At 35.0% G+C, this 71397-nt stretch overlaps 7 protein-coding genes across 10 annotated transcripts; 2 read left to right on the forward strand and 5 right to left on the reverse strand.

Annotated features, from left to right (window-relative positions):
* Positions 1-12954: 12954 nt before the first annotated feature.
* LOC120183527 (probable protein S-acyltransferase 16) lies at positions 12955-15494 on the forward strand. The gene is made up of 7 exons (XM_039188202.1): positions 12955-13182; positions 14321-14386; positions 14602-14700; positions 14770-14801; positions 14978-15047; positions 15182-15259; positions 15339-15494. Exons 1-7 carry the CDS (start codon positions 12955-12957, stop codon positions 15492-15494), a joined length of 729 nt encoding a protein of 242 aa, XP_039044133.1.
* Positions 15495-30251: 14757 nt separating this feature from the next.
* Positions 30252-45433, forward strand: LOC120183540. Of its 3 annotated transcripts, none has more exons than XM_039188212.1 (8): positions 30252-30360; positions 30527-30601; positions 30695-30760; positions 30831-30928; positions 31028-31153; positions 31256-31588; positions 31665-31994; positions 45418-45433. In XM_039188212.1, exons 2-7 carry the CDS (start codon positions 30541-30543, stop codon positions 31881-31883), a joined length of 903 nt encoding a protein of 300 aa, XP_039044143.1. In that variant the 5' UTR covers positions 30252-30360; positions 30527-30540; the 3' UTR covers positions 31884-31994; positions 45418-45433. The 3 variants fall into 3 exon arrangements, with proteins under 3 accessions (XP_039044143.1, XP_039044144.1, XP_039044145.1); XM_039188213.1 differs by having other exon boundaries at positions 30306-30370; XM_039188214.1 differs by having other exon boundaries at positions 30320-30360; positions 30520-30601.
* LOC120183539 (scarecrow-like protein 9) lies at positions 35381-37787 on the reverse strand. Of its 2 annotated transcripts, none has more exons than XM_039188211.1 (2): positions 37659-37787; positions 35381-37553 (listed from the first exon to the last, which is right to left on the reverse strand). In XM_039188211.1, exon 2 carries the CDS (start codon positions 37483-37485, stop codon positions 35410-35412), a length of 2076 nt encoding a protein of 691 aa, XP_039044142.1. In that variant the 5' UTR covers positions 37486-37553; positions 37659-37787; the 3' UTR covers positions 35381-35409. The 2 variants fall into 2 exon arrangements, with proteins under 2 accessions (XP_039044142.1, XP_039044141.1); XM_039188210.1 differs by having other exon boundaries at positions 35381-37485; positions 37659-37786.
* A 2126-nt stretch (positions 45434-47559) lies between the features above and the next one.
* LOC120183528 lies at positions 47560-50401 on the reverse strand. Its single transcript, XM_039188203.1, has 4 exons — positions 50158-50401; positions 49956-50054; positions 48433-49872; positions 47560-48391 (listed from the first exon to the last, which is right to left on the reverse strand). The coding sequence occupies exons 1-4, from the start codon at positions 50399-50401 to the stop codon at positions 47646-47648; spliced, it is 2529 nt and encodes an 842-aa protein (XP_039044134.1). The 3' UTR covers positions 47560-47645.
* Positions 50402-51156: 755 nt separating this feature from the next.
* On the reverse strand, positions 51157-54141 carry LOC120183550 (transcription factor-like protein DPA). Its single transcript, XM_039188233.1, has 10 exons — positions 53908-54141; positions 53426-53574; positions 53240-53301; positions 52996-53039; positions 52441-52506; positions 52198-52338; positions 52024-52092; positions 51700-51798; positions 51556-51626; positions 51157-51441 (listed from the first exon to the last, which is right to left on the reverse strand). The coding sequence occupies exons 2-10, from the start codon at positions 53563-53565 to the stop codon at positions 51246-51248; spliced, it is 888 nt and encodes a 295-aa protein (XP_039044164.1). The 5' UTR covers positions 53566-53574; positions 53908-54141; the 3' UTR covers positions 51157-51245.
* Positions 54142-54449: 308 nt separating this feature from the next.
* LOC120183548 (beta-glucuronosyltransferase GlcAT14C-like) lies at positions 54450-57074 on the reverse strand. The gene is made up of 4 exons (XM_039188231.1): positions 56433-57074; positions 55715-55790; positions 55509-55624; positions 54450-55004 (listed from the first exon to the last, which is right to left on the reverse strand). The coding sequence occupies exons 1-4, from the start codon at positions 56974-56976 to the stop codon at positions 54487-54489; spliced, it is 1254 nt and encodes a 417-aa protein (XP_039044162.1). The 5' UTR covers positions 56977-57074; the 3' UTR covers positions 54450-54486.
* Positions 57075-58073: 999 nt separating this feature from the next.
* LOC120183549 (heat shock cognate 70 kDa protein 2-like) lies at positions 58074-58739 on the reverse strand. The gene has a single exon (XM_039188232.1). It carries the CDS (start codon positions 58722-58724, stop codon positions 58074-58076), a length of 651 nt encoding a protein of 216 aa, XP_039044163.1. The 5' UTR covers positions 58725-58739.
* Between the last annotated feature and the right edge of the window lie 12658 nt (positions 58740-71397).

Raw genomic sequence — 71397 nt, forward strand, 5'->3', positions numbered from 1 at the left:
TATGATTTATACCTTGATAGATAGAAATTTTTTTCCATTAGTTGGTATTAACCATTTTATTTTTTTCTTATTTTTTCCCATACATGTTATTTTGCTCTAACTTGTTTATATTGATTTATTTTGTTTGCATTGCATAATCATAGCATAACCAAAAGGTGTTGACTTGAAAGACTGTTCATCGAATTGGAGAGAAATCGTAAATGGACAAAAAGTTTTATGATCAAACAAAATATGATGCGGCCAAGGAAAGACATCCTGAGGAAACTCCGAGGATAGAAGCAAGCAATGCACACAGAGATCCTGTTATATTAATACCAAAAGTATTACACAAAGATCCTGCCATATTGATACCAAAAGCAGTCTACAGTAAGAGCATCAGTCGGGACATTCATAATAAAAAAGGTTTTTATGAATCTCAAGCATGTTATTTGAAGGACCAAAACAAGAAATTGAGCACAGAAGTGGAAACCATGCATGAAGATTTCCAGAAGATCAGTCAAGCCTTTCAAAATGCTGGCATAGGAAACACCCCAGAAGAGTGGATAACAAGGGTCACCAAACTGAAAAAGAATTGCAACATATATGAATATCTTGTCCAAGAACTTCTTGAACACAAAGGTTCTCTTACAATGGAAAATGAGCAGCTCCGAGAATTGACACAGAAGATGAAGAAAAAAAATGTCACGGAAGAAGTTACAGTCCAGACAAGCAATATGGCCCATAAGCTGATAGACTAACTTGACTTTAGAGAAGAAAATGGGAAAGTATTCCCATATATGTAAAGTTTTGTTGAAGTTAGGAATGAAAATTGTCCCCTACATGTAAAAATTTTGTTTGATGGACGGAAACTTTTGAGTTCAATGAAATATGTTCTAAGATGATCACTCTTGAGTAACACCTTTTCATACATACATTTGCATTTTACATCTTTGCATTTTCATTTTGCATTTGTTGTTTGCTTTTGTAGCGCATAATTTGCATTCTTATTTTTGCATCGTTGTATTTTCATTTGCATCGTTGCTTAGTTACATCTATATTTTCAAACTTACATCATGCATTAAAACATTCATTCATTAAAATAAGGATTTCAACCAAAGTGATCTTGGTTCTTCCTTGTAGCAAGAACGCTTAGCACGACACAAGAAAAATGTCTAAAGAAACTGAGGATAGGCTAGCCAAATTTGAGATAGAGCAAAAAGAGAGGCAAGAAGAATTGAGTAGCAAGTTGGTACAAATTGAAGCTAATATCGCAAATTTTGATACCGATCTACTGGACAATATGAAAGAAATGATTGGGAAGCACCAGACCACTGGAAAGAGTCTTGTTGAAAACCCCACAAATCACCTGGGTGTTACCCCTGTTCACATTCCTGAGCAAACCTCTGTAAATCAGGAAATTCAATCACCGGTTCATTTCACTGTTAAGAACTCACTATATCAGGCTGGAGTATCATTCCCCACTGATTGTCCTACTACTTCTGGATTAAACCCAAATGAATTTTGTACTGCTTCTAGAGAGACGATTGAGTCATTTTATGGGTTTGACGCCAAAGAGCTAAGTTTGGTCCCCGACCTAGTTCTCCCACCAAATTCAAAGTTCCAGATTTTTAGAAGTATAATGGGACCACATGCCCTTCATATCATATCACTATGTACTGTCGTTGTATGACTGGCTATATGGAGAATGAAAAGTTGTTGATCCACTGTTTCCAAGACAGTTTATCTGGGTCTGCATTCAAGTGGTATAATCAGCTAAAACGTACTCAAATACGTTCTTGGAGAGACTTAGCTCAAGTCTTTTTGGGTCAATACAAGCACATGGCTGATATGGCCCCTGATCGAACAATGTTGCAAAACATGAATATGAAGTGCAATGAAAGCTTTCGACAATATTCACAACGATGGAGTGACGTCACTTCTCAAGTGCACCCACCATTGACTGAAAATGAGTTCACTATTTTGTTCATCGGTACATTAAAATTCTCCTATATTAATCACATGATAGGGGTTGTCACTAATAATTTCTCGGACATCATCATGAGTGGAGAAATGATCGAAATGTCTATCAAGAATGACAAGATAAGAGGCTCTGACAATACTGACGAGAAATAAGCCGAGGTTAATACAATGAGGTCTTATTCAGTTAAACATGGTGCCAAACCATATAGAGTGATTAAGAAGAAAACGAATGTGCAGGGTTTTCAATTTCCTCCCTTCCACTGTTCGAGTGAAAAATTGCATCCCAAAATGCTCTCAGCCAGGTTACTTACTCCACAACTTGTTCAACCACAATGACCTCCAAATAAGAATTGGACCTATAAGGAGGTTCCATGGATAAATCAGACTGGAATTCCAAATTGTTTAGCTAAGGTTCCTGGTAACCTTGAAGGAAATTTCCAAGATCCTTTAGAGCAAGCAATTCAAGAATACAAGATAAAATAAGGGGTTAAGATTTAATACTCAGATATCGTTGCTTCAACAGAGACTAATGTGACCAAATCCTGCGAAGAATATAGGGCGCAAAAAAATGGGAAAAGAAATCAAAAGGCTCCCATAGAGGTAATTCGAGATTGGCCCATAGGTCTAAGAAAGAATGAGGCAGATGTAACCCAGAAGACACCTCAGATACCTATATCAGATTTTTCGAAAACCAGTAAGACAAGGGGCAACTTAAGGAGTCTGGTTAATATTACCCCAGTTGCAGCTGAAATGAGCGTCCAGAACCCCCTCGATCACAAGAGAACATTTATTCGTTCAGAATGATCAAAGAAAGTAATAATCTCTCGAGTGAGAAAAACTCTGAAGGTTTTTCAAGAATCTATCTCAGATCTGTACCCTCATTTGGTTAAAGGCCAATACATTACACCAAGATTGGTGAAAGTGTCACCAAAGCCTTATATTCATTGCTATGATCAAAATAGCTTCTGTAATTTTCACTTGGGAGTATCTGGGCATTCAACAGGGAATTATTGGTCACTGTTAAAAAAAATAGAGACGCTCGTTGACAAGGGAGTCTTGACACAAGAAATGATCAAGAAATGGGGGGCAAATAAAGATGAAAATCCTGCGCCAAATACACACCCAACATTCGAGGAATGATAGATACAAGTTAAATAAACAAGTGGAAGTTGTTATCTACCACTGTAGTAATTTCTATTTTCAGCATCTTGTTTGAACATGTTTTTTGTTCCTTTCTCCGCCTTGTGTGCAATAAATAAACTTGTGCTGCTTTTATGGTTATGAACAAAGAATTAAATCTTGAAATTCTTGAGTATCAAGTAGATTAAATATTCTTTTAATTTTTCAAGAATTATAGATCTTTGTCAAGTGATAAAATTATATCTTCCATATCCCATCCAATGCCAATTACCCGATCCTTACCAAAACCAAATCCTGACACTACAATTATCTGTGATTCTGAAGAAATATCTCTACCTGTTTTTGAGACACCAACTCCAGATGTTTACCTTCTTGGGTAGAGTTGATTGATGATATTACCTTCCACCATATACATGACTTCCAAAGTCACATTTTTGTCCTTCCAAATACAAAATCATCATAAACCAAATGACCTCAAAAGAACCAAACTTTCAATTATCCGTGAATCTTCCTGCAAGAAGAGACGAGATAAGGCATCATGGATCAAATTATCAAATATAATCTCGAGTGATTGGGGCATACTCAAAGAAGGAAAAAAAGGATTTATTGAAATAAATATATATCATGCATTAATTACATTGTTTTCATATAAATAAAGATTAATCTTGAATATTCATTCCCCCTGGGGATACATTTTTTTTACAAAGGCTTCTGTGTATGAGATGACGAACGACATTGTTTCATTTATCCTTTTAAATATATGTATATATATATCCCTTGTTGTCCCCTTTTAAGCCTATAATATTTTTTCTGATTCAACCCTAACCAAGGATCACCCTCCACATTGGGGGGGACAAAGTGAAGATCGTTAATCCAGCTTTATTATGAAGGCAATCTTCATGAAATGAAGAGAGTTTTGAACTACAAGTTAGATCAAATGCAAAGTGCTTGAAGATCAATCCATTCAAGAATAACGAAAGAATTTTCGAAATACAAGAGGAAAAGGAGGTTCTCAAAGCAATTGGAGTCATATACTCATTCAAAAAAAAGGGGAAAGGAAAAAGGAAAAAAGGAAAGAAAAAAAATTTGAATCAAGATGGGTGAATCATTGAGCCCAAAGCTACAAGGTTGATCAAGTGCAATAAGTTCAAAGATTCATATTCAACAAGAAGCACAAGAAATGCTGGAGATGAATAAATCTTATGGAAAAACCCCCAGCAAAGCAGATCCAAGTCAAGCAAGGCAAGATTAAATGCATCAGAATTGATCCTTGGTTTAATTACCCTTAAACACTTGTTTGAGCCTTTTTATCCCTTTCTTTTATAACCATAAGCCCTGGCCTACGTTACGTACCTGAAAAGTCCATTCTAATCATACATGAATTTATATGTGAAATGGACTATCTTCAGATTTCATTCTGCCTCTCAGGATTGATTTTTATTTACAAAATTGTTTTTTTTTAACCTTTAATGCATGAAAAATGATAAAAAAGGGGTTTAAGATGTAAATCTTTAAATAATATCTTGGAACCAAAGGAGGATTCGAGTTGAAAACCTGAAAAGGTGGCTCGAATATTGAATGGTGCATCAATGACATAAGAGACGATCTTAAGCTCTTGATAAAGCACCGCACATCCCAAAGATGTTCCTGAGATTCTGGAACCAAGAAATATCTCCATCAGATGAGCATAACAACCCTTCCTTCAAGATAGTAGAAGCTCAAAGAAGATATATATGCTTGACCAACCTGAGAGACCTTACTTTACCAGAATCAACTTATACCTTAAATCAGTCAATAGTTTTGACACTTTCCATAGGACTATGATTTTTGAATGATTTAAAAGAGTAGTTGATTTATTTGATATTCATTAATTTCATGTCTTATGATTTGATTCTATTGTGAACCTGTGATAGGCAATATTTTACAAAATTCTTTCATTCTTTGATAAAGAAAGGAGAAAAAATATTTTCAAACAGGACAGTCTCAAATGAGGAAGGTCCTTGAAGCAAGTTGCTGCTTATTCTACTTCTATTATAGAAAAAGAAAGTGATGCCAAAAAGATGAAGCATTTCACATTCTTGAAGGCAAGGGGTCCAAGAAGCCAGAAAGTCTGGAGAATTAAACTTGTGATGCTCTCCTGTGACATCGTTAGCAATCCATCAAGAAAGATTATCACTTATCTCATGTTGATGATGATAAACATCACCAGACAAATTATTTTCCCCAGCCATCAATCCACATCTCTATCATATTCTCCAATCACAGAGTCATAAGTCCCATTAAGGTGTATTATGGGAATGAACAAGTCACTCTTTGCACTTTGGTTATACCTGATACTGGTTCAGTCTTGATACATCATTACGACCTTTTCCATGCCGATCATTTTCTTTGTCAAGATTATATCCATTATGTCCTTCAGAAGATTGTTGAACCTGAATTTGAGAACTTATGGCGCAGAATAAGACATTGGGATAGAATCTACTCTTATAGGCCTTTCATATGGGGTAACATTGGTTACAGGATTCTAAAAGTTGAGATAACCAGTTTTATTATCAGCCAAACCTTTCCATGGTTCGAGAAGAGCAGGATATGGCAGTGCGTGTGTCAGAGCAGAAAAAAAGACAGTCGATGTAGTAGTCATTGCAAGGAAATGCACCAACAAAAATCTTCTAGTTCATCCTGATGATGTTTATTTCTTCTGGTAAAGGTTGTTACACTAGATGTCACCGATAACAAGGTTGAATTCACCAAATCTACTCATCAATTTCACCAACTGATCACCATTTAGTGCTTGCGCATCTGTTTTCAAAGGTATACTAAGACAGTAGAAGGCAACCTCTGCATCACTGATCCCAGAAAAAAAGAGACATGACATTGATATCACCGGAGAATATGTCTCTAGAAGATAATTCTCCTCGTGTATGGTTTTTAGGGAAACCTAGAAGCATTTCCACCTCATCAGGTTCAAGTGGAACAATTTTATTCCTTCCAACCCATGCCAGATTCTATTTTCTGCACTCATCAAGACCATACTTATGGACACTCGAAGATGGCACATCATCACAAGTTTCAAGAGCATTGCGGATCCTTTCTGTCAATTTGGCACTTCATGTACATGTTTGTAAATAGTTTAACCTTGTTCGTGGATCCTAAGAAGGCCACCATTTTGTCAATAGAAAAGCATCATGTATGGTACGTGGAGAAATCAGAATAAGAGGAAATCTGTTCTCAATTGGCAAATTATGAATATAGCCCTTTTCCATGCAGCAACACAAAAATACTTCGAATCTACAAATTCTGGCTCTAAATTGTATAAGTACCATGATATTTCGGTCCAAACACCAACTGGAGAAAATGCCACATTCTCGAAGTAGAAATAAGGAGGCCCAATAGCATCTTCTATAAGTGTTCTTTGAGTTATCTGATTGGGTTCTGTGAGAACCTCAAAACCCATAATTAGAGTTGAAAGATAAACGGCATGATCGTCTTCATTGAGAAGCTTTTTTCAAGCTTCCCCTGCTTCTTCCTTTACAAAAATCATAGCCCGAGTTTTGCCTTTTCTTGTAATTGGGTACATTGCATAATGGTTTCCTATCTTCTACCGGAAGAAGTGTGTTAACAGCCTTAACCATTTGAGCAGCACATATAAAATCTGTCAACTCTGCAATTGATGAATCCAGACCACATATCTCCATGGCTATTGAAGCCTCAGCCTATGAGTACCCCATTTTCGTCAAGTATAACAGTTTATTCTCCTCATCAGAATCAGAATTCAGGATTTCCTCGGTATCAAAAGAACTATCAATATATGTGAAATCATCTTGAAAGATCGCTTCATAATTAGATGAGTAGTTATCAGAATCAACATGTTGCATGAAAAAGTATATTCCAGAAATAGCCTTAACTGAAAACAAGGTTCATTGTGTCAGTCTGGAATGAATTACCAAGCGATTTATATCACTCTGTCCGACTAAGATCCCTTCAGATCTAAAAAATGGGCACCTCATTCAAAAGAGACACATATCTCAGACGTTTATGTAAGAATGATTGAGCACTTCACAAGTTTATGACAAAATGAAGAGAATTCCTCAAGTTACTTGACAACTGCTGTTTAGTGACACCAGAATGAGAGTCAAGATAAACAGATTTGGAGTACGAATAAAGCCACAAATACCCATAACAGTGCATTGTCAAAATTGAACCTTGTAGGGATCATGAGATTCAAGTCACACAGACATTGAAAGTAAACCAAAATTACAATGTTAGGGCATTTTGAAGGTTACTTCAGACAAATCTATATGGGGCATGTTGATAGCCCATTTCAATCAGAAATTGGAATAACATTTTGAACATTCATATCAGCAAATATTGGGGGCATGCTGAAGGCCCACATCATTATGTGTTAAAGATCATTGATTTGAGCAAAAATTTCCAATGAAATAGAAATATATGAAGAATGAAAATGGTAAAACAATGACAGTCGAGCTGACTATACATAATTGCTTAGTTCATCAGGCAATTACATTATGATCATGTTGTTGAACAAATATCTATTCAACAAGTATGGTTTCAAATACCCAATCTTCTTAACCATGTGTCATATGACAGCGTGTTCTTTAAGCTACATCACGGTTGCATAGATGAAGATGGTCCCCAGGTAGACTATTCGATCCAGGGTCCAGTTCCTCAAAATCTCAGCTTTGAATTTAGTCCTTTGTGTGTCAGTAACGATTGGAAATATTTCTTTGAGATTTCTGACAATTAGTTTCAATCATGCTGTTGAGGCTACAAAATTGTTTTTCACATCAGTTTTGCTTACTTGATAACATTGAAGAGGGAGGCTTGACTTATATATATTACCCTTATTCCCGTTGTTACTGGGGTTGTCATTTCCAGCCAGGCTAAACTGAGTTTTCATCCATTTGGTTTTATCATGTGCGTTTCATCCCCAGTGGCAAGAATTCCATGGATATCGTTCTGTACATGGATCCTACAGCTGATATGTTTCTACTTCCTACAATGCTCATTATGAAAGAAAACATGATCAGTATCACATTTGTCCTTTCCCGAGATGATATCAAGATCAATTGGTATCTCTTATTCAACTCGGCACTAGCATATATCATGAATTTGACCAACTTTTTGGTCATACCAACATCTCACTTGTATCCCCACTAAGTTTTGTTCTCAAGTGGTCTTGTGAAATCATACAAAAGCTTTGAACACTATGCAAAAAGCTTCATTTGATTAAGAAATTTGGGCAGAAATCACAAGAAGTGATGAACGTGTTGTCAAATGTTTTACAACAAGAAACTAGTGGAGCCAACTAAAGTTGAATGACAAGTTGCCTTGTCAGAGATCCAATTAGATGTGGAAACATGAAAGGAATTAGGATAAATCCTCCTTATAATGTGTTGCAAGAGTCAAATCAGAACATACATTGTTCTCTTAATTAATCCCTGCTGAGAATGACATGTCTAAATTTACACTCTCTAAAGATGATATATTTTCTCTCTAAAGATGATAGATTTCCTCTCCAAAGATGATAGATTCTCTTTTTAAAGATGAAAGTTTTATTGAATTTCTACACAAGTCCAGATAAAGAAAGCTGATGTTATCAAAGATAAAAATGGGGCATCAAGGTCATAATTTTGATTACGGCAAGAGTTCCATAAATGAAACATTTCTTCTGAGACTTAAATGAAGCAAATAAGACACAAAGATTGCTCTTCCAAATCAGAAATGCAGTTTGAAATGACATTTTGACCAAGTGAAGGAAGACCGAGTTCACACTTTGAAATCAAATAAAGATGAACTTAACATTCATGCATCATATCTAGACATTTGCAAATAGGGGCATTTTCATTCATTTTATCCATGTTGAATATTTGACAGGAACTCAAAGATTTTAGCAATGATTTGAATCCATCATTCAATGGATCAACATTTCCAGAAGAGTTCATAATGAGAATTACTCATCTGAAGAAAGAAGAAGAAGTTCATAATGAGAAGAATTTGTTCAACTTTTCGCTTGAATTCATCATTCGATGGATCAACATTGCCAGGTCGAGTTCATAATGAGAAGAACTCATCTGAAGAAGGAAGAAGAAGTTCATAATGAGAAGAACTTGTTCAACTTTTTGCTTAAATTCATCATTCGATGGATCAACATTGCTAGGTAGAGTTCATAATGAGAAGAACTCATCTGAAGAAAGAAGAAGAAGTTCATAATGAGAAGAACTTGTTCAACCTTTTGCTCAAATTCATCACTCGGTGGATCAGCAGTGCCAGTTAGTGTTCATAATGAGAAGAACTTATCTGAAGAAGGAAGAAGAAGTTCATAATAAGAAGAATTTTTTTCAACCTTTTGCTTTAATTCATCACTCGATGGATTATCATTGCCAGTTAGAGTTCATAATGAGAAGAACTTATCTGAAGAAAGAAGAAGAAGTTCATAATAAGAAGAATTTGTTCAACCTTTCGCTTTAATTCATCACTCGATGGTTAGCTTTTCCAGATAAAGTTCATAATGAGAAGAACTTATCTGAAGAAGAAGAAGAAGTTCATAATGAGAAGAGCTTGTTCAACCTTTGTATGACTCTATCACAGAAGGAGATAGATCAACATCAATATTTTCAGAAGTATTCATAATGAGAAGAACTCATCTGAATAAGGAGAAGAAGTTCATAATGAGAAGAACTTGTTCAACCTTAATTTAATTCATCACATATGAAGATGAATTAACAATACCTCTTTTGAAGATCAGCATTTCCAGAAGGAGTTCATAATGAGAAGAACTCATCTAAAAAAGAAGAAGAAGTTCATAATGAGAAGAATTTGTTCAACTTTTTGTTAGATTACATCATAAAAGGAAATAAATTATCATCCCCAGTGAAAAAGTTCATAATGAGAAGAACTAATCCCAAAGAAGAAGAACTTGTTCAACATTTCCATCATAATCAAGTGAAGTCAAATGAAAAAAAACTTATTGTCTTTTCGTCTTTGCCATATTCTTGTTAACACAAGAATGACCAAAGAGGGGCAGCTGAAGACACTAGTTTTTTATTTCATTTGTTTCATTTATTATTATTATTTTATTTTATTTTAATATTATTATTATATTATATTTATTAAATAATTAATTAATTTTAATACATTGCAGGCCCAAAACTATAGGCCCGATTACAAACCAGACTGGCCCAAACAGACTGGCCCAAACCTAATAATAAACCTTAAACCCTCTTAGGGTTTCAGCATCATCTCTCAGCCGTCTTTCTTCTCAACTGTTGGATTTGGCCTTGATCCAACGGTCCCCAGATGTGCCAGAGGAAACCCTAGGGTATCATCACCCTAGGGCCATATCGTCGCTTCCCTTACTGCTGCCACCCCGCCGCCTTAAGAAGTTGCTGCCACCGCTTCAATAGAACGCTCCAGAAGATCCAGCTGCCCCTCCACACTACAAATCTATGGTGAGTCACCACCATAGTCTGGTGACTCACCAAAGAGCCCCTTTTGGACTGGTCCGAGGCCATCACCATGGTGGCTATAAAGCCACTAAACCTGAAAAAAAGAAAAGAGGAGATAGAGAGGAACAAGCCAGAGAACACAGCAACCAAACCATCAAAAGATCGAAACAAAAATTGAGAGAAGCCTTACTGAAGAAGCTGCGACTCCATCGGAGTTCATAGGCCGCCGTAGAAGCAAAATACCGAAGGTATTTTTTGTAGATCTATGTAAATAGGAGATGTTTTATGGGAAAGGGAGGTCGGATTCGGTTTTAGATCGTCTCGATCTATATTTTGAGAGATTTTAGAATTTTCTGACCACCGATAACGGTGGCCGGCGGCGGTGGTCGAGACCGGAGCGTGACCGTCAACCGGAGCTCATTTCCCTCAGATGAGGGAATTGAAGAGAGAACCGAGAGAGAATGTTAAATTCTCTCTCAGTTAGAGAGAAGAGAAATGAGGATGCTTATACCCCTTCCCAAACGACGTCGTTTTGGGAAGAGGTATATCCGTAATTTTGCGTTTGGCCAAATCCTTTCCGCAACCATCTTAGTTTTGTAACATTCTATTTTAGTCACTGAAATCATTTCCTATTTGTTATGATTTAGTCCTTTAATTTTATTTTCTTATAATTTAGTCCTGACCGAATATTTATATAAATAATTAAGGTAAAATATGTATTTAGTCCTTACTCTTTCAATAATATTTATTTTAATCCTGACTAGTAATTTAGGTACATATTATAATTAATCCCTTAAACTTTATTAAAATTTATTTTAGTCCCATTTTAATTTTTAATGTATATACTACATAATATTTATAACTATGACCATTAATTGTTTATATTCTATAATTTAATAATTAAATTTTATATAATTTTGACCATAAGTTTTATATATCTTGTGATTTAATTCTATAATTGTAATTTCTTTTATATTTTAGTTATTTTTTATTATTACTTAATCATATATATATATATATATATATATTATTTATTTTATCAAAATCTTATTTATAAATTTAATATAAAATACTTTTTAATTATTATAAGCATGTTTTAATATATTTATTAATATTAAAGAAAATGATTGTCTTAAAGCACCTAGAAGTCCGTTTTCTGATATTTTTTATTTCTATAAAATATATACTAATTTTTTATTAATATTTATTTAATATCGAAGAAAAGAGCTGTCTTAAGGCACCTAGAAGTCATTTTCTGATATTTCTTAATAAATAAATATCTTATTTATATATAAATTAATTGATTTTATTAAAGATACTAATAAATTTGAAATAAAAAGGATTATAAATTAAATATATTTTTGAATTTTTAAATTTCCAATAATAGAGATAATTTATAATTAATAAGTACCAATTTTGGGCGTTGTGGGGGTGCTAATCATTCCCCAAACGTAATCGACCACGAATCCCTTTTTATTATTAAAAGGAACGAATCTTTGGTTAAAAAACAGATTAGTTTATCTTTTAACTGATGTTTTCTTAAAAACTCTTTTAAAAGATAAATTTTAGGTATTTGACCTACCTAACCCAAAAGGCCGGTAGCGACTCCCAAAACATTTTAAAAACCATTTATTCACATCACTTTTCTCGCCGAGTAAAAATTTCGTGCCCGGGCGAAAACCGGTTACGACAATAAGATTTAAGGAGAACATATTGAGAAAATTAATTATTTGAGGTCAAACTTATAAAAAAAGGAAATCATGGGTGTAAAACTCGACTCGACTCGCAAAATTGATTTTTTTTACTCAACTAGATTTGGGAAAAACTTGACTCAATTGAATTCGAATTGTAATTTTATAAACTCAACTCGAAAAAATTTCAAATTCAATTCGAGTTGTAAAATACAACTCGAATAACTCAAAATTTTTAATAATTAGTAGATTGATTTTCAAGTTTAAGTTGAATCCCTATACTTTATATGGTTTATGTAAATCACATATAAAAAATACAAAAAATGTATATATGTATTTTATATGATTGTAAAATATCATTTAAATTAGAATTAAATAATTTCATAATATTATAAATATTTCTAAATTAAATTTAAATAAAAATTTAAAAATTTGACTCGACTGGACTCGACTCAAATTTTATAAAACTGACTCTACTTAAAAAAAAGTTCAAATCAATTGAGTTATAACGGCAACGATCCATTGATATAAACAGTTGTTTAGTGATACAAACTTCCCAAAAAAAAAACTCCAATCTTTATTTTCTTTTGAAAAAGGATCCACCTAGACATCAGCCAGGACCAGAGACGCCGTCATTTTTCAACGCCGACACCTCCACCACTCGCCTCGGCATTGTAGAGAAAAAAACGTTTAAAATCATGAACCGAGGCTTTATCTTTTGGGTGCCTGTAACGGTTGTTGTTTCCTCCATCGTTTTCGTTTATTTTTCTACGTTGTTTGTTTTCATTGAGAGGTGGTTCGGTCTACTGACCTCACCTGGTATCATGAACGTCGTCTCTTTCACTAGTTTCACCGTCATGCGTGCGCTAAATTACATCTTTGCAATCACCATGGATCCAGGTCGGGTGCCGTCTACTTTCTTGCCTGTTGGGAAATAAACGAGTAAACGAGTTTTATTTTCCAACAACTGGTAATCAGAGCTTTTGGTTGTGAATTTTGTCAATTTTTTACGAGGTTACTATTTATTACTATTCACGTGAATAGTGAATTTCGTGAATAGTGAATTTCGTGAATAGTAAAAAAAAAATTTCGGCGATTCGAATTTGTCGACGGAGGTGTTCTAATACACGGTGGTTCACAAGAATTGTCAGAAACGATCCGAACGAAGCCAGATTCGATTGGGAGCGATGACTGCAGACGAAAGAAAGGTGAAAATTGAAAAGTTCGATGGTGCGGACTTTGACTTTTGGAAGATGCAGATTGAAGATTTTCTGTACCAGAAAAATCTATATCAACCTTTCTCAGGAAAGCAACCAGAGGGCATGAAGAATGAAGACTGGGCTCTTCTCGACAGACAAACCCTCGGAGTTATCCGACTGACGTTATCCCGCAATGTTGCTTTCAACATAGCAAAGGAAAAGACCACGACGGATCTTATGGAGGCTCTCTCCAGTATGTATGAGAAGCCATCGGTCTCAAACAAATTTCATTTGATGATGCGATTATTCAATTTGCAGATGGCAGAAGGGGCATCAGTGGCTCAACACCTAAATGAACTCAACATAATCACAACCCATTTGAGTTCAGTGGAAATTGAATTCGATGATGAAGTTCGAGCTTTAATTCTCTTATCATCTCTACCAGACAGTTGGAATGCTATTGTTACAGCAGTCAGTAGCTCGTTGGGAAACATCAAATTAAAATTTGACGATGTTCGGGATCTAGTATTTAGTGAAGAAATTCGACGGAGAGAATCAGGTGAAACATCAACCTCCTCAGCCTTGCACACGGAGTCTAGAGGGAGAACTTCATAAATAAATTCAAATAGTGGCAGATCGAAATCCCAAAACCGAAAATCATTTCTTTCTCCCAATACTAGAGAGCTTTCTTGTGAGTAGTGAGTGCTTTGTAAACACTTGTAAATTTTTCTCTTAGTAAAAGATCTGCAGCAATTCGGAGACGTATGCATAATTGACTGAACTCCGTTATCAATTTCAGGTATTATTTTTCTGCTTTTATTTCGTATTCTCACTAATCTGGTTATAGTTAAATTACTCGTACAAGTTTTGTTTTCCAACATTGCCCGACTTTGAAGATTCCAGTTTTGTTGTACATGAGATCCAACGCAAGGTACGCTTATGGGTTTTTTGTTTTGTCATGTATGTTGAGGTTATTCTTATTTCTTTTTGTAACATATTTTATAAAGTCTGAACAATTGAATGAAGTTGGCTTGCCCTATTTGCTTGGATTTGCCTTGTATTCAGAAACTGATTTTAATTGCATCTCTTGTGAGTCAAAATGATCTCAAAAATAATCCACGTGTCGTGTTTGGAGTGTTGTTGTAGGGAGGGGACTTGACATATTGCCCGAAGTGTTCGCATTTCAAACCTCCCCGTGCACATCATTGTTTTGTTTGCAAGATATGCCTTTTGAGAATGACATGTGCAATCTTTCATGATTCAAGCATGTCTAAAATGTCCTCAATACTAAAAAGTGTTCTTCTTGATTATAAGGACCGCCACTTCATTTGGATAAATAATTGTGTGGGACATGCCTAGGGTTTTAAATCACGGTCCGAAAACATGATTTCGTCCACGAAATAGCGATTTCGCCACCGTCCGAGTTACCCGCAACACCCGCAATAGCGCCCAATAGCGTCCGCGATGGACATAATCACATTAAACTCGAAATGACCAAAAACACGACCTCAATTTAAAACTCTGGCCATGCCAACTACAAGGTCTTCTTCATCTTTCTTGTATATGCCGAAATCGCTTGCATCTATTCTCTGGTACGTGAAAGCTATTTTCTTTTCCCATGCTTGAATTTGGCATCTGCAATGGTAATGGGGTACCCCAGTTGGATTCTGATGAGATAATTTCATCTTTTTCTTCTCATATATTTTCTTATTCTCTAGAATGTCAGGTTTTACTTGTGGGTAGTCTAACTAATGATTCCCAAAGCGATGAGCGGCAGAGTACAGTCTCTTTCGGAATCATATATGTAATGTCGATGATTTACCAATGTCCTAGAGCTAGAACTTACCTTATTTGTGGTATGCTTACTAGTTTGTGTTTTTCAGGTTGTATTTGGACTGTTGCTACTTCCCCTGAGTCTGGCTTTAAGTGTTCTCTTGGGTTGGCATACCTACCTTATTTTGCAAAATAAGACCACAATTGAGGCAATGAGGATTCTCTTTGCTGAATTTATGCTTATTTTTAATCTGATTCCCACTTAGAATGATTGTTTACTTATTTAGTTTTTAATTTTAAACCTGGCAGTATCATGCAGGGCACGCCTACAAACATCCATTGTTGAAAATTAAAAAAACACATTAGCAGCTGGCTGTTTGAAAAATTAGGGGCTGCTAAATTTTTTATTATTTTGTAATAGGGATAATTACAAAATTAAGTCATTGAACTTTAAGGTATTTACAAGATTAGTTCCTAAGTTTCAACTATAAATACCCTAGCTCATTTAGCTTCAAAATCATCCCAAAATCCCAAATCATTTATTTCTCCCAATACTAGAGAGTTTTCTAGTGAGTAGTGAGTGTTTTGTAAACACCTGTAAATTCTCTCTCTAGTAAAAGATCTGCAGCAGTCCGAAGACGTAAGCAAAATTGGCTGAACTCTGTTATCAATTTTGTGTATTATTTGACGATGTTCGGGATCTGGTACTGATCGAAGAAATTCGACGGAGAGAATCAGGCGAAGCATTAACCTCCTTAGCCTTGCATACGGAGTCTAGAGGGAGAACTTCAGAAATAAATTCAAATCATGGCAGATCCAAATCTAGAAGGGGAAAATCAAGAACGGGAAAGAAAGATTTTACCTGTTATAGCTGCGGTAAGAAGGGTCACTTTAAAAGAGATTGTCGAGCACCGAAGAAAAATACCGGTGCATAGGAATCTGCAAACGTGACAGAGGAGACAGGTGATGTCATGATTCTAAGCGTCAACAGTCTGATTGAATCATGGATCTTGGATTAAGGGGCATCTTTTCACTCCACCCCATGCCAAGAAATAATGGAGAACTATGTCAGTGGTGATTTTGGGAATGTTCATCTAGCTGTTAATGAAACCTTGAAGATCGTCAGAAAAGGAGACATCCGAATAAAGTTGCCAAACCAGACCACCTAGACGCTGAAAGGAGTGAGACATATTCCTGGCCTCAAAAGAAATCTGATTTCTGTAGGACAGCTTGATGGAGAAGGTTATAGTACAACCTTTTCAGGCTGTGAATGGAAGATTACCAAAGGAGCACTCGTCATTGCTCGTGGTAAGAAGACTGGTACTCTCTATGTAACCTCAAACTTAGAGAATATCATTGCTGCAGCAGATGCTGATGAAAAATCAAACCTATGGCACCAAAGGCTTGGTCATATGAGCGAGAAATGGATGAAGACACTTTTATCAAAAGGGAAGCTGCCGGATCTAAAGAGTGTAGATGTCGGACTATGCGAGGATTGCATTTTTGGTAAACAAAAGAAAGTCAGCTTTGCAAAGATTGGTAAGACACCCAAGGCTGAAAAGTTAGAGTTGGTTCATACTGATGTATGAGGACCATCTCCAGTTCCATCTCTTGCAGGCTCATTATATTATGTCACCTTCATCGATGATTCTACGAGGAAGGTGTGGGTTTATTTTCTGAAAAAGAAATCAGAAGTCTTTGATACCTTCAGAAAATGGAAGGCCATGGTGGAAAACGAGACTGGTTTGAAAGTCAAGTAGTTGAGGTCTGATAATGAAAGAGAGTACAAAAATAGAAGATTCAGAGAATTTTGCGCAAATAATGGGATCAAGATGGAGACAACAGTTCCCATGACACCACAGCAGAATGGCGTAGCGGAGCGCATGAACAAAACTCTGAATGAACGTGCCAGAAGCATGAGGATACATGCCAGATTACCCAAATTTCTATGGACTGAAGCTATCAACACTGCAGCTTACTTGATCAATCGTGGGCCCTCAATACCCTTGGATGGTGGAATACCGAAGGAAGTTTAGAGCAAGAAAGAAATAAACCTTTCACACTTAAGAATATTTGGTTGTATTTCTTATGTACACATAAACTCTGCTGAAAGAAGTAAACTTGATGCCAAGTCCAACAAATGTGTCTTTGTTGGTTATGGTGGTGATGAGTTCGGTTACCGGTTTTGGGACTACGAAATTTGAAAGATCATCAGAAGCGGAGATGTCATTTTCAATGAGAATGTGATGTACAAAGACAAGTCAACTGTAGAATCAAGTAGCTCCAATACCGAAGCTAAAACAAAGGAATTTGCTGAGTTCGAGGAGATTTATGGAAATGATGTTCATATCAATCCTGAAGCAGTTCAAGAAGAACCAAGCACACTATAACTGAGACGCTCCTCCATAATTCCTAAACCAACCCAACGCTATTCGCCTTCTTTGCATTACTTGTTGTTGACTGACAATGGTGAACCAGAGTGCTATGATGAAGCAATGTAGGTGGAGGATTCAGTCAAGTGGGAGTCTTCCATGAAAGATGAGATGGACTCGCTTATGTCAAATCAGACGTGGGAATTAGCTGAATTACCACCAGGCAAGAAAGCGCTCCATAACAATTGGATTTATAGGATCAAAGAAGAACACGATGGGAGCAAACGCTACAAAGCAAGATTGGTTGTCAAAGGTTTTCAGCAAAAAGAAGGTATTGACTACAATGAAATTTTCTCTTCAGTCGTGAAACTGTCTACAATCAGACTGGTGTTAAAAACTGTAGCTGTAGAGAATATACATCTTGAGCAGTTAGATGTAAAGACAACTTTCCTTCATGGTGATTTGGAGGAAGAAATCTATATGAGGCATTCATAAGGCTTCATAGAGGCAGGCAAGAAAAACCTGGTATGCAGGTTAAAGAAGAGCTTGTATGGTTTAAAACAAGCTCCTAGACAGTGGTACAAGAAGTTCGATAACTTCATGAGTAGTAGTGGTTTTACCAGATGCCAAGCAGATCATTGTTGTTACATCAAGAAGTTCGACAACAACTTCATTATTTTATTGTTGTATGTTGATGACATGCTTGTTGCAGGTTCAGACATGCAAGAGATTATAAACTTGAAGCAAAATTTGTCGAAGCAGTTTGCTATGAAGGATCTGGGCGCTGCAAAGCAGATTCTTGGGATGAGGATCAAGAGAGACACAAAGTCGGGGACTTTGATATTATCACAGGCTGAGTACATCAACAAAGTACTCTCCAGGTTCAATATGCAAGATGCTAAACCAGTAAGTACACCTTTAGGTGTTTATTTCAGAATCTCCAAAGAACAGTCACCAAAGACGGAGGAAGAACGTGCACACATGGTGAAGGTGCCGTATGCCTCAGCAATTGGAAGTCTGATGTATGTCATGGTTTGTACTATACCAGATATTGCTCAAGTAGTGGGAGCTGTTAGCAGGTACATGAATAATTCGGGCAAGGTACACTGGGAAGCAGTCAAATGGATCCTCAGATATCTGCGAGGTACCACAAACAAAGCACTTTGTTTCAAAGGTGGAGATACAATACTAACAGGCTATGTAGATGCTGACTTAGCCGGAAATGTTGACATTATAAGGAGCACTACATGGTATGTCTATACTATAGGAGGAACCGTAGTGAGTTGGGTTTCTCAACTACAGAAGATAGTTGCTCTCTCCACAACTGAAGCAGAATATGTCGTTGTTACGGAAGCCAGCAAGGAGATAGTCTGACTCCAAAGTTTCTTGGAAGAGTTAGGCAAGAAACAAGAAAACAATGTCTTGTATTGCGATAGTCAAAGTGCTATCCATCTAGCAAAGAATCCGTCTTTTCATTCCAGGACGAAGCACATACAATTGCGATATCATTTTATCCGCTCTCTTCTGGAAGATGGGATTTTGAAACTTGAAAAGATCAGTGGAGCTCAAAATCCGGCAGACATGTTGACAAAGACGGTGACTACGGACAAACTGAAGTTGTGTTCAGCTTCAGTTGACATGCTAGAGTAATAAGACCAGAAAGCTACTGCATCGATCGAGGTGTGAAGAAAGATTAAAATCAGTCTTCAAGTGGGAGATTGTTGAAAATTAAAAAAAAAACACATTAGCAGCCGACTGCTTGAAAAATTAGGGGCTGCTAAATTTTTTATTATTTTGTAATAGGGATAATTACAAAATTAAGTCATTGAACTTTAGGGTATTTAGAAGATTAGTCCCTAAGTTTCAACTATAAATACCTTAGCTCATTTAGCTTCAAAATCATCCTAAAATCCCAAATCATTTCTTTCTCTCAATGCTAGAGAGTTTTCTAGTGAGTAGTGAGTGTTTTGTAAACACCTGTAAATTTTCTCTTTAGTAAAAGATCTGCAGCAGTCCGGAGACGTAAGCAAAATTGGCTGAACTCCGTTATCAATTTCGGGTATTATTTTTCCGCTTTTATTTCGCAATCTCATTAATCTGGTTTTAGGGAAATTACTCGTTACTCGTTTCTCGTTTATTTCCCAACATCCATATGATCTTGGTGCCTACGAAAATCTAATAACGGTAATAACTAGAACCGATACTGCACTCCCAACTTCCTTGTATGCCAAGGGATGAAAGAAGCTGCATTTGTGGTTTTACTAGACTATACCATTAGGCCTTTTACATTGATGAACATGAGAGAAGTTTTGGCGTTTTTAGCTTTCTGAACGTGAATAACATACTTTATTTGGTACCTGAGAATTTCAGGTATTGGGTCCAAGGATTTTGTGCTGGATATGCCCCACAACAAAGCGCGTAGGCGATGGCTTCCAGTTTCGAACAGCCAGCCCATGAATTAGAAATGGGATTAATGGGGTTTATTCACAAGTTTTTGTACTCTGACACCTTGCCTTGTCCATAAAGAGTGTACAAGTATGGATGCAAATCAAGTGTACCCACCTTGTATAAACATCTCTTGTAGCTAAATACAAAATTCTCTCATACATTCCGAATCAATTTTGGATCGGATATGAACACAACACAGTAATAATGTGTCAGCGTGATCCACTAGAATCTTAGGGGTCTATCCCTTTCTTTCCTAACAAAAAGCAACTCTCCCCTCATGCAGGGGCTTCATTCTTCTCCAGTAGATGGCACCCGAGTTCGAGTTCCTTTCATCATCACTATATCTAACTCTTTCTTCAAGTTCTTATACTTACTCATCACATTATTACAAAATAGTCATTATTATTTTTTAAATTATTATAATTATTATTTAATTGTAATGACTATTTTATAATCATTTATTAAATTTAACGTTTATTTTTATAATATTAAAAAAATCGATGACTAAAATAATTATTTGAACATATATAATTCGGTAACATCTCATGTAGTCTATCCTGAATAGTGGTATTGGATCTAATCCAAGAGGCCTCGACTTATACAAGTGAAAGACTATATGCATAAGTTGTCGTGGGAATTGATATATGTAAATTGACATTAATTTTGTAGATTTTCTTTTTCTTTAGAGGATTATTTGATTCATATAATCTAAAAGTTTTACAACCGTATTCGTATATCTGGATTAAAAATGTTATCTTAAAGTGATAATATAGCAAGATTTAAGAATATAAAGGGTAATTTCAATATTTAAATCCCTAACTTGTAAGTGTTTTAGATCATCTTGAATATGTAATATGTCGAAATTGTAATGGATAATAGATCAAAGGTTTTAGGGTTATTTTTGTCCCTGTAGTAATTCAATTTATCAATTTCGTCTATATCGTTGTTTTGTCATATTAGCCCTCAAAGTTGTTTAGGATGTTCATCTTAGCTCTCGAAGTCCATTTTGACTAACAGAACTGTTATTCTTATGCATTTATCAACACCATCAATTTTCAGATCAACCAATATTACTGACGTGGCTTGATGATGACATGACATTTATTTAAAAAATAAATAATAAAGCATTTACTAAATACAATGATTATGGAAAAAATCCCAAAAAATTGATCTAATCCCTTATCTCATTGAAATAAATAATAAAATTTTAGAATTTTGTTCTAATGATTGAGATTAATAAATATTTTAACCTAATCACTTAATCTACAAACGTAAAAGACTCATAGTTTTGTTAGTCAAAACAGTCAACGGACTTCAAAGGCTAAGATAAATACCCTAAACAACTTCGAGGACTAAATTGATAATAAAAAGATAAGGACAAAATTGATAAATTAAGTTCACAGCATAGACGGAAAAAAACACTTAAACCTAAACCAAAATAAATAAATGTTGGTATGAATGGTAACATTTGATATCTAGTATCATTTTTAAGCTATGATAAAAGCGTGTGATCTGTCAACTAGTGTTGGCATAAGTGATTATGATTCAAGAATTTAAACTTATAAAATTAAATTTGAATTTTACCATGATTACTTTTATTGAACAATCTATAAATTTTTATATAAATCTCAATAAAATTTAAATATATTCTAACCTAGACATGAGAAACACACACCTAACCTAAATTTTATTGTACAGAAAAAAAAATAAAGGCGTGTGGTCCAATCCAAACAAATAATTATGGTACGGGGGTTGAAACAAAAGAGCATGTGGCTCACATTGGAGAATTTGCTTCTAGAAAAAGTGGTCCACTTGGTTCAGATACCGAATAAAAGGCATCCATTTTAGATTTTACTCAACAGATTACGATAGTTTTAAGCAAAGACAAGGCCGGCGTCTTTGTTTCTGCACGGGCATGTGGCTATATGTAGTGGCGGATGCAAATAATACTTACGTGTTCATTTTAAAATCCGTTCATAAATAAATTTTATTCGTATCTATTTCATATGAAAGATTCTAATAATTAATATATGTATGTCTATTCTAAAAAAAAATTCTGCATACACATGTGACTATATGCAAACCTTATTGTTGTTAATCGCCATTTGGGCGTGATGTTAGAACAATAAACTTGTGAACCAAACACCACACAGATGATAGCATAGCTGTGCCATTCCGCTCCATGGAGTTGGGATAAGCTCAACATCAAACACTGTCGCCTTCACAAGTGTTTTATTTGCAGCTTCATTTTAGCCACATGGTTTTCCAAAATCAAGCACCACATTGACATTATCCTCTCGCTTGTATATATCCAACTCTACCGTAATTGTGTTATGAATTTCAACCATTAAATTAAAAAACAAAGAAGCTATCGTTATCTCCTTCGTACGATAGCCAATGACCAAGACCATGAAAAGTAGGGATAGACAGAGGGGTGAGCGGGGAAAGTCGTGTATTCTTTAAAAATTTAAAATTATCATATATTTTAGATTTTATTTATTTAATTTTTATTAAAAATTTATTTTTATCCCCTGAAATTTTATAAATTCAAATTTTATCTCTAAAATTTTAAAAATCCAAGTTTACCCCTAATATAAAATCATGCCTACATCCATGATTGGAGAAATTGTGTCTTATTCCTCGGTGTAGGGCTCTTGTACAGTGTTTTGAAAACCGGATCGGACCGGCCGGTTCAACCGAGAACCGCTGTCTAGTCCGGTTCAAGCTACACCGGTTGAACTGCTACTAGTGAACCAGTCGGAACCGCTAAACCGTTCGAATCGAACTGGCTGAAAACCGGAAAAAACCGCCAATTTGGTTTTTTTTAAAAAATTAAACCAAACGACGTCGTTTGTTAAACGAGCCAAGTCGAACTCGAGTATTGCTGAGCTCGACTCGAACTTGAAAACTTTAAAAGTAAGCTCAACTCGACTCAAACTCACGAGCTAAAAATTATCAAGTTCAACTCAAACTCGAAATATAATATTGAAACTTTACTCAAAAAGGCTTGAACTCAAAAAAAATTTAGAAGCTCGATTGAAGCCTAAAATTCGAGCTTGATTGAAGTGAAAGAATAGTTCACTCAATGCTCACCAAAAGGCTCCATGATTTTGAATGTCAAATTACCTCTATTATTTATAGAAGTTAGTTGTGATGCTCTTCTATGTTTCTTAATCATGTAAGATTGTTTTGTTCTCATATTTTTACTCTTTAGACTTTTGTAATTCTCTTCTATGTTTCTTAGTCATGTTGGATTATTTTTTAAAAAAAATTAAACCAAACAATATCATTTTGTTATGATTTTTTAGCCCCAAATTTATTTTTTAATTATAGTTATATAATTATATTTATTATTTAATATGTTTTACCTTAAATATTATGTTGTAGTTAATTTGAATCATTTTGTTTCACTTGATTTTATGGTTTTTAACTTATATATGTTATGACTTGCTTTGAATATGACTTGTGATATAAAAACTTATTTTTTATTAAATATTTTTGGTATTTTTATTTAATTTTTTAAATAATTATGACGTCGGACCAGTTGAACCAGTGAACCGGTAGCATGGTCGGTTCGCTAACCGGTCCGGTTCTGAAAACCATGCTCCTGTATGATTCATTTAGGGTGTCACAACGGAAGGGCTATGGGCTACCAGTGGAATTGGACGAGCATTTCAGCGTGTTGCTTTTTTGGTTAAGACTTGCACAATCTGATGGGTCCTCTTTTTATTTTTCTCTATTTCGATCTCGAATAACCATATATTTGTTGGGAAATAAACTGAGTACGAGTAATTTCTCTATAACCAAATTAGTGAGAATGCAAAATAAAAGCGGAAAAATAATACCCGAAATTGATAACGGAGTTCAGCCAATTACGCCTACGTCTCCGGACTGCTGCAGATCTTTTACTAAAGAGAAAATTTACAGGTGTTTACAAAAACACTCACAACTCACAAGAGAACTCTCTAAACTCTTTAGTATTGAGAGGAATAAAAGATTTTGGAATGATTTTTAAGCTAAATGGGTAAGGGTATTTATAATTGAAGCTTAAGGACTAATCTTTGTAAATACCCTAAAATAAAATGACTAAAAATAATTTTCCCATGCCAAAAATTAAACAAAATTTAACCCCCCCAATTTTTTTTCCGAGCAGCCCATGTGCTGTTGAATTTTCAACAATCTCCCGCTTGAAGATAGATTTTAATATGTCTTCACACCTTGATCAATACAACATTATTTCTGGTCTTTTATTCTAGCATGCCAACTGAAGCTGAACACAACTTCAGTTTGTCCGTAGTCACCGTCTTTGTCAACATGTCTGCCAGATTTTGAGCTCCACTGATCTTTTCAAGTTTCAAAATCCCATCTTCTAGAAGAGACCGGATAAAATGATATCGCAATTGTATGTACTTCGCCCTGGAATGAAAAGACGGATTCTTTGCTAGATGGATAGTTCTTTTACTGTCGCAATACAAGACATGGTTTTCTTATTTATTGCCTAACTATTACAAAAAACTTTGGAGCCAAACCATCTCTTTGCTGGCTTCCGTAACAATAAAATATTCTTCTTCAGTTGTGGAGAGAGTAACTATCTTATGTAGTTGAGAAATCCAACTCACTGCAGTTCCTCTTAGAGTAGACATACCCTGTAACGTTCCTTCTGATGTTAATATTTCCGGCTAAGTCAGCATCTACATAGCCTGTCAGTATCGTATCTCCACCTTTGAAACAAAGTGTTTTATTTGTAGTACCCCGCAGATATCTGAGGATCCATTTGACTGCTTCCCAGTGTATTTTGCCCAGATTATTCATGTACATGCTAACAACTCCCACTACTTGAGCAATATTAGGCCTGGTACAAACTATGGCATACATCAGACTTCCAATTGCTGAGGCATATGACACCTTCACCATGTGTGCACGTTCTTCCTCCGTCTTTGGTGACTGTTCTTTGCAGAGTCTAAAATGAACACCTAAAGGTGTACTTACTGGTTTAACATCTTGCATGTTGAACCTGGAAAGTACTTTGTTGATGTACTCAGCCTGTGATAACATCAAAGTCTCCGACTTTGTGTCTCTCTTGATCCTCATCCCAAGAATATGCTTTGCAGCGCCCAGATCTTTCATTGCAAACTGCTTCGACAATTTTTTCTTTAAGTTTATAATCTCTTGCATGTCTGAACCTGCAACGAGCATGTCATCAACGTATAACAATAATATAATGAAGTTGTTGTCGAACTTCTTGATGTAGAAACAATGATCTACTTGGCATCTGGTAAAACCACTGCTACTCATAAACTATCGAACTTCTTGTACCACTGTCTTGGAGCTTGTTTTAAACAATACAAGCCCTTCTTCAACCTGCATACCAGGTTTTTCTTGTCTGCTTCTATGAAGCTTTCTGGCTGCCATATATAGATTTCTTCCTCCAAATCACCATGAAGGAAAGTTGTCTTCACATCTAACTGCTCAAGATGTAAATTCTCTGCAGCTACAATTTTTAACACCAGTCTGATTGTAGACATTTTTATAACTAGAGAGAAAATTTCATTGTAGTCAATACCTTCTTTTTGCTGAAAACCTTTGACAACCAATCTTGCTTTGTAGAGTTTGCTCCCATCGTGATCTTATATGATCCTGTAAATCTACTTGTTATGGAGCATTTTCTTGCCTGGTGGTAATTCAGTTAATTCTCACGTCTGATTTGACATAAGCGAGTTCATCTCATCTTTCATGGAAGACTCCCACTTGAATGAATCCTCCACCTGTATTGCTTCATCATAGCACTCTGGTTCACTATTGTCAGTCAACAAATTCCTTTTTTCAGCTTCGGTATTGGAGCTACTTGATTCTATGGTTGACCTGTCTTTGTACATCACATTCTCATTGAAAATGACATCTCTGCTTCTGATGATCTTCCGCTTTTCATACTCTCAAAACCGGTAACCGAACACATCACCACCATAACCAACAAAGACACATTTGTTGGGCTTGGCATCAAGTTTACTTCTTTCAGCAGAATTTATGTGTACATAAGAAATACAACCAAACACTCTTAAGTGTGAAAGGTTTATTTCTTTCTTGCTCCAAACTTCCTCTGGTATTCTGCCATCCAAAGGAACTGAGGACCCACGGTTAATCAGGTAAGTTACAGTGTTGATAGCTTCAGCCCATATCAATTTGGGCAATCTGGCATGTATCCTCATGCGTCTGGCACGTTCATTCATAGTTCTGTTCATGCGCTCTGCTACGCCATTCTACAGCGGTGTCATGGTAACTGTTGTCTCCATCTTGATCCCATTGTTTACGCAGAAATCTCTGAATCTACTATTTTTGTACTCTCCTCCATTGTCATACCTCAACCGCTTGACTTTTAAATCAGTCTCATTTTCCACCATGGCCTTCCATTTTCTGAAGGTGTCAAAGACTTCTGATTTTTTCTTCAGAAAATAAACCCACACCTTCCTTGTAGAATCATCGATGAAGGTGACATAATATAGTGAGCCCGCAAGAAATGGAACTGGAGATGGTCCCCATGCATCAGTATGAACCAACTCTAACTTTTTTGCCTTGAGTGTCTTGCCAATCTTTGCAAAAATGACTTTCTTTTGTTTTCCAAAGATGCAATCCTCACATAATCCGACATCTACATTCTTTAGATCCAGAAGCTTCCCTTTTGACAAAAGTGTATTCATCCCTTTCTCGCTCATATAGCCAAGCCTTTGGTGTCATAGGTTTGATTTTCCATCAGCATTTGCTACTGCAATGATATTCTCTAAATTTGAGGTTACATAGAGAGTATCAGTCTTCTTACCACGAGTAATGACGAGTGCTCTTTTGGTAATCTTCCATTCACAGCCTGAAAATGTTGTACTATATCATTCTCTATCAAGCTATCCTACAGAAATCAAATTTCTTTTGAGGCCAAGAATATGTCTCACTCTTGTCAGTTTCCAGGTGGTCTGGTTTGGCAACTTTAATCGGATGTCTCCTTTTCCGACGATCTTCAAGGTTTCATCATCAGCTAGATGAACTTTCCCAAAATCACCACTGACATAGTTCTCATGATTTCTTGGCTTGGGGTGGAGTTGAAAGATGCCCCTGAATCTAAGATCAATGATTCAATCGGACTGTTGACGCTTAAAATCATGGCATCACATGTCTCTTCTGTCATGTTGGCAGATTCCTGTGCGTCGATATCTTTCTTTAGTGCTCGACAATCTCTTTTAAAGTGATCATTCTTGACACAATTATAACAGGTAAAATCTTTCTTTCTCGTTCTTGATTTTTCACTTCTGGATTTCGATCTGCCACGATTTTAATTTCTTTATGAAGTTCTCCCTCTAGACTCCGTGTGCAAGGCTGAGGAGCTTGATGCTTCACCCGATTCTCTCCGTCGAATTTCTTCACTCAATATCAGATCCCGAACATCGTCGAATTTTAATTTTCTATTTCCCAATGAGCTGATGACTGCTGTAACAATAGCATTCCAACTGTCTGGTAGAGATGATAAGAGAATTAAAGCTCGAACTTCATAATTGAATTCAATTTCCACGGAACTCAACTGGGTTGTGATTGTGTTGAGTTCATTCAGGTGTTGAGCCATTAATGCCCCTTCCGCCATCCGCAAATTGAATAATCGCCTCATCAAGTGAACTTTGTTTGAGGCCGATGGCTTCTAATACATACTGGAGAGAGCCGCCATAAGACCCGCCGCAGTCTTTTCCTTTGCTATGTTGAAAGCAACATTGCGGGATAACGTCAGTCGGATAACTCTGAGGGCTTGACTGTCGAGAAGAGCCGAGTCTTCATTCTTCATGCCCTCTGGTTGCTTTCCTGAGAGAGGTTTATAATATATTTTTCTGGTACAAAAAATCATCAATCTGCATCTTCCAAAAGCCAAAGTCCGCACCATCGAACTTCTCAAATTTCACATTCCCTTCGTTTGCAGCCATCGCTCCCACTCGAATATGGCTTCTTTGGATTGTTTCTGACAATTTTTGCGAACCACCATGTATTATAACACCTCCATCGACAAACTCGTATCGCCAACAAAATTTTTACTATTCATGAAATTCACTATTCATGTGAATAGTAATGAATAGTAACATCACAAAAAATTGACAAAATTCACAATCAAAAGCTCTAATATCAGTTGTTGGGAAATAAATTGAGTACGAGTAATTTCCCTATAACCAGATTAGTGAGAATGCGAAATAAAAGCGGAAAAATAATACCCGAAATAGATAACGGAGTTCAGCAATTACGCCTATGTCTCCGGACTGCTGCAGATCTTTTATTAAAGAAAAAATTTACAGGTGTTTACAAAAACACTCATAACTCACAAGAGAACTCTCTAAACTCTTTAGTATTGAGAGGAAGAAATGATTTTGGGATGATTTTGAAGCTAAATGTGTAAGAGTATTTATAGTTGAAGCTTAAGGACTAATATTTGTAAATACCCTAAAGTCCAATGACTAAAAATAATTTTCCCATGCCAAAAATTCAGCAAAATTCATTCCCCAAATTTTTTTTCAAGCAGCCCATGAGCTGTTGAATTTTCAACAATATTCGAAACTCCAATTTATATTATTTCAATTTTATTTTTATAGTTTTATTATAAAAAATTCCATCCTTAAATTAATTATTTTATATTCCAGATACAATTATTATTTTTTCGAGTTTTATTATCAATAAAATATTGTATGTCATTCTTTTAATATATATATATATATACAGGTATGTATATGTATGTATTTCACCATAACGATTCTATCTAAATATATTTTTATTATTTGTTATAAATAAACGAGACAAAGCAATAATAGGAACAAGAAAAATAAGAGATATAAGAGTAAAATGAGAGAATTGTATTATTATCTCAATATGAATTGTATACAATACTTTTTCTGAGATTCATATTTATAAACTTAAAGAATATGTATAATGTAGAACTTTAACTTTAATTGATATTAAAGTTTTAATAATAAAGTATATAAAAACTCTATCTTATAGATAGATAGAGATAGACATCCACATAAATAAATAGTCATAACATTATTCATCTAATCATATTTTATAATAATTAATTTTAATTAGATATATATATATATATATATATATATATATATATATATAATTCTAAATAAGTTGAAATAATTGAGGGGAAAGAGTTAAAAATGGTCCTATCAGAAGAACCAATCCTCCACCACAATAAACCAATGTTTAATTTATTTATTTCCCAAAAACGTAACTATCTAACATATAATTTATGGATTTCCCGCTGAAAAGAAAGGACTATACTCTACATCATACACGGTCTCCCGAATTCTATTTTAATCCAAAGTTTTCCTTATTATATTTACTTCATTAATTCTTTGAATATATAATAAGTAGCGATAAGATATGAAATCAAGTTTTATTTAAGATTGATGAAAAAAAATAAAATTTGTCCAACTTGTAACAAAAACGTCATTTTTATAAAGTTTGTTTTATTAATTACATTCAAATATAACTGTGACAGATATGTTATATTTTAGTTACATAAAAATTATCTCAATAAGTCAGTATGGATCATATAAATCTTTTTGACAGGAAATTATGTTAAATTTTCTCTTTTCAAACCATACAATTTTTAATAAAACCATGAATTTATTTAAGAATTAACATGTTGAGTCCATAATTGACTATAAGAAGAAAACAAACCAAATATGAATTATTCCTCCATAATTTTATAAAAGAAAAGTAGAGATATTTTGCCATGGATGCTAACACTAGAGCCACATGAAAGCTTTAAAAATCATTAGAGAAATATCTGGAAAAGTGAAGATTTGGGTATCAAAAATTTCAATGCATGAAATTAATAAGGAAAAGATTACGAAAGTACGTTTCACAGCTCACCAAAGTACCTACTATATTGTGCTAGTAAAAAAAGATAAAAATGTAGCCCGAATTTCTGCGCAATTCTGGATTTTACTCCAACAATAGAAAAGATGGATGAATTTGAACCGTTTAAAATGGAGTGGAGACGTCCAAATTGGACAGCTAACTCGGTCGTTTCGTCTTTTTAAAGATTGTTTTTTTCCTTCATTGAGTGTAACATCAAAAATATAGTAAAATACTGTTGTTTTCAGCGAGTTAAGAAAGACTTGATTTTTTAAAATGACAACCGTTTCTGCCTATAAAAACCCATCTCCCCTCTCATCTTCTTCCCCCCTCCCTCCCTCGTTGTTCTTCATTGACTACAACATTTCACTCTCTCTGTTTCTCGCCGTTCTCAAAAGCTCTTCCTTCTACCATCTTTTCTAGCTTTGTAAGTTATTGTTCCATTGCAGCTTTGCTTAAATTCTCTTTCATTTGCTTCATCTTCAAACTAACTTCTCTGCTTTCCCAGAAAATTACGGGTCTTTTTATTGCTTAAAATTCAAGGTTTTTGCCTTTTGGTTTGGATATTAACTTCATTTCATTGATAATTCAAGGTTCCTTGCTGGAAATGGAATATGAGAATCAATACATGCTAACCCAGAGGCCTAAGTATGATTGCCTTCTGTTTGGTAAGCATGATATAGTTGACAAGAACATGTTAATACATGAATTTAATATCTGACAAGGATCTATTAACCGAAACTTTTTCTTGAATTTTGCAGATCTTGATGATACCCTTTATCCCCTTAGTTCTGGTATTGCAAGAGAATGTGGAAAGAACATTAAAGGTAAACATTTGCATTGTTTTACTATCAAGATTGCATTGTAGTCTAAACGTTAAATGAATGGCATTTGCAGATTACATGGCTGAGAAGCTGGGGATTGAACAGGACAAAATTGTTGAATTGTCCAATCTTTTGTACAAGAATTATGGGACAACAATGGCTGGCCTCAGGGTATTTACTATTTACCCTTTTAACATCCTTTTCATTATTTACAATTAAAGTAAAAAATATATATTTAATGTGCTTATTTCAACCTTTTCGCCTTTGCAGGCTGTTGGTTATGACTTTGACTATGATGAATACCACAGTTATGTTCATGGAAAGCTCCCGTATGATAACTTGAAACCGGATCCTCAATTGAGGAGTCTATTGATGACTTTGCCTCTTAGGAAAATTGTAAGCTGTTGATTAACCTTGATGCTTAGACAAAGTTTTGAGCACGTCTTTATTCAATTGTCTCCTAACAAGGTTTTATGTTGTTTTCTTTTGTTGATTTAGATCTTCACAAATGCAGACGGGGCCCACGCTGCTAAAGCTCTTAGCAAGCTCGGGTTAGAAGACTGTTTCGAAGGGATTATCTGCTTCGAAACACTCAACCCTACCCATAAGAACATGGTTTCCGCTGACGAAGACAACGTTGAATTCTTGGGGTCACCTGCTACAGGTGATGATGGTCCTAGCAGGAGCAGCCCTGAAACTTTCGACATAATCGGCCACTTTGCTCATCCGAAGCCGGATGTAACATTACCCAAAACACCCGTCGTCTGCAAGCCCCAAGAATCCACCATCGAGCGAGCTCTCGAGATTGCCAACGTCAGCCCTCAGAGAACGGTGAGATTATCTCTATATTGTTCATCTGTCATGTATATGTTACAATTCCAGGCTACTGATGTTTTGCTGTTTTCAGTTGTTCTTCGACGATAGTGTCCGCAACATCCAGGCCGGAAAACGTGTCGGTCTCCACACCGTCCTGGTCGGCTCTTCTCAGAGACCTAGAGGTGCAGATTATGCATTAGAAAGCATTCATAACATTAAGCAGGCGTTGCCGGAGCTGTGGGAGACGGAGATGAAATCCGAAGTCAACTATGCCGGACAAGTTGCAGTGGAAACGTCTGTGACGGCTTAGATCATCTTATGTTTTCTATTATTCGAAAAACGGCATCTAAACTCCTAGTGGGATCATATTGTCCCCATTCCCTTGTTCATATGATGTAGATGTATTGTTCTGATATTCATTATATATGGCTATAAATAAAGGGAAAATACTCCTTTTCTACGTTAACCCGTGCTTCCTCCTGTTTAGGATTGCATAATCAGTGTTGTCTTAATCGATCTGAAGAGCGTATCAATCACGATATCAATATAATACATGATTAATGATGTCGTATGTGGATGTAATTTAACCATTTTCATATAATGGAGACATTGTATGTAATATATAACAGTCTACACATTTGCCTATAAGGATTCCTCATTTTGTTTGTTCAACGCTTGATGCACATGGGAGTGGATCTATCCTTCAGATTTGATCCAATCCATTTACAGGTACATAAAATGGCATGTAAAGAAAATTGCAAAATTCGTATCTGTATATCACAATCTTTTTCCCCGGCCAAAGTTGCCTATACGGAGGTTAGCTAAGACCCAATTCTTCAAGTAGTTGATGTTCTGATTACTTTCAGCTCCGTAGATGTAAACCAGATAACCAGCTTCTTGCAGCGTGCACCTGTAATCTATTGCAATCAGTTGTCCACCTGTTTTACTTTCGTATCTTGCACATCTGCTTGTAATGTATTGTAATGACTGGGTTTCGGGACATTTCTCTCATGTCATCCTACCTACCGTTAACTCCCACGTCTCGGTACGAAAGATGACATGTAAGAGGTGCCCGAACCCGATCATTACAACACAGCAAAGAATATGAATAAAGGTAATTAGTGTTTAAATTATACATTATTTTATGATTAATTACTCCTTTATTAGATAATTTTAGTTGCTAACTTGAGCATTTTCATTCATTTTCGATGCAGGATATTGAATTTCAAAAATTATACTAAGAATAATGAAATCGTGTAATTTTTATTTTTCTAGATTCATGGCCGTATTAGTGGGCATGACTTGGGACATGACACACCCGACATGGCAACTAGTGAGTGTGGACGTGGCGATGACGTGACAACTGACGTGGCAAGTGACATGACGCCCAGTCAATAACTTTTAGAATGTCAAGTTTACAGCTTCTAAAAGATAGATGGACAGCTGGATCATTTCAAGCAATTTAAAATTCAAGTTTTAAGGATTTTTTTAGTATTTAAATTTAAATAATTATCTTTTATTTTCCCGTCTATTTTTAAGGTTTTTAGAAGGCTATAAATACCCATTGGGGTAAGCCTAATGGAATAATCCTTTCATTTTTTCTTTAGTTTAATAAAAATTCTTTTATTCTTTTATTCTATTTTCATTTTCTTTAATTTTCTTTCAAGCCGAGGGCTAAAGCGATGACTCAATTTTAACGTGAAAATTGAAAAACACTTGAACAACTTCGGAATATCTCTCTCAATCTTTACGCTTATTTTCAAAATCAAAGATTGACTTTGGTCAAGATGTTGTTGCGTTTAAATGTGTGAGAGGAATGATCGAATTATTGAAAGCACATTCGACTTCTTGGGAATACATTTGGCAAGATTTTCTTACTAAGAGGGAATTGAGATCGATTTTTAATTTTTATTGAAACAAAAATCTGAGTCGGTCTTCACGAACTTAAACAGTTATTGATCAACAACAATTGAAGTTGATCAGATCAATTTCCGAAGCCGGAATCAAAGCTTGGGTATTCCGTATACAAAGAAGAGTCACGAAGATTGCCCTTGTAGACAAAATAACCGATGTAAATTCCGAAGGGAAAATCTATTTCCATGATCCAAAGGAAATTGAGTCAAAGCGAATGTCTTGAGAATCAGTTGTCCTTAAACACTTTAGCGGAATGAGTGAATCCTTTGTGAGGGTATTGAGTCTTGCATCATGAGATTAGTGAGCTATCAGAATGTCTTGTTATGATTTAACTTATTTCCTAGCTTTGCCACATGCTTGATTATTTTCTAATTTCAATTCATTGTCTTGATTTTAATTCATTGGATGATTAAAGTATGATGTGAGTTATAGAATGGAAACTATTGATTTTGGCTTCTTAATTGAGAAATGTTTGAGGACAAGCATTAGATAAGTGAGGGGGAATTTGATTAATGTTTAAATTATACATTATTTTATGATTAATTACTCCTTGATTAGATAATTTTAGTTGTTAACTTGAGCATTTTCATTCATTTTCGATACATGACATTGAATTCTAGAAATTATGCAAAGAACAACGAAATCGTGTATTTTTTTTTGATTCATGACCATATTAGTGGGCACAACTTGGGACATGACACACCCGACATGGCATCTAGCCAGTGCTGATGTGGCGATGACATGGAAACTGACGTGGTGATGACATGACATCTGATGTGGTGATGACATGGCAGATGACATATTAGGTGACATGGTGCCTAGTCAACAACTTCTAGAAGACCAGTCAGCAGCTTCTAAAAGATTGATAAACATCAAGAGCATTTCAAGTAATTTAAAATTGATGTTTTTAGGATTTATCTTTTTATTTTTAAGATTTAAATTTAAATAATTATATTTTATTTTTCAGCCTATTTTTAGGATTTTTAGAATGCTATAAATACACATTAGGGTAAGCCTAATGGAATAATTCTTTCTTTCTTTCTTTAGTTTAATAAAAATTCTTTTCTTCTATTTTCGTTTTCTTTAATTTTTTTCAAGCCAATGACTAAAGCGATGACTCAATTCCAACATGAGAATTGAAAACACTTGAATAACTTCGGAATATCTTTCTCAATCTAAACAATTTACAAAATCAAAGATTGACTTTAGCTAAGATGTTATTGCAATTAAATGTGCGGGAGGAAAGATCGACTTATTGAAAGCACATTCGACTTCTTGGGAACACACTTAGCAATACTGCCTTGATAAGAGGGAATTCAAATCGAAATTAATAGTTATTGAAATAATAATCCGAGTCAGTCTTCACGAACTTAAACGGTTATTGATCTACAACAATTAATGTTAATCAGATTAATTCCTGAAGTCGAAATCAAAGATTGTCTTGGGTATTCGGTATACAAAGAAGAGCCACTAGGTTTCCATTGTAGACAAAATAACCGACATAAATCCCGAAAGAAAAAATCTAATTCGATGATCCGAAGGAAATTGAGTCAAAGCGAAAGCCTAAGGTTGATTTTACCATATTGAATTTTCTTTTAAACTTTTCTTTTTAAATTTCTTTTTAACCTTCTTTAAAATCTTTTTATTTTTCTTTATTCTATTTTATTTCTCTCCATCTATAAATCTCAACTATTACTCAAATTCTATTTTATTCACTTCTTGGCTCAAATATTAAACAAAGTACGAATAAATTATGAAGTTTCCTTAGTCTCTGTGGGATCGACCCTTATTTAATCTCTGTGAGATCTACCCTTATTTCTCTTTTATTACGTTAAATTTACTTTATTTTTTAATTGAAAAAAATTATTTTGATGCGAAAAACGACGTAGTTAGTCCTTGAAAGTAAGATATATTAAACATCCTTATGCAGGTTTCCAAGCAGAAAGGGCATAAATTATTCTGCCCTTCCATCCTTGCACCAGCCACTTGCTATCTTCATCGATTACGAAATCCTTGTGGTAGAACGTCCGGACTCTCTCGAATGCTTCCTTGACTATCCCGCGTTCAAACGGCTGTTGTAGAAACCCGGCCCTCAGATTACGTGCGTGCCACTGCTTGACTGTTTCCGGCCGCTCCACTCTCTTCCAGCTCTCGCAAGCTATGGCATTCAAGGCCTCCCTGCCGAGGATCTCTCTCTCAATCACCATCCTCTGCCAATCCTCGTGGGGCACAATTGTGTCGAGCATATCAAACATTGAAGAGAAATGAAACAAAGCCTCCCGGAACCGTGTCAAAAAGAATGGAGCATTGAAGGAACCATTCGTAATCCCGTGGAGAAACAAATTTGGATTAATCTTATGAATCAGATTAAGAACCGTATTCCTTGGACTATGTACTGCCACTGTTTCATCAAGCAAATTCTTAGCACGATACAGGCAGTTAACAACAACAAACTCATCCTCCTCAATACCTAGTTCCTCGACTCGAACGTTCTCCCACTTCTTTGCGATTGCCTTATACCGAAATGGCACCTTGAACTCTTCAGCATAAGCTGCTAAACGCCTCCCAGTTTCCTCAACTCGCTCAGCCGGCCTGAAACCGGGTTGAGGGAAATCTATTCCGGTAATCCGAAGTTTCGGAGGCCCTCCGGGTCTCATAGAAAGCCTCTCAATAAGAGTAGGCCATTGAAAACCATAAAGAATACCAAAATCTATGACATGAAGCTTCATTGATTTTCTTGATGCAACACCGATCGACTTATTACATATGAAATGAGAAACCCTTCTAAAAGGGCATGCAGCAACATACAGAAGGTAAGCTTTCATAATATCAAAAGCTGAAGTTTTCTTACTGACAAGGCTTTTATAGATTTGGCTACCCGTACCAGCCAACCTCGCCTCGAGAGCATCAGCGAGATAATGAGCTAACCGTTGATTCCCATCTCCAAACGGTGACGAACGTTGTCGGATTTGCTTTAGCAATTCATTTGCAGCCCCACCACTCCTCTCATCAGCTGCAACAGCTTGTGCACAATGAATGAGCATTGACCTCAAATCCACCACTTCTTTTTTCCCATTTTGCTTCTTCCCTCGGCCTTTTCCACCGTTTTGCCTATCATTTTTACCTGTTCCATTACGCAGAGACTCACGGAGATCCGTGTACGGAGATGGCGGCCTGTTGGAGGTACAAAGCAACACCATATCTAACATCTCTGATCTCACAGTGGTTTCTTCAGAAACAGCAGCTTGCTTGCTGCTCCTTTCTTCTTCGGTTTCAACATCGTCTCTATGAGAAATCTTCCTCCCCTTTGAACCCATACCTGAGCTCTCTTCCTTCACCACATCATAAGCCTCAAAATTGCCAGAAAGATCCACATTGGTTGGTATAAATTTAGTTGCCTCTTCAGCCCCTTTCTGAAATTGCCAAATAGATTGAATCTCGCCATTAAAATCAGGCACTTGGAGAGTACTATTTGGGGACTCCAACATCCCCTCAAAGCTCGCCATTGAAGAGTCATACGATGATTGAGATATGCTAGAAACATAAGCACTTTGAGCCTGATTGGTGCCAAAATCACCCAGATCTTGCATCCACGCATTATCGTAAGCAAAAGTAGAGTTATTATGTTGAGGGGAAGGTGGATATTTCTTGCCAAGGACATCATAAAATGATTTCTCAGCAGCCTGAAGATCCAAAGACTCCTGAAGCATACATGATTTGTCATCCATATCTTCTTCCATCACTATATGGTTTATGTATCTCAAAATTGAATCTGAAAAATCACAGTCTTCAGTTGAGTCTTCTTCATGGCTCAAAGTTGACGTATTACTTGCTGCTGGATCAGGTTGGTGGCATTGAAATCCATGAAAGCTGTGATCTATATAACTATTATTGAATCCGGGATCCCCAACAAAGTTCTGGTTTTGAAACACGGGCATGGTTTGACGATTCCTCAATTCAAAGTCTGGAAACCCTTTTAACCTTGGATCCATAACCATCTATTGAAAAACACATGCAATTCCAAAAGCTAATCAAAGCTCAAATCTTTTGAGTCACCTCTAAACCTCTGTTCCAACAGCAATGAAGTTCAATGCTAAAAGGGTCAACTTTACAACGGAGGAATCAAAAGGCACTTTCTTTTGTTGTAAAAAGGAAAAGCAACAGATCGTACCTCGGGGAAAACCCAGTTTCAGAGAGGGGCACAAAGCAGACAAAAATGAAGAAAGAATTGAGGAAGCAGCCAAGCCAAGCAGGGCAGAGTTTGCAGTTGTGATGTCTTTAACAAAAGGTGGTGGAAGCAATAGCAGCCATTGATTTTGGCTACATGCAAACTTGTCTCCCCCAACAATGAATCAAAATGACAGAGTTGAATTTAGCTCTTAAACCGAGTCAGTAAAACAACTTTCGCTTATTGGGTATTGATTTTGGTCGCCGTGAATGATTATGACATAGGCTGAGTCTGAGCCGTACACGTGAAAACTGATCCACCAAAAGTAAGAGTAAACTACACTGATGGTTACTCAACTTTTGGTATGCTTTCATTTTTGTAACCAACTTTTTATACTTATATTACAATCATTAAACTTTTAATTTACTTTCATTATAGTCACTATTATTAACTATCATTAAGAAAAATTGACATGTCACGTTAAAGTTTTTTTCCAAAAAAATTCTAAGGTTCCAAATTGGCAACAATCACAAAAAGTTAAGTTTTTCGATGAAAAGGATTTATTCGATTAGAAAATTAACATAATTCGATTTCAAGTTGATCTAACAATTGACAGTGAAGATCGAAAAATGTTAACTTTAATTTCAATTGAGACTTAAAAATACAGAGATTTTCGACTAATTTTAATAAAAAGAAGAATAAAAAGAGTTTGATGATCTTTTCAATTGAAGAAATTATTGAACGGTGACAGAAACACTGATAAAACTAAGACTGATAACTGTTAGATTCATTTAAGTTTTCCAAAATCTCACATCAGTTAGTTGTCATTAACGGTTTGACGGTTCAATAATGATTGAAATAAAAGTTTTCAATTGGTTTATTAAAGTACAAATATCTTAACGATTCAGTAACTATTAATATAGTTTATCCAAAAATACAGCAGAAAGAGAAATCGAAGTGGAGACGAAACTTCAAGGTCACCATCGGACATTGATGGTTGTAACCATTGGGTTTTTTTTATTTGTTTTTCTGACATGAATGTGCTTGTGTTTTCGTAGGTTGACTTCATGAACCAAACCAGTTCCTAATTACATTGTGTCGAGTTTAAGCTTAACGTTTAAATTCGAAGTACCCTCCATTAGCATAAAATCTTAATGCCCAACAGATAAGATTATTCCATTAATTTAGATAACCATTTTTGCAAAAGCTATCAACTTCAATACCAATACGATTGTTATTTTTAGTTACTGCTTAACCTGCTTATATGACGAAGTAGAGGTAGGGATAGCAACCAATAGGCTAAAATCGAATTTTCGGCTAATTCGATCCAATACGAGAAGCAAATATTTTTTCACTTGAATTTGACTAAACCCGATTCTAAGAAGATCTCATCCAACCTTAAACTCTTACTTAAATTTTGGATAAAAGCATATATTTGATCCGATATAAATATAAAATAATTATTTTTATTTGAAAAAATAGAAAAGGTATTAAAATCAATTATAGAAAATGAGTATTATAATAATTATTCTTAAATATATAGAAAAAAATTAAAATATCCAACAATCTTTTATACTCAAACTCGTGACTTTTAGAAATAATAATCCTTATTTTAACCGATAAGGTAGCTTAGTTCATACAATTTTTTTATTCAATACCAAAAGAGAAGTTATATATAATAATATAGGGACAAATATGGTTAGCCTTTTGATTTTATAATAATTAAGTACATATATGAATTATTTTTCTTTTTTGGTGCGGTGGAGAATATACTTTTGATTCGGAGGAATGGGAAAATGTTAAAAGCCACCAGCTTAGACTTCCATCATCCTAACTTGTTTATTCAAACCAAAGACATTTTCGTATACATGTTTAAAAGGAACACCATGGGAAGACAAGGGACCCGAAATTAAGGATGAAAACATAATTTGCATTGTCTTCTTTGCCATGTGTGATTCCCCCAAGACGCTAAATATATATAGGGTAAATTATAAGTTCATCACTCAACTTCCTTTTCACTCTTATTTTGGTCACTAAAATTTAAAAATTTTCAATTTACTCATTGAACTTTTGATTTACTCTTGTTTTGATCATTTAGGTGTTAAGTCATAAATGAAAGAGTGACATGACAATCACATGTGTCGATGTAGATTAATTTTTATTGGCAATCACCATTCTTTGGTGTCTTATTCAATCACTCTAGATATCGACAAATTCGTCTCATTGTCTTTTACCACTCTATCATTTTAGATTTTACCTGAACTACTTTAAAATTCAACTCTAAACCCAAAAGACATTAAAACCCAAACTATTATTAAGATCAATAATATTCACAATTTGATTTCCGTGAAATCATGGTATACAACTTGCTCCCTCTTTCTCCATCTCTCAACTATTGAGATTTGAAAGAATATGCTTCATCATCAAGAAATCAATAGATTCTGAAACTAGAGGATTTTTCATAAAAAAAATAAAACAAGTTTTGGGACTATTTCATAATTTTTAAAAGAAAAATGTGGAGTCATAAAATCGTAAACTATTTAGCTGCATAATGAACAAAATATGAGAAAATCGAGAGTTCAATGAGTGAATTGAAAATTTTTAGACTTGAGTAACTAAAACAAGGGTGAGAAGAAAGTTGAGTGATGAAATTTAGAATTTACCCATATATATATATATATATATATATATATATATATATATATGGTCATTACGTTTTCAAAAAGATTCCTTTATGGTTGAAAAGCAAAAGCTTTCATGTCAGATTGGTGTATATTAAAATGAAAAGTGAGGGGGTTTAAGGTTGAGTACGCTGTATCTAGTCGAGTTTGGTTGACGTGCTTGAGTTTTGCAAACGTTTGCTTTATCATAGCAATTGCTCCTTGGATCTAATCATTTTATTCAATTTGATACTTGAATTTAGAAATTCTTAAATTAGTACCATACACTTACATGATTTTTTAACAATCAATTAAATTATGACATGTGGCATTAATAACGTCACTGCCTCAATGCCACATCAACAACATTATTGACCGTTGAAATATAAATATCAAGTGGTCTATCAAAATATTATATTGAAAAAATTGACAAATTCAAAGAAATTGATGCATTAAGCCTTTTATCTATGATTTTTATCTCACCCAATATGTTTTTTTACAAAATAATAACAAAAAATATAATCTAAGACTCTTCTTGTTTGTAGATTCAATAATACACAATATCATTTTCTTTTTACAATTAAAACCAACATACTCTTCTTAAGGGTTTAATGCACTTATTAGTGTTTATGAAGTTTATAAGACTTATCATGTATATGTTATATTTTTATATTACGTTCAAAACTAATCGACTTTGAATGATATAAATTGCTAGTTATAATAATATCAATAGATTACTTGGTAATATTCTTTTTGGCCCCCTTGCTCTATGTCACACCTTTGACTTTTAATTTAATATTAATAGTTTGTGTTGAATGTTAACCCAATCATTTAATATTAATATTCTTTTATGATCCGAGCCTTGTTGAACTACATGGGCTTTCTGCAGCTGTGACTTTTGCAATGGAAGGCTCGCAGAACGTGATTTTTGAGTCGGATTCCACTTTGGTGGTTAAAAAGTTTAATTGTATGGATGAGGACATCTCCCCTCTTGACACCCACATGCAACCTATTCCTGATAATTGTACTATTTTTAGTAATTGTGATGTGGTTCATGTTCCAAGGGATGCAAATGGGGTCGCTCATAATGGGCTTTAAATATTAGCGTCACTTTATCTTTTGACTCGACATATCCCAAGTTCATTGCATAGGATGTAAAAATCGATATGTTTCCTCCGTAATTAATGGAGTTGGGCACTCTTCTCCTCTCACACTACCCTTAATCTTATGTTGGTAGAAGGGATTCTTAACGAGTTTCGTCTTATTCAAAAAGAAAAGGGGATCAAAATCGAATTAGAAAATAAATTCTTTGAGTGGACATAATAGTAGAATTACCATTTAAATCAAAGGGCCTACCCCATATTTGCTCATGACTGTCAAGATACCCATGCATGCAGGGATTGATCGAGGGGACAATTGGGGATAATCATCCCCTAAAATTTAAATATTACTATATATTTTGAATTTTTTTTATGTTCATATTGAAAATTTGTTTTTAACCCTAGAATTTTAGTTCGTCCCCTTAAAATTTTAGTTCATCCCCTTAAGTTTAAGTTCGTATCTTTAACATAAAATCTTAAGTCTGTTCCTGCCAACAAATGACCATGGAAAAGAAGATCAAGACGAAGAGATGTTGATGGTACGCACGTTCTGTTGTAAATATTATAAAATTACTGTAAAATTAAAACAAAATTTTAAAGTTATACGAATATTAAATTAAAATCAATGTTATCGATAATATTAATACGAATATTTAAAATTTATACATCTAAAAATTGAAATGAAAATTGGTGATATTATTTCTCTCGAAATTTTAAAGAAAATAGAGAATTTGTAGAGAAGTGTGTAGAGAGAATTTATTGGATAGGAGCTGTGAGAGGGGAGTAAAACTGTAAAAATGACCCACGATTATAAATCGACGCGACATTGACATGTGTGCACGTGTGAGAAAGATATGCCTTTCAATGTTTAATAAAGAATTGAGAAGTTAATGATATAAATTAAGACAATTCTACAGCACTCTACCGACATCGATGAGGACTATTAACGATAAGTACTATTAATTTAATTTATAAAATTTTAAATTTTAAATAATTTAACGTATAATTATAAATTACTTAAAAATTTAAAAAAAATATTTAAAATAAAGCGTAAATTTTAACAATGATAACCTAATTATTGCTCTTTTTAATTTTGACTATTATTTTTGAATTTTTGTCAATCATGTCACTCAATTATTTAAATGCATTCAATTAAATTACTTGTCGTTAATATTTAATGGAAAAACTAATGTGATAGTTAAAATATTTGGTATAATTACATATTTGGTCATTGTTACTTATATACTTTTATCAATTTGGTCCTAATTTTAATAAATTAGAATAAATTTGACCCTCAAAGCTAGTAGCATGAACAAACAAATTACAAGCCAATTTGACTATGTAAATCGATCAAAATCGTATACAATTCATCACGAAAATAGAATCAAAATAAAAAGTTATATAAAATTATATTAAAATTTATGTATTAAATTATAAATTGAACGGGATTTATTTATAATTATAAGTTATGAATCCACTTAAAAAACGATGAAAATATAGAAAAAAATGTGATTTATATCTTATTAAAAAAACAGAGGGTACTAAATCCATTTTATTGATCCAGTTACAGGATCAAGTTTATGCCCTGTATATTGGTTCTTCTTACAGCTGGTGCCTTAAGCGTATCTTCAAACTTCGAGCTGTGACTTATCCCATTATTACTGATGGAACAGGGAAAATTTCTGATATATGGGACACTTTGTGCGATAAAAAACCTCAAGTACCATGGCAAAATATTATCTGGTTCCCTCTACATGTTTCTAAATTTAGTTTAATCTCTTGGATGGCTTTACTTGATCGATTACCAACTAGAGATAGGCTCTTCCATATGGGTAATATTAATGACCGTAAATGCATACTCTGTGACGACCCTTGTGAAACAAGAGAGCATTTATTCTTCTCCTGTCCAACGGCTAACCAACTGTGGTCTGCTGTCTTCTCCTCCTCTGGCCTGCCATTCAATATTTACTCTTGGAAAGATCTTATCATGAGAGCAAGTACTAACTGGAAAGGAAAATCACTTCAAACTTTGATCATGAAACTAGCTTTAACATCTCTTATCTATACTGTTTGGGACGAGCGCAACAAACGTCTATTCCAAGATCGATCCAGCAACTTACATGAACTATTCCTTAGCATAAGAATACTATTAGAATTCAATTGAGTGATAGGAATTTTAATATGAATTATAATGTTAACATTACTCTATGTGAGCAATGGGGTATTGCATGATCTGTTTCTTTTGTATAGGCAAATCACTGATTCCGACCTCCGATGTTTTTTGTATCTGTTACTGTTCTTGGATAATAAAATAACGATTTATCCAAAAAAAAAAGTTTAGGACCTGCAATTTTTCTCACTTAAGTGAAGGAAAGTTTCTTACATGGTTTGAAAGGAGCAAAACCAACAACCGAGTTGTGTCCACCAAAGCTAAATGAACATCAAATATTTTATTGATCAAGTTACAGGATCAAATTGATAGAATATATAAGTAACAGTGATCAAATGTGCAATTATATCAAATGTTTTAACTGTCACATCAGTTTCTCCGTTAAGTATTAACAATAAGTGACTTAATTGAATGTATTTAAATAGTTGAGTGACTTAATTTATAAAATTTTAAAAATGATTGTCAAAATGGAAAGGGGCAATAGATAGGTGATCACTTGTATAATTTACTCTTTATTTAAAATAATTTACTTTTAAATTTTCAACTCATTTATAATAATTATAAATTGAGTATTTTAGAATTTTAAATTTTTATTGCTCAGGCTTCCTTTTATGGAGGCAGTGACGCCTCCGGTACAATGGGTATGAAAAAATATCGGTTGTTTTCTTTGTTATTCGGTCTGTATTTGTCCCGCAAAAACTATGAACATGTGTATGAAAAGATGGTGGTTGTTATTGTTGGTTTAGGTGGTGTATGTGGCTACGGGAATCTGTACATCCAAGGCTACGGCGTGAACACAGCAGCTTTAAGCACTGCGCTTTTCAACAGTGACCTCAGGTGCGGTGGTTGCTTTGAGATTAAATGTGCAAATGACCCACGGTGGTGCCACCCTGGTAGCCCTTCCATTTTTGTCACTGCCACTAACTTCTGCCCGCCTAATTTCGCACTCCCCAGTGACAATGGCGGCTGATGCAACCCTCCTCACCCTCATTTTGACCTCGCCATGCCTATGTTCCTCAAGATCGCCGAGTACCGTGCCGGTATCGTCCCCGTCTCCTTCCGAAGGTGAGTCTGCGAAAAACCTCTCTTTCTCGCCATTGTTTTGCTTTTTCGTACGACTTCTTGAGTTGGGTTTATTTGGTCGCCTGTGGGAAATATGTTTTTCTGTTTTCTTGGGAACCAAACAGATTTTTCGTTGAATTATGATTTTGTCGTTAATTTAACAACTTAATACGGTAATAGAGGATGGATTATTAATTTTCGAAAACGGGAGGATCTAATTCTTTATTAGACCATCATTGATATTTTAAAAGTACGCGAGAGTACGACGAGAATCAACGACATCCCAAGTTCGGATTCGGTCACTCATAAATGCGGGAAAAGGGGCTTAAAAGTTTTTTTTTTTAATTTTTAATTTACCCTCCATTTTTTTTATATTTTTAATTTTGCTTCTACAGAGTTCCGTGCAGGAACAAGGGGGAATAAGAAAACATCGAAGCAGAGGTCCTAACGTCAATGAAAGGATGTTTAAATTGCACTAACATTCCATATTACTTTATGCCATTATTCTATCCATTGTATAGACTTCGAAAGCCCATTAGATTCATTTTCTAAAAAGAAAACAACCTATTTTATAGGTTAACAAAATTAAGTCATAATAGCATTTCAACCCTTTTATTATCAAGCAATTGTTAGATTGTGTCAAGTTTGAAGAATGTATCTAATTATGCAAATGATGTTTTTAAAAATGTTTAAAGATTCATCACTTAACTAAATAAGCTTGTTTATTTTGTCATGGCATGAACCACTAAATCGTGCAAGTACACGATTACATATAATAATATTTGGGTAAATTGCATATTTTCATCACTGAACTTTACTCTCTCCCCGATTTTGCTCATTGAACTTTAAAAGTTTTCAATTTCCTCACCAAACTTAATACATTGAGTTCTTTTTGTCACTGTCTCTCCTATTTTGAGTCAATAAGTCGTTAACTAGTTAACGGCATTAAAAACAATATTGTTTTTTAAAAAACAAAAATTTCACCAAAACAACGTCGTTTTGCATCTATATAACAACCTATTTTAACGTCGTTAACTATTTAACGGCTGAGTGAGAAAAAAACTCAATTTATTAAGTTCAGTGACCAGATTTGTAATTTACCATTTTTTTGTACTTTTGTCTTTTAAAAAGTTGCCTTATTTCATGTGTACATTCAAGATGATGCCATTGTGTGTTGAGGAAGAAACATTAGTCCTTGTGGGGGCTAAAGTGATTAGAATTGAAGAAGAAAGTGTGTGTATATGTGAAGTTAAATCGCACTCTCCTTTTTGCAAATGCTTACCAAATCTACTGAAAAGATTAAGAAATGGGGTTGTGGACACACAGGCAAAGATGGGAATGGAATATGTACCCGTTGTGTTTGCTTTATATTGAAGACTCTCCACTTTTCATGCAAATATCTACCCCCTGCCCATTGGGAATCGTTTTCTTTATTTTAAAGGTTCGAAAGTGTGTGCAAACTTTTAACAATTCAACGTTTGATTTCGCCATAGAATTGAAATATATTTCTGGGAATATTGAGATTTGGCCTGAACTGGGTTTGTCCTGATGAGCACACGTGTTCTCTTTATATTCTTGGATGACTAGGGAGAAACTTCAAAAATAAGAAACAGCGCCGTCTGTGGGAATCGAACCCACGTAAAAGCCACAAGCTCTACCGGCTGAGCTAAGACGGCAACAATAAATAAAGTCTATGCAAAAAGCTGTTGTGTGTAAGAATCTTCAAGCTTATTGCACTAGAAGTTATTCAGAAAGCTGAAAGAAGTTGAACTAAGTTTGAGTTTATTTATTACCTTGTTTGGAGCTGAAGATGAGGTTTTGTTCACCAGCAGCTATGGATCCAACTGTCCAGCCGTTGTTTAATGCACGAACGGCAGCCCCTCAACCTGGTTTTCAAATTCCAGGATACCAACAATATTCTTTGTTGGACATATCTATGTAGTACACATCCTATAGCTTATTATTATCAGGCCAAAAATGATTACAAGCACCATCACAAGACATCTGCCTCATCTTGCCACCCTCAAATCTGTTAAAAGCATAAAGAATAAACATGGTGCAGATAAAACTGAGTGACATCTATATCAGAAGATGTTGGATTAAAAAATTTTGTGGTTTGTAAACCTGCGGGAACACAGCACATGGAGGCTCTCTTGAATATCATATATGAGCTTTACACCAATGATGTCTTGAACAACCCCTTCTATGAGATATTGGAGATGCCTATATGGTACAAACTCTTAGAAGCAGGCAATACACAAGGACCGCGTTGCTCTGCTGCACGATGAAACTGTCCTTGAACAGGTATCAAATCAAATTCCCACCTCCTCTCGGTTCGTATCGGCTTTGTTCACGTGTTGTCTATCAGACCCCTGTGCTCAGTTCATATATGCCGTGTGATAAATAGCATTGGATGATTAGGAGAGTTTTACCATAACTTATGGTTTAAGGCCTCCATCTTCTTCGCATGAGAGCTATCTTCAATAGGAGAGCAAACCTTCACTGATAGATCTTAATCAAGGGCTTAATACACTGTGCTGTGTCATTTATCTCATCAATACTTCTGGGAGTGTATAATATTGCATCAAAATCATTTCCATATCATCCAAACATCTTCAAAGCAAGGAGAAAGGAGCTTTACATTCATTCATTACAGTACGGACTCACTTCCTTGCACAATGATCACCGTATTATACTTTGACAAAGTAGAAAAGCTCACATTCTCATACTTACGTTCGAATATATGTTAAATTTAAGGGAATCGGGGAAAAAAATTAAAGTCTCGAGGTAATATTATAAAACATAAAATAGATTGATTTCTTACAACAGGTTGATTGTTATCCAAGTAATGTTAATGAAAACAAAGTATGGTTAGTTTCTTATAGTTATTACCAACAACTATGTCCATATATTTCCCTAATCTCATTCAAAGTTTGGGGTAAAGCAAGTAGTAATTACACAATCAAATCAAGTTACAAATTTTTTTAATACTGAGGGATCAAATTGAGGAAGAAAATTCCTCTAAAAGATCATTGAAAATAAGCTCTTCAACCTCCAGCGCTAAACTTTCATGATCGACCTGTAGGCTCATCCACCCATCATTTCCCATTAGATCTCTACTGGCAACATAATCCAATGGTTTATCGTAACCTGTTTTGTAGCTCAAATACCAGGTTATGCTTTCCCACACTTGCTCGAGCACATGGCGTCCGGCCGGAATTGGACGGACGTGGCACAGTGGAGATAAAACTCTGGGGTAGTAACTATAGGATCTTTCGTAAACTTCTACTAGTACCTCATTGGTTAGATCGAACAAAAGTGGGTGATTACAGTAACCAACTTCTTCCCCTTCCATCGAACAATTCGGGTCACACCTAACGCAGCCTTTGATTTCCCCGAACATCATGGGATCCAGTGGCTGGTTTTCTGCGTGCCATGCACCGAGTGCTTCACTCATACTAAATCCCGATAGTTCAAGCACATCTTTCACGTATGCGAATTTGGGTTTGTCAATTATGTCTAAATCCTTCTTTAAAGCCTCTAATTGCTCTAATTCAATTATGCCTCCACCAGCCACCTTAAGGGTAATCTTTGTTTCTTGTTGCAGATCGGGTAAAAAGTTGAGTTCTTCGTTCCGTTGCTCGAAGCTTTGATTTGGCTCTATTTCTGTTTCTGGCCATGAACCATCCATTGATATAATAAAGGGAAATGTAATATTTGCATATAATAGTTCAAAAAGATCAAACAGTAAGGTTCAATAGGGCATATACCATGTACTTTTGAACTTTCTGCAGAACTATCTGTTGGCTCATCAGAACTTGGTTCTTCCTGCTTTGTAAGAGGAATGACTTCAGGCTTACTGTCTTGTTCTCTTTTTGAAATATTTTCTGATATGATCATCGAGTTCTCCTTTTCATCATCAGTTTTTTCGAAGCGATCTAGTTCTGAACTATACCCCAAAGCCTCTGATTCTAAGTATTTTCGTTCATAAGGACTATATTCAACGTTGGTTGGGGTCGGTACCTCTGATGAAAATGAAAATGCATCACAGCTATAAGCAGAAGAATATAGCTCAGGAGATGAAAGGATTCTTCTCATGTATTTTTTCGTGCTCCTACTATGCGAAAGGATCGGTTCTTCTTGTCTTTGTTGTATAGTTTTGGTGATTCTTTCATCTTTAGCTTCTTTACTGAAACTATGTTCAAACAGTTGTGCATATCTATCCATGGACGCATTGAAAGAAGTTCTTCGCTCGAGCCGCATACTTCCCCGGCGGGACAAAGACGAAGAGTAAAGCTTTTTAGTCTTGGCAGGGTCCTTGACATGATCGACAATGTCGGGTGTCAAGTCCTTGGAAAATCCTTTCTGGTGAGGTATTTTGTGAAGGACAGCATCCATGGCAATCCTATGCCTCTCTTTCTCTCTCTCCTTGATTACAGATCTTAGATTATCTCTAAGACTCTTGAATCTACTTCTCGCTGCTTCGGATCGATTCGGATCGTGGGACGAAGAATCTGAAGAGGAAATGTCAGCCATTCGAACCTTTGCTTGGTTTAGATTATGATCTGCAGGCTCGCTAGCACCGGAACGTCCATCATTAGAACATACATCGGCCTCCTTTCCTTTACCGGGTCCATCAGGGCTCTGGTTTTCCCTGCTGGTTGAACCAGTGGAAGCCATTTGAGCACTCATAGCCAGATGTTTATGAAAATGGTGAGCAAAAGGCGAGTCAGGGTCCTGTAAAACCGTCAACAAAAACCCTTGGTTCATCTTGATTATATCCAAAGCATCCATTAGATACTTGGATTCTTGTAATGCTTTCCTTTTACCATCAAGGTCTCCCTCTAAGAAAAGGACACTCTCGAGCAGAGTTTTCGTGTTTTCGTCGATTTCGTCTTTGCTCGAACCGTTCCGGACACTGCATTCTTCATCGGTTTCGTAACTGGCAATGCGTTCCTCGGAGGATTTTCGTGCATCTTGATCCTCGGAACCACTTCCGTTCCAGATACCTTTGTTCTTGTTGGACCGTAGGGAACTCCCTTGAGATTGTTCCATGTTAGGGAGATGATCAACTTGATTATCCGGATCCGATTTCGATGGTATCGGGCATGTCGAACTTCTGTGATGGGTGCCTTGCCCCTTCCTTTTCGACACTTCATCGGTTATCAGTGCTTTCAATCGAGATGTCACGCTTTTAGATCCTGTACTCGGAGCTTTCTTCTTCCCTTCAACCTGCAAGTTTCGAATTAGATGCATATTCGTATCGGACATGATAAAAAAACGAACATAACCGTGTCCGTACATCAACTCACCTTAGAGCTTGCTGCTTCAGCTTTCTTATGTTTAGAAGAATCATCAGCGCTTCTATTTGAGGCTCCTACTGATTCATCCATTGGTTTTTCAGACCCTGTGATAAGAAGCCCGAAAGCTTGTTACCATTCCCATGAAAGGTGAAAGCTTCTTCGAAATAAACAAAATTCGGGTTCTGGTCAGATCAGATCGGAGCTTACCTGCATCTTGCTTCTTGGTTGAAATCCTCTTCTTAATAAACCGGCGATTCCAGTGATGGTATTTAAGTACATGAAAAATACCCCACGTGCAACTGGGGTGATTTTGATGACTTTGAGGGATGGGCATGTTAGAGGAGTTGGTTCGCACTTTGGCTCGCTGATTTAACTTGCGTTTTCCGACCTGCTTAAACAACAAATTTACAAGCTTGTTGAACCTTTTCTTGGTTTTTGTAATCGTTTTCATGCAATCGTTCAAGATGAATTCTGTGTATTTTTTTATTATTTTTTCTTTTCCAGCCAACCAAACAAGCATTAGGAATGGAAACAAACGAAGCACCAATGTCGGGGTAAGTAGTTTAGATTTGTCTGGTTCTTAATCTCCTCGTTCATTTTCTCTGCTTTTGGATGTTTCTTTCAGTGCATGCCACCCAAACCATTCTAACTAACTTAACTGTCTATATTTCTCCTTGTTTACTGCCTGTCCTCAACGGCTGAGGTGTCGACGTATCTCTTTTTTATATATAAATTGAGTAAATTTTAATTATTATTTTATTATCTAAACCAAAATATATTTTAGCTATTCATTTATTTATTAATATAAAATAAAGTATTCACATAAAATAAAAATATTATGATAATTCACTAATTGATCCAAAAAATTATAAAAAGAATATGATGAAAACTTTTATAAATTAAATTATATATATTATTATCGACCAAACCTTAATAACGTTAAAAAGATTTGAAGGTTATAACTTTAAATGTGTCACGACACATTTCATTACACAATTACCTCATATTAATATATATAATTTCCAATATGTTCTCAAAGTGATGTTGTCAGTATACTTCATTTACAATCAACTAAGAACAAAACCCTACCATTTTACTCAATTTTCAGCATTTCATTCACTAGGTTCTCAGAACAAAAACTAGACTCCCTCAAGTCATCCCAATGTTGAAAATCACATCAAGAGATCTCGTAAGAGATGCAAATAATTCCGTACTTTTTTTCAATGAAAATGACAATATACAAGTACCAAAGATTTTGTTTTACATGTGTTTGTTAGGGGATATAGTGATTCTATTCATCTTCCTGATGTCCCATGTTTGACGGTGTCCGTTTCGGAATTCCAGTAAAACGGTTTGCCGACTCCAGATACTTTGGAAGAGCTTGAAGATGAATGGATTGAAGAAGTTTGCGAGAGATTTCTACCTTCAGGTTGTTGGCAGCAATGCATTAGCTTCAGAGCATAAGCATCATCGTGCAAGCGGAATGGCATACTGCCATCGAGATACAACGATAAGTAAAAGATGAAACTGCCATGATAAAAAATCAAACGTATAAAACAAAAAAAAAGGTTACATGTTATCCATGGTAAAATAAAGTGTACTTGCCTGTTAAAATCAAGGTGCACCAGTTGCATATCCTCAGAAATCTCAATCTCAACAGTGGCATGTGGGCTAGTCTGTAAATAGAGGAGAAAGTAAACAGAGAATACATGAAACTTTTACCAGCTGCAAAGATAGAAATACTCTTACTTGAACCAATAAAAATGGCAAGGTAAATCCTTCTTTAGGATCTGTATTATTCGTGAGCATCCGCTGGTTCCGTTTGATTATATTCTGGATACCTGCAATCTTTTTCGATTTTTCATTGACACATTAGGCATGGAAGGTAGCTGATAAACTCACTTTCAAGAACAAATCAAAATAATAAACAGGGAAAAAAATCATTTATGCGCTGTTGTAAATGGCTCGTGAATCATGTGTGAACTTCAGTGTTTCTCTCTCCAACACTAGAGCACAAGCAGGTCTTCTATAGATGCCAGCATGGTGTCCAAATGTAATAAAAAAAGAACTTACTTGTTCTTCTAAATCTTTCAAATAAGCTGCTTTCCTTGAGACATTTGTCATTAATTGAACACGCATTGCCTATAAGCATAAAAAATATTCCCTCTTGTGAATTCATGCGTCCATGGTGACATGCGAGTTCAATCAAAACTGTGGTTACATCCAGTAACTCAGAAGATTACCAACCTTGAATTCTTCCAAATCCTTCGTTTGTGTAGGAGAAATCCCCTTCCACCTGATTTCTTTCTTCTCCCTCGTAATAATATCCATTGCCATAAGTACATTCAATGCATCATACACCCGTCGCCGAACATTCTTCTCATGGAACTGAAAAACCCAAAATGCTCATTTGCTTTTGCATAACATTTAAGGGGCAAGCATCAGATGATTAAAGAATAAGAACTTGAAAATATTGGGTGGGAATTAAACCTCATCCAAAGATCCTGCTGCATGAGTCTGAGTGGTGGAAAATTCTTCTATAATTTCATCCGCAACCTGCAAAACATTAAACACTCAACTCAACTTGTGAAATTCATGCTTGACTGAGGAAATATACTCTAATCAAGAAGGAAAAGCATCTTCTCTCAGCAAAGCAACATGTAAGACATCATACTTACTATTCTAGAGCATCAAAACAATTTCTCAAGTGGTGTATTGCATTAAAGACCCAATTCCAGTTTTACGAATGCAATATGAAACCATATGTTCATGTTCGTAGAAAGCTACAGTGACCAAGTTACCACATTATCAGAATTTATAATTCAAAGCATATATACATGCATACATATTATATTACATATAGCTTCTCACACTCAACAAAATTCTCATTTGATTCACTATATCTTTCACATTTACATAAATGAGAATATTGACCTAATATATCTTGAAGAGAAAAATATTTACTACCTAAAATTTAAATAAAGTTACCTCATGACTTCCTTATGAGGTCTTAATCACTTAAGCAAATATAGTGCGGAAACATACCTCAGCATATGTGGTGCTCCCCTTACTCTCCAATTTCTTACAAACTGAAAAAAAGAATGTTCAATTCAATCAAGACGATCATGGAATCCAAAGTAAGACATCATTGATTCCAGCAAAAAATAAGAATGTATGTACATTGCCCTCTAAATCTAATTAGAGATCAGCAAAAGTTAACACAACAAAATATCCTATATTTCCCAAGGAAAATAGACTAAATCTAACTTGATATATAAAAATCACTAACCCATAACACTGAACTGGCGCAGCCCCCCGCCAGGCATTCTTGATACCTTCTTCTTCGGTGTACTGGTTATTTAGAAGAAAAATAAACATAAAAGAACATAATATTCATCACTGGTTCAAGTTCTTACATGTATAGTTATTAAAACAGATATAACGAAAACCGATTAAAATGAAAATTGTAAATCACCCTTCAACAAGACCAGCACTCGTATTCTTTTGCTTGACTGCTGATCGATTCATCCTATGAGAAGTTGAACCATTTGTTGGAGTAGCAACCGGACTCTGCTCACCATGAGGTCTATCTTCTAAATGTGGGTCGTCCATCATATTCACTCACTAATTATTACCACAAAACAAAGCTAACCCAAAATTATCAAAGCAAATACAAATCAATCAAAGCAAAAATTGGCTAAAAACATTGACTTTGAGCTAACACTGATTGTAATATTTCAGAATCCAATGCTCACATTCTTAACTCGGTATATGTCAACGATGAAACTTACAATACTTTTTAGATTCTCTATATTAAAATCAATGAAATTTTGTGAAATTCAATTGCCCATATGATTTTTATTCATATTGTTTCAACCTAAAATAACCCTAACATTATATATAATTAACATCTAATTCAAAAACTGAAGGAAAATCGAAGAAACGGACGATACTACCCTGAGGTGCAATCAGTGAATGAAGATTAAAAGCAGAGAAAAATCCTAAAAAAATAAAATGTGAAGCTTTTGAAAGGAACAGAAACGAATCGTGTTCCCGCTAAATGTTATTTTTCTCCCATGAATAGATCTGTCGTCAAGCAAAAGACTTCATCAAAATTTCTGAAATACCCCCCTTTTATTTCTGTTTACGGATTAGTCCATGGCGGGACCACGTGTCACAAACTGGTTGAGTTGCTAATTCGATTTTTGATGGGGCATACCAAATCTAACCGGACTTTTTGGTCCAATAGCGTTTACTCAACCTTTCGCATACTGTTACTTCTTTTCTCGAGTTAATTGCATTCTCAAACTATACCCAAATTTCGAATTGATCCTCAAACTTCAAAATATTCTAATTAAATCCTCAAGTGATCGATAGTGAACAAAATATTCTACCTAAAAGTTTAAGGGCTCAATTAGAGCATTGTCAAGTGTGTTTAATTAATATTAGAAAAAGCAAAAATATACGAATGATCCACATGATATCGAATATCAAATGATGATATTGAGATATTAAGCAATACATGAAAAAAAAAAACTATTTACACTGCTTTGATCTGAAATTTTCAGTATCAAGAAGTTTTACCAATAGTTTCTCAAGCCTCTTTGAACTCACAGCAGGTTTAACAGCATTTGGATCCCCGAAAACCACACAAGGATCTTTACCCGGACCCGAACCACCCACACACCAACCCCCTGGAGTAAACTGACCATTTGATCTCCTCAACAGTTCCTTGTCGATCTTATCGAGGGCCGAATCATTGTCCTCAGCAAACTTCCGAGCAAAAGGTGCTCCACTCCGAACCATGTCGTCGAAATGTTCCAATGTTAGGGTCATTGGATGCTGCTTTGGAGGATTATCCCATCTTATAAAATGCAAGTCATGATTTACAGTTGTGTTCTGGTAGTCTTTGTGATTGCAGACTATGGTGTGGAAGTAGCCTTCCTGAGACGACGGGAAGTTTGTGTAGTACATAAGGAGCGTGCGAGGAAGATTATCCCATCCCCAGATGCAGAACTCAAGAAAAAAATTTGTCAGAACCACCCACTCAGATCCTGGAAATGTATATCAAAATTTCATGATACAACATAGGATAAAAATTCATACATACACTAAATATGCTATTTCCAGATACAAGATGATACATACAAAGCATGGAAATCAATTTTTTTTTGACTAATCGACTATAACAAATAGCTAAACAAAACTTAAAACCATGATTTACTTCCATCAGAACCTTATGTATCGATATGCAACGATGCAGAAGGATCTTAAAACAGTCTAAAGAACATGTCTAACTAGCAGTTCTAAAACGATTACACACTTTTTCATGTATATATTAAGATGGTCTAATGAAAACCAGATACTGATCTTCAACGGGAAAACTAAAATCTGAGAATCTCAAAACTTTCTCTAAAATCATTCATTTACCATCTCTACATCTGCTTATATCGAATGAAAACCACATAGAGACACCAGCAGGCTTCTATAGACTCAATTACTAAGTGCCAACTCATTCGAGAATTTAGAGAAAACGATGAGATGTACAAAAACGTTACCCATGAATAACTTAAATGAAGCAGGCAATGATCTTTTCTCCTTAGCCCAAAATACACCCGATTTCTTTGAATGATATAAGCCAGGATCTATAATGATTGGCCTTCCTCTTTGATATCTGCAAACACAAAACAAAGTTACACTCAAAGAATGCTATGTAGATGACTACACGGTATATAAAGGGGGACATTATGAATTGACTGCTCACTCTTTCCAGCCGATGCTACTCGTGTGCTCAAGGAAGTTGAGATCCCTAGGCAAGTATGAAAAGACGTGCACAATATCTGAAACAAAAAACAATAAGCGAACAGCAGCTACTGGAACATGCCTAGGCCTGTCAAACCCTACATTTGTATTATTTTTTCTCCAAAAAGAGTGCAAATTCGAGAATTGCTGCTAATGAAATTGCAGATGAAAGTGGCTGCTAATTAACAGCAAAACACAACCTGGAATTATACTGGTCATTGCCTGTTTCGTCACCCGCAAAGCAGTCAGCGGACCAGCCAAGTTAAAGCGCATAAAACTAAAGTTGAAACAAGCTTGCACTTATTCACATACTACAAGTGCTTGCTTTAACCATTTTGACAACCAATTCAAGCAAACATTATAACCAAATATATACCATAACAATGTTGGTACATCCCAACTGTTATCGCTATAATTATAAAAATAAATACATACAAATGGTTTATGCTCTATCACCGTCAAGCATTGCTAAAATTCCATTGACAAAATGCAACTCATTACTATAAATATCAAGAATATTACTATATCTCCGTCGACCCGGTGCTTAACTCAGTTACCTATACAAATATCCAAATTACCCATAAACCAGTCATAAAAGGATTCATCCAATGGCAGCAAAATCAGAAGAACCCAACATTTTCCAACTCAGAATATAACAAAAATTGCTTCTTGCTTCTTACCATCTTGAGTCATGAGGGGATAATCAGATGCGCTAAGGTTGACGAACCAATCCCAGTCTTTAGCTTTCTTCAACAAAATGGCCACCGCGTGAAGCGTGCTGCCAATGATAGTAGGCCCTTTATAAGTCACCAAATCAGCTTTTCCGATCACCATCACATTCTCAAACTCCCTAATCACCCTCTCCGATTTCACATACTTAGCCAAATCTAGCCGCTCCGAATCCGAAGCATCCAGATCGAGGTGGAGCAGGTAGTAATTCCTGGGATGATAGACCGCCTGCAACAGCCGCTTGAGACGTGGAGCATCCCCTTTCGTCCCCGATATCAAGTAAGCAAATCTGGGTAACTCAGGTAGCCTGCCATGATCTCGTTGGGAGAAGGTGAATTTGGGGCGGTGAAAAGAGAAATCGGACTGGGAAGAAGTGGATTTAGTCTGGGTAGAAGTGAATGCGAGGAGAAAAGTGAGTGAAATGACCGATACTATAAGCAGCGGCAACAAAAGCCATGACCGATCTGCGGAAAAAGGAAAGTGAGATCTTTTCATTAATTGATTTTTGGACAGCTGAGCTGAGATTTAGGATGGGTTGTCAGAGCTTTAAGCTACTTTGAGAATGTTGGAGTTGAATTTGGTGTCGGCGTGAGTGGTTCCTGTTAAACGGAATTGAAATTTAATTTCAAACTTCGGTTATTATATGTGGCCTTATCCAGTTTTTCACTACTCTTTTTCTGGCCTAATTTATCATCATGTTTAAATTTAGTCGTACTAATCTTAGCATGTATCTTGTCAAATATTACATGTATATTTGAAAATATAATTTATATAAAGATAAAGATACACTTTGTCAGATTTTTTATTTTTATTTTTAAAGACACGTGATTAAAAGTAACCCCTTTTCTAAACGAATAATTGTTTTTATTAATATTTTATACACTTAAATTAAATTTAAATAAAATGTTTACAATTAGAGTTGGTTGGGTTTGTAAATATTCCCAAGTTTTGAAGGAACTGTTATTGATGATCAATGAATTTAGTATTTGTCATATGTTCCATAAATCATTCATCAGTAAGAACTAAATTTAATGGCGTCCAATTGCTTGAAGTGGAAGTTGAGTAATGAGTTGCATTTGACGCCTTTTATAGCCCAATCTCTAAGCAATCCTCACCAAACAAAATGCAGAGAGATGTGGTAAAAGACATGCTCAACTACATTTCTAGTATTCAGCTGAAGAGAGCTTAGACAACCCAATAATGGAACAATACAAACTGACAAATGGTGCAAGTTACGGTTTCAAGGCACTGAGATGTGAAGCACACCTACCACCTGCTAAAGCACGAAAATTATCGACATTGAGACATTTCATCATGCAAATCGGAAATCGAGTTTACCTCTTCAAAATCGGAAATCAATCCACAGATGCATTATGCAAATGCACATTCAGCAGGCAATTGATATCGAAACAAAATACATTGATATAAAAGTTCATTTAAATCCGATATTGTGTACCCAAAGAGCAACAAAAACCAATACAACCATCTTCGGATAGAGTGTAGCCAAAGAGCAACAAAAATCCCAAAATATCTATTTTAAACCGATTAAAAGAAACGACGATTAAAAAAAAAAAAATTTGAACAGCCAACAACTAAGATATAGGAAAAAAACTTTTGTCAACTTCCTCGATCTTGGGGCAAGCACCGCTTCCTCCAGCTGGGACATCATCATCCATTCCAGCACCCTGGTACATCTTTGCAATGATGGGGTTGCAGATGCTCTCCAACTCCTCCATCTTGTCTTCGAATTCATCAGCCTCGGTAAGTTGATTGGTGTCCAACCATCGGATGGCCTGTTCAATGGCATCTTCGATCTTCTTTTTATCTTCTGCGGAAAGTTTGGCCCCAATCTTCTCATCCTTCACTGTGGTCCTCATGTTGTACGCATAGTTTTCCAATGCGTTCTTTGCCTCAACCTTCTTCCTCTGCTCTTCATCCTCAGATTTGTACTTCTCCGCCTCCTGAACCATCTTCTCTATCTCATCCTTTGAGAGCCTACCCTTGTCATTGGTAATGGTGATCTTGTTCTTCTGTCCAGTGGTTTTGTCCTCAGCAGACACATTGAAGATACCGTTGGCATCAATGTCAAAGCACACTGTGATCTGTGGAACACCCCTGGGTGCTGGGGGAATGCCAGAGAGCTCGAATTTACCAAGCAAGTTGTTGTTTCTGGTCCTTGTTCTCTCACCTTCATACACTTGAATCAGCACACTTCGAAGCAGCGAATTGGAAGCAGATTTCATGCGTCGTGCCAGACTCGAAGCTCCGAGACCAGATCAAAGCATCCATCGGAAGGAAGCTCGTCGCCGTTTATCGGTAATTTTTCGATCACCATAAATCGACAATCGGAGATGAAAAGAGCGTCACAGTGTTCATCAGATTTTACCCTGAAGATGTCGCGAATTACTTGTCGGATTTGTACATAAGGACGCGATTTTTCTCTAACCGTAGAAAAAAAATAGGCGATGCCTGATAGGTAGTTATATATAGGTTTTTCAAAAGTTTGTTTGTATAATAGTCCTCCAACATCTGTGGTATTATATATAAAGCACAGATTTTACAATCCATTTCTCTTATTGCTGGTTTATTGAGAGAGAAATGATTTTATGTACAATTTGAATACGTGATTTGTTATAAAAATCAATTTACTTATCATTATGAATTTCTTTAAATTATATATTTTTTTCTTTTTTAGTATCTAAATTTTTTGTTGAGACCTTCATTAATTTAATTTTTATAATTAAATATATTAATTAGATAAGTATAAATTATAATAGAGTCCTCAAAATACTAATATTGTATCAATCAAATTCTTTTGATAATTTTGACATATTTATAAAAATATTCTTAAATTTTATTGATGCTGACCTTTTCTACACTAGATATACCTTTTTTTAGATGAATGAATTCCACTACCCAAAAAGCAGTAAACTACTAAAACTAAACACAGAACACCATAAGGCCAACACCAAGCCACAAACAAGCCCAGAGCTACTAACAGGGAACCAAGACACTTGCAAACAAAATAGATAAGACCAACACAATGAAAATACCAGCATCAGACCTCTCCCATTATCCTAAACCCCATTCTGAGCAAAGCCTAGAACCCAAGCTCTTTCCAACTGTCGTCCCCATAAGCTTCATACGAACATCCTTTGGGACTTCCATAACCAACACCTCAGCCTCCTTCGAACCACCCCCAAACGCCCTAGAGTTTCTTTCTCTCCAAGCCTAGTATATGTAAGCACTCCAGGCCAATCTGAGTAGAATTGAATTAGGTACCTTCCCCTTGCACCTAGCCAAGACCCAAGTCAGCTCTTGGGTCCAACTCCAAACAGGCCTATTCCACCCACAAAGCAACAAGATCCTTTTCCATACCACACTGGAGTACCCGCAGGTGAAGAAGATATGCTCTCTAGAGTCCACCAAACTAGAGCAAAAATAGCAACTACCGTCTACCCCCATCCCCCAATTCAGAAGACGATCCTTCGTTGACAACCTGCCCAAAATTTTTAACCATACAAGCACTGCAAACCGAGGAACCTGCAATGGAAACCAAACCAACCTCGCCCAAGGGACCATCTCGTGCTTCACTTGGATCACCTTCCAGACCTCTTTGGCCTTCCCAACCCAGCATCATGAACAACATCCACAAATTACGCGGCCTCATCCCTTAGCTTCAGCAATTTCTTCCAGAACCAACTGCAAGCAGAAGTGGGCATAAATTCCATAACTGACCTGCCCTTCAGCACATACTCGTTCGTCCATCTAACCCAAAGAGAGCCATCCTCAACAACCAGAACATGGATGTGATGAATCATACCAGCTTTATTCCATTCAACAAGATCCCGTAGCCCAAGCCCCCCCAGACTTCAACCTGCAAACTTTATCCCGGCTAACACGAGCTCCCCTGGCTGACCCATCTGATCCCTTATTTTTAAATGAATTTGATGTCATAATTCAAATAGTATTTAACTTCAAATTAATTGATAAGATGATAGAATAATTTAATTAATGCAACGTTGATAATCTTATAACTAAATTAAAATATTTTATAAAAATTTATTTAAAATCAAAATTTAAGAATATTATGATGAACAAAAAGCGGAAAGTTATTAATGAAAAAGAAAATCATATAAGGAATTATCATTAGATGTAACAAGGGCCACGTATAAGAATAATAGGTGGCGTTGGATGATTATGTAATGTAAAGGGTAGAAAATCTGATTTTGAGTAGTACATGAATAAAATAGTAACCTAAGAAAAGGGTTACACTATTTGTTAAATCTTTGACTAAGGCTACTTTCTTCTTTAGCTTCAGTATTCCTTATCCAAACCTTTTTCTCTATCTTATTTTTCTTTCTTTTCATTATATAAACTCGTCTATACAGTGTTATATGTATGTTTTTTTCTTACAAATTCTAAATCTAATCCTAATTGACCTCTAGAGGAAGGGAAGGGGAAATTTTGGCGGAAGAAATGGGAGTGTTTTTGTGTGTGGATAATTCATCTTTTATTACCTAAAGAAGCAGAGTCTACTACAAAAAAATACAGATCTCAATACATTATATACATTCTACATACAAAAAACAGAGGTGAGAATTAACTCTATCATCCCTATTGATTTTTTCCCTCTAAGTTTAATACCTACAAGTTCTTTGATGCAAGCAAGGAGCTGTCTTTGGGTCGGGAGCATCTTGTAAAAATTCTTCTATTACGCTTGTTGAAAACATTTTGATACTTCAATATAACAAACTAAGTTTAAATGAATTTTAAGGTGGTGTTTGTTTTTGTAGAGGTAAAAAGTCTGCAGTCTGCGGACCATATCTGCAGGCATCTGCAGCAGAAGATGTGGACCAAAAGTCTGCAATCTGCAAGAAGAAGACTGTTTGTTTTTTAACGTCTGCAGACTGCTAAAATAAACTGAAATATAAATAAACTGATTTTTTAAACTTAAAAGAGTTTTACAATACTGAGATTTAAATAATTTTAGTTTTACAATACTAAAATTTAAATAATTCATTCAACTACAATAATAAATTTTTTAGAAAAACAAACATCACCTTATTAATTCTATTATAAGTCTCACATAATCACATGTATTATTAGTTTTATAAGTTTTATAGAATAAAATTTATAAATTATCATTAAATTATATGATTTTTTTAATATGAAATTATGTAATACTTTTAATTTTTTTAAATATATATTCATAATTTATTTTTATAATTATATGATATTTTTAGAAAATATTTTTTAATTTATCAAATTATTTTATTATTTTTATTTAATTGTAATTATATTTTAAAATTTTAAAAACATAATTTATAATTTTTTATATTTTAAAATCTTAATTATCAAACAATGAAATCATTTTTGATTAAGCAATGTGGTTTAAATACTTACATTTTGTATAAAAAGTTTAAATATAATTTAAAAATAACAAATCCAAAAAAATATTATATTTAAACTTAAATCAAAATAATTAAAATAAATATATAAAATAATTTATATGCTATAAAATTAAATATCTATAATATAATATTAAAAAAATAATATTTAATTTATTTAAAAAATTAATATTAAAATTAATATCTATAATATAATATTAAAAATTAATATTTAATTTATTCAAAAAATTAATATTAAAATTAAAATCAAATATAATATAATATAAAATTAAATATAAAACCTCTTTGAAGAGGTTAGAAGATGTCTGTAGACATAAGACCATGTCTACGCCGCGCAGACGTTAGAAGAGCTTATGTCTTCTAAAAAACAAACGGTCTGCGAAGCTCAATGTTTGCGCGTGGTCTGCGCGGCGTACACATAAGAGCTTTGCAGACCTTACACAGTAAAAACAAACACCACCTAAGATTTTACAAATGATTTTCTAAGAATATTCGATTCAATTAATCGAATATCAAATTATTACTCCAAGTCTTTCAAGATCAATTTCAAGCCTTACTAAATGTGTAAAATTGTGTTTTATACTTAAACTATTTTTTAAACAATTTTCACAAAGTATTTTGAACCAAAATCAAGCCTAAAATCAAAATTTCAAAGTGATGCACCGATGCACCAATCCATGCATCGATGTACCATGGAATTAATTGAACATCGAATGCATTTTATGCATCGATGCACATATCATGCATCGATGCACTCAGTGCATTTGATGCATCGATGCACTCAGGCTTTTTCAAAACATCGAATGCACACTTGGTGCACCGATGCACACTTGGTGCACCGATGTACTAAGTGTTCCAACGGTCAAAATATTTGAATTTTACACTAATACACCGATGCACCCAGGGTATGCATCGATGCACTAACGCTCCCATCCACTTTCATTAATTGTTTTCACACTTAAACGGCTCTATTGACTCCACTAATCATCCCCAACGTTCAGAATCAATTCAAAGTGTATTTAAACAAGATTAGAAGTTATTTATCAATGACAAGAAACAACAATCAACACGAATAAAGAGATAATCAAAGAGAAAGCATCAAACCTCAAGTTTGAGCATTTCAAGCCTATTTTTCATTCAATATTCATTTTACTTTCAAGAACACTACTTGTACTCAATTGTATTCATTTTTGAGTGTTCTTTTCTTTGTTTTAGAATTGTGCAAACAATCTACCTTGTGAGGTTTTCCTTGTAAGTTTGTGAATTTGTGTATTTCTCTTTGAAAAAGAGTGTGCTCAAGAATTGAGGTATAATTCTTGAGGATGTTGTAAGGTTATCTCTTTAACCTCAAAAAAAGAACAAATTAGTGAATTTTTTGGAAAATCCTTAGTGTGGATAGCTAAGGTAGTGGACGTAGACTTTGATTGAGAAAGTCGAACCACTCTAAATCGCTGTACAAATCTTTTCAATTTTCTGCAAAAGTTTCCACCAAAATTTTAATTGCCAATTCACCCCCCTCTTGGCCGATTCCATCAATCGATTAACTCAATAATTGGTATCAGAGCTTGACTCATTTGAAGGTTTAACCACCTCTTGAGTAGATCCAGGAAGAGTTAAATCGATAAAGATGGCGTCCACTTCTTGTTCATTCTCCATGAAAGAATCCAGACCAATTGACGTGCCTTCTTACTTCAATGGAACAAATTATCGTCATTGGAAGAGGTTCATGATGATATTTATCCAATCACATGATATGGAAACTTGGATGATAATCGAGAAAGGATATTCCTCTCCTACGAAGAAGGCAAAGAAGTGGAGTAATCAAGAACGGAAGAATGCTCAACAAAATACAAAGGCTATGCACATGTTGTGTTGTGCAATTGATTCTAATGTATATAAAGGATTTTCTTCTTGTTCAAATGCAAAAGATATGTGGGATAAGCTTGAGGAAATCTATAGAGACAAGGAAGAAGAAGAACCAATAAAGGTGATGTCTCTATTAGCTCTCTATAAGTCAAATGTATCTTCTAACTCAAATAGATTAACTTTAAAATCTTTTAATGAGTTACAAGATGCTTATGATGAATTATTTTCGGAGTTTGAGACCATGAACTCCAAATATAGAAATCTAATTTCTAAATTCATTACTAAAAATGATATTCTTTTGAAAGCTAAAACAGACTTGGAAAATCAAAATGAAATGTTGAAAAAGAAGTTAGAGCTTTCAAAATTAAAATCTGAAAACGTTGAAAAAGGAATTTTCAAATTAAACAAACTTCTTATAGAAACGAAAATGGATTTTGAAAATCAAAATGAACTCTTGAAGAAGGATTTAGAGCTTTCAAAAATGAAATTTGAAAGTATTGAAAAAGAAAATTTTGATTTGAAAGTTAACTTTGAATGCTTAACAAAAGAAAAAGAGATCATTTTAAATAATTCATCTAATTCAATAATGACAATATGTTCACATTGTCATTATCATGGTCATAAAGAGCATACTTGTCCTTTAAAGAAAGAAAAAAAAATTAAAATTAGACAAATATGGGTTCCAAAAGGAACAAGGGGTATTGAAACTAACATTCACAGATCCAAAGCAATTTGGATACCAAAATCTACTTAAATGTCTTTTGTAGGTGTGTGGGAGCAATGGTGATAAAGATGATGATATTCAAGTTGCTTTAGCCACATATGAAAAAGGAATGCGTAACCTCTAAACTTAATGTAATTATTTTATTTGGTTGCTCATTTAGTTTATGCATGCATGAGGTTTTAAATGTTCTAAATCATTATGTTTTATCTCATGTATATTTAAAAATAGAGAAAATAACCTCAGTGACCAAAAATGCCTTATAATATACGATTTTAACCAACTTTTTTTGGATTTGCCAAAATGACCAACTAAATCGCAATGCGATCGATAATTCGCAACGCGATCTCCGGTATCGCAAATCAGTTTCCAGATTCGCAACGCGAACTTCGACTATCGCATTGCGATTTACATATTCGCATTGCGATAGTCCAAGTTCGCGTTGCGATTTATTCCAAGTTCGTTGCGATAGTCGAAGTTCACGTTGCGATTTATTCCAAATTCGCGTTGCGATTTATTCCAAGTTCGTTGCGATAGTCCAAAATTGCAACGACGGTATTGCATTTGTTTCTTAAGAATTTTCTCTAAAAAGATAGTATTCGCGCGGACGTGTCGAAGACACGTATTACCACGACCACGACCACGACCCGACCCGACCCGAGAAGAGACGGACAGCGGCGGCGACGGCGGCGCACGAGAGTCCCCCTTTGTTCTCTATCACTCAACAAGGAAGTGGGAAATCCAAGCCTTAAATACCATTCCCAATAGTGTTTCTAATACTATGTGGGATTGAGCATTACCAACACTTGTTCCCAATACTATGTGGGATTGAGCCTTAAATAGTGATATTATTTTTGAATGTTTTGCTTAAAATTGCAATAATCGCGATTGATTGTAGATTGACATTTAATTATGACATATTTAATCGTATAATACTAATGCAATTGGTTACATTCAGTTGTTTTAAGGTGCATGATTGTTAATTGTTTCCTGAATAATCGCATTGTATTGGAAACAAGTGTTGGTAATGCTCAATCCCACATAGTATTGGAAACACTATTGGGAATGGTATTTAAGGCTTGGCTTTCCCACTTCCTTGTTGAGTGATAGAGAACAAGGGGGACTCTCGCGCGCTGTCGCCGTCCGTCTCGTCTCGGGTCGGGTCGTGGTCGTGGTCGTGGTAATACGTGTCTTCGACACGTCCGCGCGAATACTATCTTTTTAGAGAAAGTTCTTAAGAAACAAATGCAATACCACCAGTCGTTGCGATTTTGGACTATCGTAATGCGAACTTGGACTATCGCAATGCGATAGTCGACTATCGCAATGCGAACTTGGACTATCGCATTGCGATTTACATATTCGCATTGCGATAGCCGACTATCGCAATTGGACTATCGCAATGCGATAGTCGACTATCGCAATGCGATTTACATATTCGCATTACGATAGCGATAGTCCAAGTTCGCATTGCGATAGTCGACTATCGCATTGCGATTTACATATTCGCATTACGATAGCCGACTATCGCAATTGGACTATCGTAATGCGATAGTCGACTATCGCAATGCGATTTACATATTCGCATTGCGATAGCCGACTATCGCATTGCGATTTACATATTCGCATTGTGATTGTCTAAGTTCGCATTGCGATAGTCCAAGTTCGCATTGCGATAGTTGAAGTTCGCGTTGCGAATCTAGAAACTGATTTGCGATATCGGAGATCGCGTTGCGAATTATCGATCGCATTGCGATTTAGTTGGTCATTTTGGCAAATCCAAAAAAAGTTGGTTAAAATCGTATATTATAAGGTATTTTTGGTCAATGAGATTATTTTCTCTTAAAAATATTGTATGATGAACATAGTAATTATTGGTAATGTTTTATAAACTCTAGTTCATCATATTAATTTTTGGTCAAAATTATTTTTAAAATGTAATTGATATCTATTTAATAATTGATATCGATTTTTCAAGAACTTTGGTTTTACAAATTTTTGACCTTAAAATTTTTAATGTTTATGCATAGATTTCAAGTTTTCAATGATATCAACTTTTAATGCATAACATCTTCAAAAACTTTATGCATGTGCTTTTGATCTCGATAATCAACATTGCATAATGTTTGTATGTGAATGGATTAAAGCATAATCCGATTAGATGAATTTAACAAAAGATACAATGTCTTATTTTTAAATTAAGTGTTTGCAAAATTGATTGACATTGCATCTACGTTGATTATGCGTGTTGGTCATATAATAGGAAACATTTACATGGTGCATTTAAATTCTATTGATATGACTAATTTATGCCTAGTTGCTAAGGATGAGCATGATAGTTGGTCATGGCATATGAGACTAGGACATGCTAACATGAGTGTTTTGCAACGACTAATTCAAGGTGATTTAGTTCGAGGGTTATCTATACTAAAATTTGATAATGATAAAATCTGTGATGCTTGTGCTAAAGGAAAACAAAAGCGCGTTTATTTTAAATCCATTAATGATGTATCAACTAGTAGAGTATTACAATTGATCCATATAGATCTTTTTGGGCCAACTAGGACTACTAGTTTGGGTGGAAAACAATATGCATTTGTCTTGGTAGATGACTATTCTAGATATATTTGGGTTCTATTCTTAAGTACTAAAGATAAAGCATTACAAAAATTCATCACGTTTTCAAAAGTAATCTAAAACGAAAAAGGTTACTCTATAACTAGTGTTAGGAGTGATCATGGAACTGAATTTGAAAATCTTGGATTTACTGATTTTTGTAATTCTAATGGTATTAGCCATAATTTTTCAGCACCTAGAACCCCTTAACAAAATGTACTTGTTATGTTATTAATCGAGTAATGATTAGGCCTATTTTAAAGAAAACTCCATATGAACTTTTCAAAAATAAAAAGCCTAACATTAGCTATTTTCATCCTTTTGGATGTAAGTGTTTTGTTTTAAACAACGGTAAAGACAATCTTGGCAAATTTGATGCTAAAAGTGATGAAGAAATTTTTTTGGGTTATTCCTTAAATTCTAAAGTTTATCGAGTATTTAATAAAAAAAACTTTAGTTGTAGAAGAGTTTATACATGTTGTTTTCGATAGTAACCTCCTTCCGAGGAAGGATTCTTGTTTGAATGATGATGTAGGTATTATAAATACAAATGACATTAGACATGACGTTGGAGAACCATCATCAAAGGAAGAAACGAAAGATGAGGAAACTCATGATCCTCTCGAGAATCCAACCATTGAAGAAAGGGAAGTATCTTATCCAAGAGAGTACAACTATGTCAAGGATGGTGAGATTATAGGTGATCCATCCAAAGGGGTAACAACTCGATCTTCTCTTAGAAATATTTGTAATCATGTTGCATTTATCTCATGCATAGAGCCTAAGAATATTAAAGAAGCATTAAATGATGAACATTGGATTATGGCTATGCAAGAAGAGTTAAATCAATTTGAGAGAAGTGAAGTATGGACATTAGTTGAAAGGCCTAGTAATAAATCTACTGTAGGTACTAGATGGGTATTCAGGAATAAGCTTGATGAGAGTGGTAATATAGTAAGAAACAAGGCTAGACTTGTTGCTCAAGGCTATACTCAAGAAAAAGGCATAGACTATGATGAAACATACGCTCCCGTAGCTAGAATGGAAGCAATTAGAATGTTATTAGCATTTGCATGATTTCATGAATTTAAATTGTATCAAATGGATGTTAAAAGTTCATTTTTAAACGGTTTTATAAAGGAAGAAGTGTATGTGGAACAACCTCCTGGTTTTGAAGATTTAAAATTTCCAAATCATGTTCTTAAATTGACAAAAGCACTCTATGGTTTAAAACAAGCTCCTAGAGCTTGGTATGAAAGATTGTCAAATTTTTTAATTGAAAAAGATTTTTCCAAGGGAAGGTTGACACTACATTGTTTTTAAAGCATAAAGGTAAAGATTTATTAGTAGTTCAAATTTATGTTGATGATATAATATTTGGTTCTACTAAAGATGTTCTTTGCCAAGAATTTTCTAAGCTAATGTAAAGTGAATTTGAGATGAGCATGATGGGGGAGCTATCATTTTTCTTGGGACTCCAAATCAAGCAAAGAAAAGATGGCATCTTCATCAATCAAGCTATGTATGTCAAAGATATGCTCAAGAAGTTTGGACTGGAAAATGGAAAACCTTATGACACTCCAATGAGCTCATCAACAAAGCTTGACTTAGATGAAGGAGGTAAATGTGTGGATGTTAAATTATATAGGTCAATGATTGGATCTTTACTTTATCTAACTGCAAGTAGACCGGACATTATGTTTAGTGTTTGCTTATATGCTAGATTTCAATCATGCCCTAAGGAATCACATTTACTAGCTGTTAAGAGAATCTTTAGATACCTTAAGGACACTCCTAGTTTAGGAATTTGGTATCCTAGAGACTCTACCTTTAGCTTGCATGCCTTTTCTGATACGGATTATGGAGGATGCAAATTAGATAAGAAAAGCAACTCCGGTACTTGCCAATTCTTTGGAAATATGTTGATTTCTTGGTTTTAAAAGAAACAAAATTGTGTTGCATTATCTACCACTGAAGCTGAATATATTTCAGCTGGTAGGTGTTGTGCACAAGTTTTATGGATGAAACAACAACTTTTTGATTATGGAATTGAAGTAGGTACCATTCCTATCAATTGTGACAATACTAGTGCTATTTGTCTCACTAAAAATCTCATCCAACACTCTAGAACTAAGCAAATTGAAATTAGACATCACTTCATTAGAGACCATGTCACTAAGGAAGATGTAGTTCTAGAATTTGTTGATACTTTGCATCAATTAGAAGATATCTTTACAAAGCCTTTAGACAAGGAACGTTTTTGGACACTTAGGAGAGAATTAGGTTTAACTGACCTATCTTCACTTAGTGTTTAAAATAATTTTAGCACTTTTAAGAATAAATGAAAAATGCTTATAATGATAATTTTTTTATTGCATTCATTGCTATTAGTTAGGGGGAGTTTATGTTATTTGGTGAAAATTAATTTTTTAACATCCCGAAATCCGGGTCAGTGACTAAAATGAGAATTTTTGAAATTTGGTGATAAAAGTAAAATAGTTTAATAGTTTAATGACTTATTGGAAATATAGTTGAAGGTTGTTTGGTAATTATTGAATGAATTAAAGGGCAAATTGGTCATTTGATAAGAAAGATATTTTCCCTCTTTTATAAGAATGAATCACGTGGGGGAAAAGAAAGAGTTATCTGGGAAACTCTCTTCTTCTTCTTCTTCCTCCCTTATCTCCAAGCTCAAATGTAAGTTTGTGATTTCTTGATTATTTGTTGATTTAAAGGTTGAGTTATGATCACTAGATGATAATTAAGCTTAAGGAAAGTTTAATTTGTTCTTAAACAACAAGATGAAAGATATATGAGAGATTAAAGACTTTGAGTTCTTGAATTAAATCTTGGAATAGAGTTCATTACTCATATTGGAAGACAAATTTGACTTGTCATCCACTTAATTAAGGGATATGAAGTGATGGAATTGAATTTAGAACAAGTAGAAAATTTAGTATGATTCTTGGATTTCATATGGAAGATAGAATTTTGAGTTTAAAGAAGTGATTATGGAGTAGAAGTGAGTTTAAGTATGTATATGAAAGTTAGGAATATTAAAGGAGGTGAAAGATGAAGAATTAAGCTGAAAGATAGTGAATTCGTGCTTAAAATATAAATTCTGGGTTGTGTGCATCGATGCACTCTCAAATAAATGAACATCGAATGCAATCAGTGCATCGATGCATAAGGAGTGCATCGATGCAACAGCTTAAAATACAAACATCGAATAGGATTTATGCACCGATGCATAGATAGTGCATCGATGCACCTGTCAAGGGATGATTCGATGCATGGTGTAGTGCATCGATGTATTCCTTCATTAAAAGATAAAAATAGCTTTCTTATTAGCCTAAGGAATGATAATTTAGAATATATCAATTAGTATACTGATATGTATCAATGTATTAATATGTAGATTTAGAACGTGATCTCGTTCCGGAACAATTGAAGGATTAGAATCGAGTCAAAGAAAGGCTAAGGTGAGTACATATTAGAAGTATGGTACAATGGAATAAGACTTGTGATAAGTCTAATTCCTATGTTGATTTTCATAGCACAACATACATACATGATAATTATTATGATACATGCATAAAGTATATATGTTCATATGATTTGATAAATGATATATATGAAAAGACCCAAATGCACATGTGATATGATAAGTGATATGAGCTATGTGATCACAAGAGAAATGACATGAACACATGAAACATAAGAATAATGCCCATTGTATACGATATGAGAGCTATAGGTATAGTTGGCATGCCAAGAGTCGAGGGTTCTACGTGGTCCTTCGGGACATATATGTATCCTTTGGAATATTTACAGTGCCTTTTAAGACAGATCTGATCCACTGGAATATGTATATGGTTCTTAAGGAGTGGTCATTCGGGATAAATACAGTACATAGGTCCTTCGGGATAAATTTCATAGCCCCTAGTGGGACCTATACGAGTTGTGGTGACAGCATAGTGCACAACCTCAATGTACTCGAATACCTTGAGTTCTCAAAAATGTAGATGGGCCTATAAAAGGTTATCAAAGGTAATTACATTGTTATAGTTATATGTTATCATATTATTATTGTTTACATTGAATTGTATACGACATGATTGAATGGATAGATTGCATGTTCATATTCATACTGAATTCATTATTGTTATATTTATATGTCTCACTAAGTGTATGACTTAGCGTGTAAGTGATTTACACGTAGGTACCAAGAATCAGGAAGAGTTGAAATAGGGTTGCAAGAACAGCAACACTGCTAGAAGATCAGATCAGAAGTAACGGATA

The sequence above is a fragment of the Hibiscus syriacus genome, unplaced genomic scaffold (genome assembly GCF_006381635.1).
Source record: "Hibiscus syriacus cultivar Baekdansim isolate YM2019G1 unplaced genomic scaffold, ASM638163v2 tig00112789_pilon, whole genome shotgun sequence".
Lineage (NCBI taxonomy): Eukaryota > Viridiplantae > Streptophyta > Magnoliopsida > Malvales > Malvaceae > Hibiscus > Hibiscus syriacus.

Bases quoted from the DNA above. Each gene is read 5' to 3' on its own strand.
- LOC120183549 (XM_039188232.1), bottom strand. From the start codon at position 58,724: ATGAAATCTGCTTCCAATTCGCTGCTTCGAAGTGTGCTGATTCAAGTG.
- LOC120183528 (XM_039188203.1), bottom strand. From the start codon at position 50,401: ATGAAAACGATTACAAAAACCAAGAAAAGGTTCAACAAGCTTGTAAAT. The intron at 50,055-50,157 runs GTAAGCTCCGAT...TTCTTATCACAG, and splicing joins AACCAAGAAGCAAGATGCAG to GGTCTGAAAAACCAATGGAT. The intron at 49,873-49,955 runs GTTGATGTACGG...TGCAGGTTGAAG, and splicing joins AGCAGCAAGCTCTAAGGTGA to GGAAGAAGAAAGCTCCGAGT.
- LOC120183540 (XM_039188212.1), top strand. From the start codon at position 30,541: ATGGAATATGAGAATCAATACATGCTAACCCAGAGGCCTAAGTATGAT. The intron at 30,929-31,027 runs GTATTTACTATT...TCGCCTTTGCAG, and splicing joins CAACAATGGCTGGCCTCAGG to GCTGTTGGTTATGACTTTGA. The intron at 31,589-31,664 runs GTGAGATTATCT...TGCTGTTTTCAG, and splicing joins ACGTCAGCCCTCAGAGAACG to TTGTTCTTCGACGATAGTGT.
- LOC120183548 (XM_039188231.1), bottom strand. From the start codon at position 56,976: ATGAAAAGATCTCACTTTCCTTTTTCCGCAGATCGGTCATGGCTTTTG. The intron at 55,791-56,432 runs GTAAGAAGCAAG...TTTTTGTTTCAG, and splicing joins TCCCCTCATGACTCAAGATG to ATATTGTGCACGTCTTTTCA. The intron at 55,625-55,714 runs GTGAGCAGTCAA...TTGTGTTTGCAG, and splicing joins AGTAGCATCGGCTGGAAAGA to ATATCAAAGAGGAAGGCCAA.
- LOC120183550 (XM_039188233.1), bottom strand. From the start codon at position 53,565: ATGATGGACGACCCACATTTAGAAGATAGACCTCATGGTGAGCAGAGT. The intron at 53,040-53,239 runs GTTAGTGATTTT...TCTTTTTTTCAG, and splicing joins GCGCCAGTTCAGTGTTATGG to TTTGTAAGAAATTGGAGAGT. The intron at 51,799-52,023 runs GTAAGTTCTTTT...AAATCGAAAAAG, and splicing joins TGAAAGATTTAGAAGAACAA to ATTGCAGGTATCCAGAATAT.
- LOC120183527 (XM_039188202.1), top strand. From the start codon at position 12,955: ATGAACCGAGGCTTTATCTTTTGGGTGCCTGTAACGGTTGTTGTTTCC. The intron at 14,387-14,601 runs GTACGCTTATGG...GTGTTGTTGTAG, and splicing joins TACATGAGATCCAACGCAAG to GGAGGGGACTTGACATATTG. The intron at 14,701-14,769 runs GCAATCTTTCAT...CTTGATTATAAG, and splicing joins GCCTTTTGAGAATGACATGT to GACCGCCACTTCATTTGGAT.
- LOC120183539 (XM_039188211.1), bottom strand. From the start codon at position 37,485: ATGGTTATGGATCCAAGGTTAAAAGGGTTTCCAGACTTTGAATTGAGG.